At 47.9% G+C, this 72,089-nt stretch overlaps 1 pseudogene; it reads left to right on the top strand.

Moving 5' to 3' along the window:
* Positions 1-26,892: 26,892 nt before the first annotated feature.
* Positions 26,893-28,075, top strand: LOC147659124 (uncharacterized; annotated as a pseudogene).
* The last annotated feature ends 44,014 nt before the right edge of the window (positions 28,076-72,089 follow it).

A 72,089-nucleotide genomic window follows, 5' to 3' on the forward strand; every position in this document is an offset into this window, starting at 1 on the left:
TCTCCTGCCAGTTCTCTAAAACTTGTTTTTACCCATTTAAAGATACTCAATCACCGGAGGAGAAGGGCCGGACGTGACGCACAGCCTGGCTGCAGATCATGAGACACATGCGACCTCGACCAAAGGTGGAGCCGCAGCACAACAAGAAACGGGACGAGGCAGCACTCTCAAAGGCGGTAAAGGAAAGGATGAAGGGCTGTCCTGAAGCTCTCTGTCCGCCAACCCACGTGTGCCTGGAGCCTCCGTCCCTCTTTTCAAGCCCGATTGATGGGCCCGCTTGCTTGTTATCCATTGCTCCCTTGGTCCCTTTGGTGTGTCCCAGGAAATCTGCTCCCACTCCGCCCTCTCACTCCCATCGACTATTTGAACGACACACCCTCTTTTCCATGTGACTTCTTGCCAAAAAGGAAGAACAGCCTTCGGGTGGGGATAGGGTGTTGCCACGGAAATATAGGTGCCGAGCATAAGGCACCACTAAACGGATTGGTTAGGGAACAGGACTGTGGTCTAACAGCAGAGGACTGACTGCACCCTGCAACGCGTAAGGATAAGACCCGAGCTGGACCTGTAGCTCCACCGCCGGTGCTCAACAGCGCCAACGAAAGGACGCGGACTAGAGCCTACCAGTGATGGCTCACTGCTAAAAGACACTGGAACGAAGAAATCTTGTATATTGAACTGAATTCCGCCCTCAACTACTTGGTCAAAATGTTCATTGGTCACATTTTTTAAGTCAGAAACATTTATGCTATGTAGTGCTTTTGAAATGATAGGAACTCGACAAATGCAATTTCCTATGTGCTGCATTCTGCCCATCACATCAACTGTTCATGATTTTTATGCAATATGTTAGTATTGACAAATACTATTTCATCAACCACATGTTTATATGTACGCCCCTTAACTAGGAAGGATAGGAAAATGAACTCGCTTATGTTAAAAGCGGCGACTGTGGAAATTAGCAAAATTAATGTACCTAAGCGGCGTTCATTTGCCCTCTCCCGTCCCCCTCCCTGTAGGCACCACGTATACCCTGAAATGTTGACCGCATCATTCTGCCAATGAAAGCCCGTGCCCATATGTACATGACAGCCATTTTAGGCCATGGCCTCTCTGTCCGTTTTTATAAAATCCCCGGCTTCCCTCCTGCGTGCATTTGAGCACCCCCCTCCCACTCTCACATGCATAGACCATGAAACCCAGCACTCTGCGCGACCCTGCTATGAAAGGCAACCCTCCTGCTTGACCCAGGCACCCCCCCCCCATTTCCCTCTTGAAGAAGCATCCTTCGCCTCAGCTGACATAGCCCCCCAGCTGTATCTGACTGCCCCTGTTCTCTCATGTACGGGTCATAAGACCTCTCTCTCTCTGTGCGACTCTGACCCTGCGCGCACCCTGACCCCCTCCTTCTCCCTCACATGGACAAGTCATAAACCTTCCTCCTCTGCAAGACCCTGTCCTTGGGAGTCACGGCCGCGCCTGACCAAACACCTCCTTTCCTTCCATGAATGCCCCTCTGTTGACAAGCCTTCCCTCCGCGCTCGATTGTCCACGCGGCATGAATACCACTCCTTTGATGACCTCTTCCCCCGAGTCCGGCTGACCACACATGTCCGAGGCCATCGCCTGAGCCGGGAAATACCATTTACTGCCCTTATTGTATGAAGTCACTCCTCTTCAAAGGATCCACTATTGATCCTGGCCACCCCACCCCCTGGGCTATGATCAGGCGCACACATCCTAAACTGTTGACGGAACACTTAGCTGCGTGATTACCCTCCCCTCTTATCAGCAGGTCAAGGGTCCCTATTGTGAACACATGTGGGGTAGGATTGACACAAGGATCATGGGGATGTATTTTCCTTGTTACACAATATCATGATTGTAGTGCCAAGTGTTCTGCAAAGTATAAAAGACAGAGTCTCAGCTCACTTGTTAGAGCACCTCGAGACGATACCTTGTTGTCTGATCTGATGTGTTCTGCTCCGTCGGAATAAACTTCTGTTTCCTGCCTTCTGGTCTCCGGCGCCTGCCTCATTGTTTGGTAAACTTGAATGGTACAAGGGCGGTTAGCGCCGGGCAAATCTTGAGAAAGGTCCTAGCCCTACCTTTTTTCACACCTGCTGTCACTTGAGAGCAGGCCTTGGGTTAGAGGGATCCCTCAGAGGCTGCTGCGCCTTTTGTAAAGTGATCTCCTCCAAACACATTCCCAAAACCCCAAACAGGAGGTGAGGAAGGACCAGGGCACCACAGCGAACAGGCAAGGCCCAAGCTAGTTAATGGGGCCTTAAGGGGAAACAGAGGCCCGGACTAGGATTTGAAGTGCTGAAATCCGGATCACAGTTCACCAAAACAACCACTCGACTCGACTTTTAACATGCTGTCAAAAGCAGAGAGGGGCGACACTGGATCAAAAATACCAGAGAGCTTCAAAGAGCAAGCAAAAAATGGCATTCCAAAGACACCACAATTTTATTCCATTTTATTATAAAATAAAAAGGTTATTTTCCTCTGGGGATATCCAGGGCCCATATGGATGAGTTGGTGCGTTTTTGAGCTTTTAACATCCTTTGAAGGTTATTCAATAATAAGTTACATATCTTCTCATTTAAAAAGCTTTTTTTCTCTTTATGAAATACTCCAATACATACTAAAGCATTTTTTGTTAAACCTTTCAATTGAAGCCTCTGTAGATCCCTTCTTCCATTTCTTGGAATTTAGTGAACGATGTCATAATAATAAATATCGCATCTTGCAATTTTCAGGTTAAGTTGGTGTGGTGCGATTGGGCTCAATACACAAAGATTTTCTTAACTCTACAATGTACCTAAATGCCTGCATCTGGAGTAGGTTTATACACTTTTTTTTTGATTCACCCAATATTCGAAGAAAAGCTGAGACAGTTACAATTTCCTATGCATAGTTCTGGAGGTATTTTGTGAATTCTTAATTAAAAAGCAGTAGCAGTTCCACATGTGCAAATGTACATGTATGTACCAGGTGTACATTCAAAGTACCTTCAAAGATTAGAGGTGCTTCTGTCATGGCGAAGGCTACCGTAACCGGGTTCCACAGGCTGAAATGCATCCATGCCAAGGTCACACTGAATGTGCGTGGGCTCCGTGAATTAGTTCATTTAATTATTGGTATATATTATGAATTCTGCAGTACTGCAACTTACATAATCATTAAGTCAGTAATAGCCCTACGTGGAAACCTACCCCGTATGTGCACGGTTGCATATATGACCACAATGGACCTTTGTTTTTAAAAATGCACATGCACATCACAGATGCTCACTATCTTCAGCTACTATACATGGACATTTTAGAAATAGATTGTTCTACTCTATCGTTATGTACAGTTATAGGTGACTGGCTCATTTGGGCTTTCAGAAACAGCTGCCACCAGGACGCTTCCTGTGGGACCATCCAGCCCTGAGGTCAGCATTTACATGACTCTTTCCATACTGTTACTGATGAAGCAGGACAGAGGCCTCACCGCGTCCCGCTGATGTGTCTCCTGATGAAGAGGTGGCGAGATCAGCTTTCATCTGTAATGCCTTTGCTCTGCCCTGCCTGTATGTAGCAGGTGAGCTTGAACAGACCTTTGAACGACACAGCAATGACAACAGAAAAGGCTTCCCATTACAGGTGCAAAAACATGACAGCTTTTATTCCACAGTGGGGCTTTCTTCCACTCTACACAAGGGACACTTGATACCAGCAGCAAACGTTACAAACAATACGCTACGCAATAAGTTACTCTCATTACCTTACAAGCACACCCAACAGACAATGCCTCGACATCCCTGATTTAGTTAAATGAATTAGTTGTAATACAGCGTGGAAACAGAAGGGTACCTTTCTACGCAGCAGAAAGGGAGATCAGTTTGGAAAGAAATGTGGCGCCAAAGGCCCCTCAGCAGTCAGGGTTGTCCTTGACTGAAATACAGCACTCTCAAAGACAGGGGGAGGGGGGGGCAGCCCCCAGCAATAACCGGCAATGTTCGACCCTGAGAGCAAGAGTGGGCCCTCACTGAAGAGACAGCCTTGGATACCGCAACAAACACATGCCAGCTCGCCGGGGACACCATGCATCCCTCCTCACACACACATGCATCCCTCCCCACACACATGCACACACAACCCTGCAGCCTACGCTCCCCCGGTCAAGTGCCCCGGTCAACATCACTGACAGATGCCACACCCGTACCCCCCAACAAACTCTTACCTCAGGGCCGGGGGCAGCTCCAGGGCCGGAGACATCAGCAGGGGGAAAGAGAGCTCGGTCACCGGAGGAAGAGCGGGGGTGGGGCAGAGTGCAGATGGACGGCGCTCCTCAGGGTGAGTTGCAGAGTTTGGATGCACCACTCTTCCCGGTGTGGGGCTGGCGGAGGTCTCCTGCACAGCCCGGTCCGTCACGCGCCAGGTAAGCTGCAGGCGGGGAGCAGGGCTCTTTTTACACAGGAGAGCCCCCGCCGGTGCTGATCTCTGGCCTGGTCCGCTCCTGAGAACGGAGCTGCGCAGCGCTGCCCGCGAGGTGGAGAACAGCTTGCTCCCGCCTGGGGGAAGCCTGTCCTCGTGCGCGCTATCCGGACCGCCGACTGGAGACTGCCCCCCGCTGATGCATCAGGTTCCAGCCATGTGGGACTTTACAAAGCCTGAAAATAATCCGATTGTAGAACTGACTCATTAACCAAGGACACCCTCTTTGGTTAGCCCAATATACACTCCCAGCCGGCGGTTCCAGCACTGATCAGAATCCTTCCGTGGCATTTACACCACCATTTAAAGGTTTATTTATCGCGCACCAGTATCAGACGATGTCAGCATTTACCTAAATTCATCTATGGTATCTCCCCCACGATCTAAAGGGACCCATTTTATCCATCCCTGTGTCTCCCTCCTTGGTGCTGATACCCCTACGCACATCTGGGGACAGGATTCCATCTATTACAGATACTCCCTAAGGCGACGTGATTACATCCTGGTACTAGCGAATTATTACCTACTTCTTTAATCAGACGCCAGCCTCATTCGCCATCAATAGAATTCTTGTACACTTGTGGTTCCTCCTTCCTCACCCCACTTTGCCCTGATGAAGGTGTAGCCCCGGACGGGGCCACACACCGAAACGCGCGTTGGCGTTTGTTCCTATTTAGGAACCCACTGAACCAACCCGGACATCTGATCATCGGTCCCCATGTCATCTAAGATCATCTCTGCCTAGTGTTGTATGATGTGTGAATGTTTTTTGTATGAGTGTTAACGGTATGCAAGTATGGAGTCAGAACCACTGTTCAATTGTTGCTAAGATGTTTATTTATTTATCATGATGCTAAACTATTTATATCCATTCACAATGAAAATGAATTCAAAAATAAAAAAATAAATTTTGATAATATCCAATTGTTATATGGTTTGCTTGGGTTCAGGGCAATTTTTATAATACAAAGGACCTCTTCGAGGCCATTTACTAAAATCACTGTGGGCAGGTACCCTCCCCGTGTTTGATTGGAAGCGGAAATGGAGCCCACGAGGCTCTTCTTTGCCCCAGCCGGCCCCGCCCACCGTCAGGCACGGGCGCCGGCTCCTCTCTCCCTCTCTTCTTGCGCTGCAAGGCGGGGTGGCATGAGAATTGGCACAAGTGAGGCGTGGGCAGCCGCGATGAACGGAAAGCGCTAGAACATACGAGAAATGACGATCCTCACCGGCAGACGATAAAAAAAATGGCGTCCCAAAGCTCCGAAAAATTTCGGATTCCGGGGCGTGTTTTGCTGTCCTGAGTGATGGACGACGTCACGAGCTAAAGAACAGCAAAACATACGCCTCCGAATCCGAAAGAGACGGGGCTAAATCGGAGTGACGGCTCTCTCCTCCAATGGCTGGCCTCCGTTTAGGAAGCCAGCCAATGGAGGAGAGAGAGGGCAGGGAGGCAGGTTCTACAGCCCTACTAAGAAGCATAAATTCTCCTCCCGGAGACTGCGCAAGCGCAGCCTTCTCGGTCCTCGACCTAAAAAGGTGATGGAATGAATGCCTACAAATATTCTTACCAGTGGCAATTATCTGCCGTACCCATTTTTGTTTGCACATGTGTCACTCTAGAAAGAGACCCACCTAATTCAAATGTGCACTCACCCTCTTCCTCATGGAAATAGTCCACCCCAAACCTTGGTTATCTCACCCCTACACCCTGCAGCCCACTGCTTTCTTTAGTCGGAAAATTGGAGATTCACCACACATGAATCTCACTGATTAAGCTACCCCGCTGGGATCACCGTGTGCTGATGAGCTGCATCCTTCCTCCAGTGTTGTAAATGGGCAGGTACTGAAGGTAACTAGTAATTAAACTTCTTTAATTGTAAAGGGCGAGTACCTGCACTTCTCAGCACGGTGCAATACTTTTAATTGGAGAGTACCTGCAACAGGTATTCTGTGATGCTGAGTCCCTTCTGAACTTGCAGTCCAATCCCTGCCTGGGCTCCCGATCCCTGCAATGCCAGGGTGTGGTGCCTGCCAGCTGGGTTGGGGAAGAACAAGGCTTGACTCACAGTGACCATTGGCTTTCCCTGATGGCAGCCAGGAGTGACAGGAGGAAAACACACTTCCAGCAGCTGGATGTCCAGCTGGCGCTGATATACAACTGGGTGATGAGAAGCCTAGCTTCATGTGAAGAGGTGTGGCGCAGCGGCCAGGGCGACTGATGCTGGAATCTGGGGCTCAAGGTTCGATCCCTGGCACTGGTGGCAGGGCAGCCCATTACCATGTGACTCTGGGCAATAGCTTGCTTAATCTTCCCGTCGGCCCCCAGCGCAGGCACACCTCATCGGAGGTAGCTGTGCACTTTACAAATACTGGTATTTCATATTTCATTTCAAGGCTCATAACTGTGCCCTTTTTCACAAAACTAAAAATCTACGCATGCCTAGTTAACAGACTAGCAAGGTCCACTCCTGTCTTGCTCACATTTTTCAATAGAATGCTCAATTTTCTTTCTGTGAACGCCCTTAAAAGAAAAATTACCCTAATCACAGCGTTGAAAAGTTGGCATATGAGCTTCAGGCCTCGTCTGACAAGGTTCAAAATGCAAAGCAAATTCAGCTTTTGATTAACAAGCATGTGATATATAGGATAAATTACCCTCCGCCACACATGATAAGGAGATTGTAACTCACCGAGGAATTCTGTGACCATATATGTAAGAATGCACCTGGCTGACATCCTTTATGAGATCAAGTACCTCCGAGGTGACTTACAATATCCTTTTAATGTACGGGAGAGAGTATTTTATTTCTTATAATATATGGTCACACAATCACCCTTCCCATAAACCATTGAAATGCTCAGTATCCTGCTCTTTCAATTATATTGCAGACAAGAAGAATAAAAGTAGGATCTGTACTGCAAAATTAAACACACCAAAAAGCAGTTAGTATGTTTCGAGCAAAGATACTAGAATCGGTTTAATGTAACTCTGGTTGAAAATGCTGTGGCTCAAACCAAATAGAAACACGCAGAGATTCTGCTTTTCCTCTAATGACCTATTATTGGATGGAAAACAATAAACAATTCCTGTTTTCCTTGTTAAACCGCAGCTTTAATTATGCTTGCAGGCCGTGGCAGCAGGCAGTGTGGTGTCAGAACTTAAGTGTTCAGTTGAGCAACTACCTCATTTGTTTATCACAAGTGAGTACAGGCCTCACAGGTCGCCTGTAATAAAGTTGTACATGATTTGCAGACTTCCCTGTTCTTTAAGGTTCTCCAGGTAGGGACCAGTTTGCAGAGGTTCGGACAGCTTTGTATATGAACTTCCATCTCACTGCACAGATGTACCCCCTTCCGTTCAGGTTTTCCTATTAATTAACCAGTCAGCAGCACTGTGGCATCAACATGTAATTGCATTTGTTTGGCAACTTGGCACGGTTGGTGGAGGGCATCAGTCATTGGGCGCTAGACACGAATCCCAGCAGATAAGCAAACAAATAAATATGAACTTTTCTCTGCTCTCACATTGAGTCACTTAAGAACCTTAACAAACGTATGGGTTATATATGGGTCTGTGACGTTCAAGGCTGCCACCATTAGGGGGCGCAAGGTGGGTGCTGCTGGAAACAGACGATTTTACCTCTGCAAGGAGTAGGAGAGACAAAATATTATTGTCCCAGCTTTAATGCGGCAAAATGTCTCGCCCCAGGCCCGGTCCACCCGGGACTAGACAGGGGAAACATAGCGGTTTCCCCATGGCATGCAGCGCTAAATAAACGTGTTAAATAAACAGGCGTGATAGATCGGGGCCATCCTTCCAGCCACCAGGGGATTCGGGGCTCCTACACCCCCTCTGAAAGATCCATAACTCATAAATACTGTATAAATGGGAGGAGAGACAAGAGAGCGAAATTGACACCGCCCGAGGGCAAAAATATCCCATTTGACCGCGGCAAAAAAAGCCTTTAATTTCTTTGGGTGTAACCGCATAATAGCTATTAGGCATACATAAAGAATATTCATTTAGTTCTGTCGAGAATCGGATTTTTTAAATTGGTCCGATGTAATATAGAAATTGAAAACCTTCTAGCTTTTATTTATGTATTTATTTGTATAGCGCTTTATGCTGTCTTCGACCTTGCTTGATGGGGGAGCTAAAAGGATCCCCAGAAAAGGATGTACTGACGGGAAAGGGTATTTGAAGGAGACCCCTTTTGCAAAGGACTGTGGCACTTTAAACAAGCATTGCCAAAGCCAACAGGTCTCGCTCTGCAAGAGCCAGTATGTTTCAGCCAGTTGGCACACAGGCGTGGCTGCTCTTCAGCATGGCTTAAGGTTAGTGAGGTAAAGGAGAGTGGCGGGAGCGGAACCTCGTAGAGTGGAGTAGAGTGGACTTTTGCGGAGTGATGTAGAAGAGTTGAGTGGTGTGGAGTGGAGTGGAGTGTCATAGAGTGAAATGGAGTGGTGCACAGGGTTGTAGAGTGAGTAGAGTGTTGTAGAGTGGAAGGGCATCGAGTGGAGTAGAGTGGCATAGAGTTTTGTGGAGTGGTGTTGAGAACAGTGGAGTGGTGTAGGTGTTTCATAGAGTGGAGTAGAGTGTTGTAGAGTAGAGTGACATAGAGCAGAGTAAATTGTTGTAAAGTGGACTGACATAGAGTTGAGTATTGTAGGAGAGTGTAATGACAGAGTGGAGCAAAGTGTTGTAAAGTGGAGTGCTGTAGATTAGATTGGAGTGGCGTAGAGTGGAGTGGAGTAGTAGAGTGTAGCAGACAGGAGTAGTGTATCGTAGAAGAGAGTGGAATAAAGTGGCATGGAGTGGCATAGAGGGAATTGCGTAGTCCGTCGCAGAGTGGAGTTGGGTTCTAGAGTGACACAGAGTGAAGTAGATGGAGTAGAAGTTAATGTAGTAGAGCCTCACAGAACGGAGCATCACAGAGTGGAGCATCACAGAGTGGAGCATCGCAGAGTGGAGCATCACAGAGTGGAGCATCACAGAGTGGAGCATCACAGAGTGGAGCATCGCAGAGTGGAGCATCGCAGAGTGGAGCATCACAGAGTGGAGCATCACAGAGTGGAGCATCACAGAGTGGAGCATCACAGAGTGGAGCATCATAGAGTGGAGCGTCGTAGACTTGAGTGTCATAGAGTGGATTAGAGTGGCCTTGAGTGAAGTGGCAAACACAGAATGGGCAAAGTAGATTGGCATAGAGTGCAGCGGTGTAGAGTGCATTGGTTTTAAGCTAAGCAGTGTAGAGTGAATTCACGTAGACTGCAGTGATGTATAGTAGAGTGGCGTAGAGTGCAGTGCCGTAGAGTGCATTGGTTTTAAGCTAAGCGGTGTAGAGTGAATTGACGTAGACTGCAGTGATGTATAGTAGAGTGGCGTAGAGTGCAGTGGCATAGAGGAGAGTGGTGCAGAGTAGAATGCAGTTGCAAAGAGTGCAGTGGCATAGAGCAGATTGTGTCAGAGTAAAGTGAAGTAGCGTAGATTTGAATGGTGCGAGGTAAAGTGCAGAGATGCAGAGTACCGTGGTGCAATAGTGTGGGGTGCAATGTGCAGAATAGATTAGTGCCGTGTGGAGTGATGCAGAGTGTAGTGGCGCAGAGTATAGTGGTGTAAAGTGCATTGGAGAACAATACAGTAGAGTGGGGTAGAGTTGAGTAGTGCAGAGAAGAGTGGAGTGCCATGGGGCACAGTGGCATAGAATGTATTGGCATAGAGTACAGTGGTGCAGAGTAGAGTGAAGTAGCATAGAGTGGAGTGGTGTAGGGTAGAGTGGAGTGGTACCGGGTAAGGTGCAGAGATGTAGAGTACAGTGGCATACAGTGCAGTGACATAGAGTGGTGTACAGTACAGTTGCATGGGGTGCAGTGGGCAGAATAGATTATAGTGGTGTGTAGTGGTGCAGAGTATAGTGGCGTAGAATACAGGAGAGTGGAGTAGAGTGGAGTGGTGCAGAGTACAGTGCAGTGGCATAGAGCACAGTGGCATAAAGTGCATTGGCATAGAGAAGAATGGTGCAGAGTAGAGTGGTTCAGAGAGCAGTGACGTAGAGTACAGTTGTGCAGATTAGAATAGAGTGGCGTAGAGTGCCATGACATAGAGCGATGCGGTGTAGAGTGGCGTAGTGTGCAGTGGCATCGTGTGCAGTAGATTAGAGTGCTCTGGTGCAAAGTAGAGTGGTGTTGAGTTCAATGGTGGAGCTTGCAGTCTTGCAGTGTAGAGTGGCGTAGAGTGCTGTGGTGTAGGGAAGAATAGAGTGGTGTACAGTGCAGTGACGTAGAGCACAATGGTACAGAGTAGTTGGCGTAGAGTGTAGTGGTGTAGAGTGCATTGGTTTTGAGTAAAGTGGTATTGAGTGCATTGCAGTGGCTTAGAGTAGTGTGGCATTGAGCACAGTGGTGCGACTAGAGTGGTGCAGAGTAGTGTAGAGTGGCATGGAGTGGCACAGCGTAGAGTGCAGTGAGGCTGGGTGGAGTAGAGTGGCGTAGACTGCAGTAGCACAGATTGCAGTAGCATGGAGTAGATTGTTTCAGAGTAAAGTGGAGTGGCGTAGAGTGCAGTGGTGCAGGGAAGAGTGCAGAGAGATGGAGTAGTAGCATAAAGGACAGTGAATTAGAGTAGAGTGGTGCAGAGTAGAGTAGAGTGGCATAGAGTGTAGTGGCATAAAGTGGAGTGGTGCAGAGGGGAACTGAAATATGGTTGATGTTTCTACTACTGCGTTACAGCAAGAAAAAAAAGGCAGGACCTTCTTTGCACAGTGACTATTCAGGGCTCACGAGCGAGCGCAGCGGTAATTGTTAGGGTCTATGTTGGCAATTGGCTCTTTATGTAAAGTCATATTTTGCACACCATGCCACCTCAGTTAGGACTGAGATGTGGCCCCAAGTGGTGACCAGTGGCTGAGATTAATTGAAGCATTCCATCCATCACTTTTTTATACTTTAGTGTGTCACCCTAAGTGGGACAGATTGGCCCAGACATGGTTCCTGTGCACACTGTGCCAATGGAACCAAGGTACACCTGGCTGATAAGCCCTAACTAGGGTGAAACGCTTCCTGGGTTGCTCGTGTTCCGGTTCAGGGAAGACTTTCGCCTGACAATTCGGGTAAGACTGGTCCCATTGGAGCAAGGTCAAGACTGATTTAGTATGGTTGGGTCCAAATTAAAGAGGCATGGTGTGCAAAATATCAATGGACTGGGATGGCACAGTAGCTGAGATGAATTCATACAAGTTGTGTACCCACTGTTTCTGCAGCATAGTAATGAATAACCAGATGTATTGCTCTCAGTGCAAGCCATTTTTTTTGCAGAGTTTTATATAGCGCGAACTTGACCCAAATAGGGAATCAGACGCTTTACATAGCACCAGTTACATTATATGAGAACACACATTCATTTTTGTTAGGCACAGGGAGATTAAGTGATTTGCCCAGAATCACAGGATGTTTTGGCGTCATTACCGAGACTCGAACCCAGTTCCCCAGGTCCGAGGTCGAGCGCCTTAGCCGCAGCCGCTGCTGGTAGTGGGAGTACCGGCCGGGCGGTGACGTGGGGACGGGGAGGGGCAGGGTGGGGGTTAGTAATGTACGGATTACGGACTTTAACAGGTAAGTAAACATAAAAATAAATAAAACTAATTTTGTTGCGCGCACTCCCCAAATGCGATGCAGTGTGTGCAACGAAATTAGTTTTATTTATTTTTATGTTTACTTACCTATTAAAGTCCGTAATCCATACATTACTAATCTCCTACCCTGCCCCTCCCCATCCCACATCACCGCCCTGCCGGTACTCCCACTACCGGTCGCGGCTGCCTAGCCGTTAGGCCAACTCCTCTCCCCTATACGTAAGCCATACGTAATATATAGAATTATAGATGGGTAATTGCGAAAAAAGAAGGATATTTTGTCACAGAGCGGTACTGACTGATATCAAATAGACAACATGAGTGAAGCTTGAGTGAAGCTTGAGTGAAGCTTGAGTTTTCTATAATGTCACTCAGAACCACATATATGTTCCAAGCCCGTCCAATAACGGGGATGTATTTCACCCGGAATGGTGGTTGTTGTGAGGGACATCAAAGAGACAACAGGAGCCATAGATAACAGATGCCCTGTTGCATAGTCACACATCCCTCCGCACGCATACCTTGACATCATTCATTCATTCATGATTTACAGATCTGCACGCCTGATCAAACATGCCAGCCTTGGCAGCCTATAACTAACCTGTTAATTACTTTGTCAAACTCTGCAGTGACCTTTTATTTATGCCCCTCCACCCTCCATTTACGACGTGTCAATCAAGGATTCCTCACATTCCAAAGAAAGGTATATCACCCAGAGCATTCACCTAAAGGTCCTGATTCCTGTATGTCACTTCTCATGTGTCCACGGTGCTCACATGATGGACGTATACGGCGCTAACTCGAGGAATGTACTGACAGCATAAGAGTCCTTTTCTAGTCTCATCAGGACCTAAAGTTCTCACCACTTCACCTATCATGACATCTATAAAATATACTATAAGGGAGGGCTTGGTCGAGCCACTGAACAGTAAAATCCACACATGTTTTCAGAATGACCAACAAACATGCAAATGTCTAGGAATTTGAATATTTGGAAATTCGCCTTGTAAACATTAATTGTGGATATCCTGAAAACAATGGGCATATTATCAAGGGGGTTTATCTCCGCTTTTTTGGATTTAAAAGCCAAGAAAGCGGAGATAAAATTATCTCCCTATTACCTAGCTGTCGCTAACACCAGTTAGCAACAGCTAGTAGGAGATAGCGACCATCTTGGGCCCCGCTTTGCATGTCAGTGATATTTATCACTAATGACATGCAAAGTGGGCGTGCCAAGAAGTTAGCGACTGGAAACAGTCGCTAACATCGCTATCTCCTATTACCAACTTTTGGAGATATTCGCACTAAGTGCGAATATCTCCAAAAGCTAACACCTGCCCTGAGCAGTTCTTAGCCATGTTATCCAATGGGAGGTGGATAACATGGCTAAGAGCATTAGCTCAGTCATGCATGAATATCGCTGACTTTTCAGCGATATTCATGCATTGGGGCCGATTTTTATCGCATTTACGATAAACCTTGGTAATACCAAGGTTTATCTGCGATAAAAATCGCCGCAGCTCAGCGTTAATTTTTTGTCTCTAACCAAGCAATAGCGATAATTATCGCTATTGCTTGGTAATATGCCCCATTGACCTTATGTTACTATTCGGTGGTTGAACAGGCCTGGCTCTATGAGCATTAGTACTCCATCGACACTGGGTTGATGAACACAATTGGTACTTATCTTCTGTGGTCTCTCTCCTTATTGGAGGATGGGATTTGGCCCAAAAACATTCTCCCTTTAGCCTTTGGATCCCAACACCAACCTGTGCCTCAGACTCGTTGACCTTGACATCCCTTTAAAGACCACTCAGTGACATCTTGCTTCAAGTTCATAATATCTTAGAGACAATTAGACAGACAGATCAATAAAATAACGATTATTAATGATTCATACAGATCAGCAGTTCCATTATTTATTCAGTGATTGCGCCGCTAGAGCATTTTGGCCAGAAAAGCTTTGCGATGCTCAAGATGCTGGTTCCCAGGTCAGTATTGATTTTTGTGGGAATATAAAGACAGTACATGCATTGATCAAACAGGCTGATGTACAGCTGCAAATTTTCATTGGGCGTATAAAAGGGCCGAACATGATATGGGAAGCAATTATTTTGACTCTTGTAGTAGGAGGTGAGATAAATCTTGACCATGAGACCCTCAGTTATTGATGACGGGTCTACAGGAACAGAGTTAAAAAGGGAGAGGTAGAAATAGATGGAAGCACTAGAATTCCAATGTGATGCATGGAGATCTGGGTGAGACAAGGAGATACTGAGTGGCCGAACACAGGTTTTGAGTGGGCACCTAATGGCTGAGATCTTGCGGGAGGTAGACAGTGGAGGAATTGCTGATTCTTTGCTCACTGGGCTGCATACTACCCTGTTTGTTGGTGAACAACCACTTGACCTGATGACAAAGGTATGTTGTGGGTGTGTGACTGAAGAGATTGCACATAGTGCTTTTGGTGGGATCTAGTGCTTGAACCAATGGGGCAAAGAAGAATTGGGGATCACCTGCCAGACTGCTGAAGTTTAGAGGACTCAGTGTCTTGATTGTAGGGAAAGGAATGATTGATAGAATTATGTGTATAAATAGTGGGTGGTGCTACTAGTATGCACAGCATATTTCCACTGATATAGTTTTGCGAAGTTCTTGGCCAAACACCTGCAACCCTGCCTCATTTACCGCCTGAGCATGGGCAGTGAATTCAGCTTCACTCTTCTACAGTCACATAATGCAATACAATTCCACCCCTCCTCCCTGCAGAATATGATGAGGGGCCCCTGAGACTCCCGTATCTCACAGATATTCATTGATCTTGTGCTAAATGGGCCCCCTTGCAACGCATACTCCTGCGCCGCAGAGGCTGCAGGAGAGTGTGTTACACCCATGCTCTTCAGATCTATACCATCCCAGCTCCTAGTCATCCTCTGCTGCAGAAAGAGGGGGCAGCAGGTGACAGGAGGAGAGAGCTGTGGCATTGGTGGGATCAGTCACATGGAGCAAGGCCTCAGTAGTTCCCAGGAGCCGGGGGCTGCAGTCGCGCTCTGTCTTCTGAGCCCTCTTAAGGTTAAGCACTGGCATAGAGCGGGTCAGTGACAACCAGAATGGTGAGACTGTCAATATTCTCCCTGCTCCCTGACTGGCAGCGCTCTGTCCCAAATCCCATTTCGATGGACCACCCCCGTTGTCAACAAATAATTTTTAGTTTTAGACCTGGAGCAACCTTTTCCCCCAGGCTCCTTACAGCCCCCTCACTGGCAGACTTTAGAAAGAGGCTCAAAACCCAGCTCTTCAACGGAGACACAGTGCCCAGATACATCTAGTGGTGACAGTGTTGCACTTTACAAATGCTGTTTGTGGTTGTTCTTGTTGTAGAGCTGAGGTCTCCATAGGTGACCATAGACCCTGTCCCAGGTGGGTGGACAATGGACCGGTCATGTGTCATCATGCAGAATATCACTGTCTTCTGCAAATTTTCTTATGCAGGACCATTTTGTTACTGTTCAATAAGGGAACAGGCAGCATCAATTGACACCAAAGTAGTTCCTCATGCGAATGTGAAACCCTTTTCAACATTGCGAAGTTATCTATAGAGCTTCGGTAAGTTTGTAGAAGCCATCTTTGCAATGTAGAACACCCAACTTGGCTGGTAAAGATTCCATTATCATAGTTGTCTTTAATTATACAACAAGGTATCTGTCTGATCGTGCTGGGGTCATGGTGTCTGATTGGAAAATTGATGGCGCTAGGCAGGGGCGGCTCTAGGCTCATGGTGGCCCTAAACAGGGAGCGTAGGTAGGGGGCCCCGGATGGAACAGGTAGGGGGCCCCCAGAGGAACGCAGGCACGGAGGCCAGTGAAGAGGGGGGGGTCATGGTGTTGCAAATCCCTGCCAGGGACCGCCAAGCAAATATGTATCCATCCTCCGAGGATTATTATATTAAGGATATATATTGGCGTGGTGGCCCCTGGGGTTTGGTGGCCCTGTGGAGGTGCACAGCTTGCACATGCCTAAGGCCGCCCCTGGGTATAGCTTTCATAGGGCCAAGAGATCACAGCACCCATCAAGTAAATCATTTTATTTCCTGTGTCTTGGGCAAAAAACGTGTAAGTGGGCTTGGTCCGTTGTAACCCCCTAAGGCGAGGTTTGTGCGGTAAAATACTTTTACCAACAGTTTTTTTCCGGGTGACGTAGCATTTTTCTCCAGTGAACTCTTTCAAAGAGTCCACCCCAGGTGGGACAAAATCCTGTCCGTTACCTCATCCCCAAGTCGCAACCAGTACAGAATCCAGTCCAGGTTTTCCTTCGCCCACCGTTGCTTTTAGAGAGTTTCTAGGAAGTATCCACCTCACTCCTTGTACGCAGAGGCAGCAGTCAAGCGTCTCTGCTTCTCTGACAGATGGCGCATTTCCTCAGCTCAGTCCGATAGGGCAGATAGCCCCCCCTCAAGTGCCCACCGGGAGTCCCTTGCATCAGCTCCCACCCCTCCCAGGGGCGGGTCCAGGCTCATGGTGGCCCTGGGCACGAAGCGTAGGTAGGGGGCCCTGGAAGAGGGGGTGGGGGGGATCAGGGTGTTTGGAAGTGGAACAGAGCCGGAGGCCGCCAAATACCTGCCAGGGGCCGCCATGCAAATATGTATCCATCCTCTGACGATTATTATATTAAGAATATATATTGGGGTGGTGGCCCCTAGGGTTTGGTGGCCCTGTGCAGGTGCACAGCTTGCACATGCATAAGGCCGCCCCTGCGCTAGGGTGAGAGGTGGGGGCTGAGGTGACAGTGAAGTAAATCATTTCCTTTATGGGTGATATGAATGAAAAAAGAGCCATCCTGGGGCAGATGAGTGTGAAGCAGTCCAAGATATAATATTTAAGGTTGGTGGTGAAAGAAGAAAATAATAATAGTTAAAAATGTGTGTGAAGATGGTAGGAGAAAACAAAGGAGCAGATGGATCCACCAAGGAATGTGGTGCAAACTGAGAACAGAAGAGGACTGGGTGCTGAGCGCTGGAGGTCGTCGATGAGAAGATGTCAGACTGAAGAATGAGATGTTTCATGAGACTCAAAAAGAATGAGCAGAAAGATCAGTGCAAGTCTAGTAATAGCTAGGATGGTGTCGGCAGGGAAGTGGAGAGATCTGGAATGTTCAACACTGGGGAGAGCTCAAGAGGTATGAAGATAGAGGAAAGGAGACTCTGGGCTGAGGCAATGCCTGATCACACAAGAGATGGAATGACAAGCAGGGGACCTAGCAGGTTGAAACTGGTGTGACGCAGGGTGAAGCACTGTTACAGACTTTTAGAGAAGGGAGATTGAGAGGCATTAGGCACTGGATGAAGGAGCAGCAGTGTTCTTTTTTGTAGAGGTATGACTACAGCAGATGCACAGTGAAGGTAAAGAGCAAATTCATCCAAGACATGACCCCGAAGTAGAGAGCCACAGGTTCAATTGTGTGGGATTTTAATTACCCAGAGGTAGACAAAAGGGGTCTTGATTCAAGGGTAGGCACAGGAGAGAAGACGGAACGCTTGGAAGAGTGGGTGGAGACCAAAGGTGGTAAAGGTGGAAAGAGGTATTGTAGTGAGGCCATGGCAGAGATCTGTGAAAATAAGTAGGAGACTAAGTCTGCAGGTGAAGGGAAGATGCAAAGTTAATGGAGAATAGTCCACTGAAGGTGTAGGCAAGTCGATGAGGTTGTGAACACAATGAGGAACTAGGGAGGTATATTAGCAAAGGCAATTTTGCCGCTTTAGCAGGACTTTTTCCCGCTAAAGCGGCAATATTTTTATCGCCCTATCAGCAAGCTGTCTCTAACAGCAGTTAGCGACAGCTTTTAGACGATAGCGACCGGTTTGCATGTCAGTGATATTTATCGCTAATGACATGCAAAGTGGGCGTACCCAACTGTTAGTGACTGAAAGCAGTCGTTAACACAGCTATCTGCTATTAGCAACACAGGCTTAGCGAACAAAAAAGACAAGCTAAGCCCGAATATCGCTAGACTCTAACACCTGCTAATAGGATGACTTACCTGTATATTCAATGGGAGATGGATTTTCAGGTTAAGCCCCCATTGGCGCTAATGCATGAATATCACAGGATTTCCAGCGATATTCACGCATTTCGCCGCTATCGCTGGATATTTTAGCACAATGGAGAAAAACGTTGCTAATAGCATATTTTCTCCGCTAACATATCCAGCGATAAAAAAAAAATGCTAAGCACGTTTTGCGATAAATATCGCAATTCCTTGCTAATATGCCCCTAGGTCCTGAAAGTAATTTGGTTTTGCAGTCTTGTGGACTGACCAAAAGGCAGAGGCTCAGTTGTCTGGGTTTTATGGTATTTTACAAACAAGTGCCTGCATATTGGTGTTTAATGAGTGGGTGAAATGAGTGATCCGGAACTGTGAGCACGTGGACAACAGGAATGAAGTCTCTTTGAGGGTACTGGTCGACTGCTGTTCGCAGTGTAGGTGAAGTGGTTGAATGCAGTGGAATTTAGCAGAGGACATTGTGGATTGAGGATTATAGGCATGGATTTTGAAGAATATTTCAGTTTCTAGAATGGTTACTGTGTGTGTGTGTGTGCGTGTGTGTGCGTGCGTGTGTGTGTGTGTGTGTGTGTGTGTGTGTGTGTGTGTGTGTGTGTGTGAGACTGAATTAGTGACTGGGGTAACTATATATTCAAAATGCAGTGCAGGAAGGGGGTGCAAGGGCGCCAATCAAATCAGAGAGAGAGTTGTAAATACAGCACAGTCACAAAGCAGGGCCACTAGCACCTCAAGGGTGGGGAGGTGGATTGAGGGATGCACCAATCACTCATATGGGGGAGGGAGTTGCGTTATACTGACAATGAGAAACACAGTGGGTGCAGTTTTTCAAGTTCTAGCAATTCCTCCAATAGGTTCAGTACCATAGGCACAATTCCAAACACCTTTGTGCTTTAAAGGCCATTTAAAATTGACCCTTTAATATCCTTATTGATCATGCATTTGCTACTATCCTTTAGGAGCCAGATGACTAACTTTACTGTTTGTGATTACCAAATAGAAAAGTTTTGTGATTCTCTATTTGGTCAGCACAAACAGTAATGCACTAAAGTGTGCTTGACACTGTTTGCGATTCCCAGTGGGTCGCAAAAAGACTTACCTCATTAATATTCATGAGTTAGTTCTCGGTTTGCAACCCATAGGTAATCGCTAAAATCACGGGGATGGTGGCCTACCACCATGACTGTGATTGCTTTTAAATAAAGCAATGTTTTTTAAAAAATGCAGCCCATTTCCCTTAAAGGAAAATAGGACGTGTTTCGAAATGTAAAATGAAAGGTTTCGTTTCCTTTCTTAAGAGCAGGCAGTGGTCCGTGGGACCACTGCCTGCTCTTAAAAAACATTTTTGTTACCATTAACAAAGGGGAAGGGGTTCCTTGTGGACCCTTTCCCAATTGCGAATTGGTTACCACCAAATCGGAGTTGGCAGTAAAATGCAAATGTTTTGTGACCACATTTTAGTCGTAAAACATTCACTCATACCACTGCAAATCGCTATTAGGAAGAAACGCCCTAAGCACGCCCCTTCTTAGTACTGATTCGCAAACCCATTTTGCAATTCGGTAATAGGTTACCGGATTGCAAACTAGGGTTTTGTACATATAAAAAAGAAATTGTAGTTACAAATGGCCCGATTCACAAAATGTGAGCTCAGATAAGCTACATACATCTGGCCTGTGCAACTTTCAGTTTTGCTCATCAGGATAGCCACATGTTCAGTAATGTTTCCCGAACATGAGTGCAATAGCCACGTGCAAAGTGATCCATTCAGAAGAGAGAGGGATGGTAAATGTATAGGGAGTGATGCTACACCAGTCTACATTTTCACACTGAGAATTTGCTTTTCCCAGGGCCACAGTACTCTACAGCAATACTTATTAGTCTATGGGCCTGATTCTGATGCGGTTAGGAAGGCCTCCTAACATCATTTGCTCCGTCCAAATCGGATCTGGAATGTGTCTTTCCAACCAACCGAATACGATGCGAGTTAGGCAGTAGGAATATTAGGATCCAAACCTGGCGGCATTTATAATGACCGAGCCATAAGAAGCAGAATTGTACGTCTCTCAGGTTGCGTTTCCAAACAACCGAGTACGATGCTGGATTTGGACAGCCGTTCCAAATCTTGCCGTCCTACTCAAATGGCCAGTAGGCATCAGACTTTGGGGGCCCGTAGTGGGCCCCTCTGCACTGACCCTTCCCAATTGGGCCTGAGGGGGTACCCACTGGTCCCCCCTTACCAGCCATGCACAGAGTGTCAGGCACCAGGGGGTGCCCGCCACAGGGTGCCCGATTTTCCCAGCCACCCCTTTCATCAGTGGGAGCCTATGCATTCGGTCAGAACAAAGGCTCCCGTTGAAGTCAATCGTAGTCCAACCAAATCGTATCCGGAAGCATCCGGATGCATCGTACTCGGTCGGTTGGACACTCCCGATCTGATTAGGTTGGAAACCATTCCCAAACCCATTCGGTCGGGAAGCTTTCAAACCGCATCAGAATCGGGCCTGAAGTCGGGTGTGTAAAGTTGAGATGTCAAGCAATTTGCAATTTCTTATTACGTATTTTAAAACGTTGCAGCTACACTATCTCCATACCTAATATTTTGTAGGCTTCTCTAGGTAATAACTATCGCCATTGGACCATTAAGAAATGTAGAAACCATGTAATACAGTATGGACATTGCTCCTGCTGCTCAAGGTCACTAGCCCATGGCTCAGCAATTGGGGGTGGTCAGAACTCGCGGAGTTTCACTCTGCAGAATCCACGGAATTCTGCTGAGTTACATAAAGACTCCATGAGATTCCGCAGAGTTCGGCAGGCTGAATCAGCAATTGCATTGCTCGCGCAGACCTTTAGCACTGGGAGCGTATTCTGCGTTGCAAAATCAGCATCACCAGCACCTCAATGTGAGAAGTTAGCCTGGCATATGATGTCCACTAGTTCTAGTGGGCACCTTGCACCAGTCTCATCGAACCCTATTGATGGTGGTTGTAAAGTCAACCTTATAGAAAGCTATCCTAGTGGTAGCATGGACCAGCAGTCAATAGGCTAAGACTTCAGAGAGCATGTGAAGCAAGCTGTTTTACCAATTGTAATCCCTTGAATACCAAACGAAAGGACAACACACAAGGTATATTTCAAATATATATGTATTTATTCTAAAAGCAACCCCTCTGCACTCTTTATGAGGTCAGAGGTAAAAGTACATCACAAGTTACTCAATTAGCATACGATAAGTTGCACAATATAAAGTAATGCCCTAGGGGCCTCACAAACCATACACTAAGAGAGTGGTATAGGAAGCATGTCTGGAATAGAAAGTAGGCCTAGGGAATCGCTAGGGCTACACTAAACAACCAAAGGTTAGGAAGTAGGAGGCCCACGGGAGACGCGTGCAGTGTCTAAACACAGTCGCGAGTTACCATTGCCTTATAATGGGAAACGTACAAGTTACAAATTTAAAGATTAAGGACACTTCTGATTTAACTATGATGGAACCCTTTTAGACTAAGACCCTTGGAGGGCCAAGCACCTCGGTGCTACCAGTGGACCAGTGTTACCTCACACACGGAAGCCGGTGCATAGGTGTCTTTTGGTGTCGGGTTTTTTCGTCGACTTCAATGGAGATCTGCAAAGAAGCACTGCAGGTGACCAGGTGAAGAGTGTCCGGGTGGATCAAAGATCTGAAGAACCTGAAAGCAGAGGGGAAAGAGTCTGGGTCACTAGCCAGTGACCAGGAAGGTACCAGGAAGGAACCAGGCGATGTTGTGTTGATCTCAGGTGAAGAGGTGAAGCTTGTCTCTGCAGCCACGAGGACCAAGAGGTGTCAACGTCGAACAAGAGCTGGATTCGAGCTGTCCCACAAAGGATCTAGTTGACTGCGGTGTCGGTATCCGGATTGGACCCAATAAGCCTTGGCAAACGCAACCCACACAGGAAGGGAAGATTGGCTTCGAGTCAGACCAGCAAGGTCTGGGGAGCTACTCCTTTGCAGGGAAGCTGGAGCAAACCTGGAGCAACCAGGAAAGAAGTTGAAGTTCAAAGAAAAGTCTTCAGAGGGCTTACTAGCCAATGGGCTAGCAACCTGGAAGAAACATCAAGCTGAAATGCAAAGGCAGGCCCCACGTGGCACTCATGGAGTGTGGAGGGCTGAGCTTTGGAGCAAATAGTGCTCGGGTCTGGGGTTTCTCGTGCCCCAATGCAAAATTGCGAGGGTACCTCGGGAGTCGAGCAGTTAGCAAAATGCAGGATGTCCAGGAGTTCCGGTCCCACAGCTCTCGTGTCCTGTGCGGGTCTCAGCTTTGCTGGGATTGTAGAGCAGGGTCTGAGATGTCTGGAAGTCTATGTCCTGAGTCGCTGAGTTGTCGGGTTCCGGCGGGAGCATCGACAAAGCAGACCAGCAAGTTACTGGTGGTTCCTGTTTGCACAGGGTGGTCACTCCTTGACCACAAGGGAGATGTCTTCTGTTTTCTAGTCAGAATAGAATGTCGAAGGTCCAGGAGTTCTGTATCAAAGTTTCATTACAGGATAATCCAAAGCCCTAGGGACACAGCTAATATACTTATACTAAGAAAAGGAGTTGGATTAGCTGCTAGGTCCCTCCTAAGGGTGGACCTGGGAAGAGGGTGGTTACACCCCTTTCCCTTTGTCCAGTTTCGCACCAGAGCAGGGCTGGAGTGCCCCAGCAACTGGTTTGAACCGGGCTATGCATGGAGCACCTTGTTTGCCCAAGGCAGTGTCATTTGTGAATGCAGCCCTCCCTGCCCCAATACACTAACTCCTGCCAGCACCTCCCCTGACAGGAAACCTAAGCCAAGAAAGCGGAGATAAAATTATCTCCCTATTACCTAGCTGTCGCTAACACCAGTTAGCGACAACTAGTAGGAGATAGCGACCATCTTGGGCCTCACTTTGCATGTCAGAGAAATGTATCACTAATGACATGCAAAGTGGGAGTGCCAAGATGTTAGCGACTGGAAACAGTCGCTAACATCGCTATCTCCTATTACCAACTTTTGGAGATATTCGCGCTAATCGTGAATATCTCCAAAAGCTAACACCTGCCCTGAGCAGTTCTTAGCCATGTTATCCAATGGGAGGTGGATAACATGGCTAAGAGCATTAGCTCGGTAATGCCTGAATATCGCGTACTTTTCAGCGATATTCATGCATTGCGGCCGATTTTTATCGCATTTGCAATAAACCTTGGTAATACCAAGGTTTATCTGCGATAAAAATCGCCGCAGGTCGGCGACACATTTTTGTCTCTAACCAAGCAATAGCGCTAATTATCGCTATTGCTTGGTAATATGCCCCCTATTGTCCAGGTCTCCCCTGCCGGAGTTTCGTCCAGCAGCAGGAGGTCAGACTTTTGTCTATGGCAGCAGCATCCATTTTGTGATGCTGAGGCTCTGTTTAACTTTAACCGGGTAAAGCAGTAACTACATGTCTTCTCCCTCCAGAAGAGTGGAATGCTACCCCCGCCATCAGGACTGGCGGGGGGTAGGATTCCAAAGTGTTTGACACCTTACACGACATGTTTAGATAAAGCCAAATCAAATTTAGCATTAACCGCGAGGATTATAATGTACTTAAGAGTATATGGTATGGCTATATCATAGAACAGCCATAAGGAGATGGTTTTGAAAGCTGCAGAGGGGCTCAGCTCATGCTAGGGCACCCTCTCACATAAAACCAAGCACTCTGCCTCCAGGATTGATAAGGCCTGCCATAGGAGTGGCTTATAGGTTACTATGTGTCTATATATAAGGTAGATATAGGTATACTATATCTAAGTAAGGGGTGATTACACCACCTTACCCAGGCTGGGTGAGCAGCCTGTGGTGTCAGTATGAAGGGCCAGCCAGGGGTGGCATAATACATGCTTCAGTCCCTGGTAGGCCTTGGATGCACCTATGCCCTGGGTACCTATGGTACATTATACAGGGATTCACAGAGGTGACCCAATACCGAATCTGGTATGTACCTAAAGTACATTGAGTCCGTTTTACCGTGAGAGCAGATAGCCCGGGCCCTGAATAGCAGGATCCCAGGCCAAATAAGTAAAAAACCAGCAAAACACTTGGCAAAAAGTTGGGGTTACCATACAGTCATATATCCACCTTCCTACACACAAGACATGCCAAAGGGCATTGCTGATGCTCCAGTAGATAGTCTATTCGAGAGGCAGCTTTCTCACCGGGAACGGTCGGGACCGCTCGTGACTGCCTGTGTTGAGAAAATCTCGCATGGGGCCATCCTAGCGCCCAAAAATCACACTAGGGGATGCCAATTACTCCCCGCACTTGCCAACTTACTGTTGACGAACAGCGCACAAGAAAACCACCCACCATGCAAAGGTTGGCAGATTTTTGCCAGAAATCTGGTTTACCACCATAACTCCGCGGGAGTGAACACCGCTGGCGGAACGGAATTAATCACCCACACCTACACAGCAGCTGCAGCTCGCCAGGTCCTAAAAAGATGGGTACTCCCTCTTTCCCATTACAAGAATCATTAATTCAATCAATCAATCAGAGTACTTGTAGAGCGCGCTACTTACCAGTGAGGGTCTCAAGGCGCTGCGAGGAGGGGGGGTGCTGCTACTGCTCGAAGAGCCAGATCTTGAGGAGTCTTTTGACGGTGAGTAGGTCTTGGGTCTTCCGTATGTGGGTAGGGAGGGTGTTCCAGGTCTTGGCGGCAAGATAAGAGAAGGATCTGCTGCCGGAGGTCGTTCCTTGAATGCGGGGGACACCGACGAGGGCGAGGCTGGCCGAGCGGAGCTGGCGGTGGGGGTGTAGAAGCTTAGTCTGCTGTTCAGCCATAGGGCGGGACTTGTGGCATTGAGGAATCTGAAGTAGAGTCTGCAAAGGCTGCTATTGTGTTTCCCCACTGTCACTCAGTATTAGAGGAAGAAACGAATTACAGCAGGGAAGCCCATTCCTGCATCAGAAGTCCCTGTGGGTTGATCTAGGGAGTGGTTTGGCGCCGCGGCCAGGGTGACTGACGCTGGAATCTGGGGATCACGGTTTGATCCCCGGCGCCGGCAGCAGATTAGCCCAGCACCATCTGACTCTGGGCAATAGCTTGCTTAATCTTCCCGACGGCCCCCAGCGCCTGGAGACCCTTACAGGTGATTGTTTGCGCTTTACAAATGTGGATTATTATTATCTAGCAATGCAAACCTTTATCCCAGAAGTCAGGAATCATAAGCTGCCATCCCAAAGGTCAAATATTTACAATTTTCTTACTACTATACTTTTTGAACAGCCAGAAACAGAGAAGCTATGCCCACGTGCATTTTAAGGTGATATCATATGTTGTTTAGGATTTTTTAAATTAATTTCTGATGCTGGAAACATGGGTGATGATTCACCAAAATGCATGGGGTAGTGGAAGTGGCATAACTTTTGACCTTAATGATATCACTAGAAGTGACATCATAAGACCCTTGCAGGAACGCATGTCACATGACCCGAATCACACAATTGGCATTACTAATATTTCAAAATAATTCCATGATTAGTATAACAACACAATACAGACACATATCTAATAAGATACCACCTATATTATGGTGTTGACTTGAGCTTTGAAAGTTCTGGGGCATAATACCTTCCCTGGATTCTAGAAAACGAGAAAAGCATGTCAGACAGATCTCTCTACTAGAGGGCTTCTCCTCTCCAATAAAAGTTTCAAAAGATCGGTGTGCATTAGTGCATTTAAAGCACAATTTTCACATAGATTTGATAAAATGTCATAAGCGCTGAAAGGGCACTCACTAAATAGTTAAATCCTTTCGTGGTGTGCCAAGCCATTGAAACTTGATGTTCCTCAGAAGTTTACCCCATTTTTAGGTCGAAGCCAAGCGTAAGACTGCGCACATGCACAGTATCGCTGGTGAGATTTAGTGATACAGGGGAGATTCACTAGCGGGCTCTAAGCCCCGCCCCTATTTTCCATTGGCTGGCATCACCGTTCATGCTACACGGTGGCCAGCCATTGGAAAAGAGCTTCCAGTGACGTACACATTTCTCTTTTAGAGCCGTCCCATTTGGACTGGCTCCACTGAGTTCCTGCTGGTGTAAAAGGTTTGTTATCTTCTTTATGGGTCCAAACAGATGTCCCCATAAAGAAGATAATAAACCTTTTACGCCAGCAGGAAGTCCGGCCGAGCCCGTCCAAGTGGGACGGCAATAAAACAGAAAAGTCTCCTTCTGGCGAGCGTTTGTTTTTCTTCGAAACAATAAATGTGCGAGTTGACTCACTCGTGATTCCACTGCCTTTTTATGCGGCATAATGACCCCATTTTATCGGATCTCTCGGAGAATTGTTTCCCATTTTAAGCCCAGAGCCCCAACCTGCTCACTTTTCTGTAACCTGTGAAATAAATGAGTAACGTTGCTTTCTTATCGCTCTGCAGAGTGACTGCGACATAAACTCTGGTCACTGTAATTCTATGGGTTTCTAATCTGTATGTTCTGGTGAAGCTCCACACGCACTGCGTGGGTGAAAGGAAGCACTTATAGAGCCATTACTGGGAGATGAGGACGTAGGAGATTTTCGCACTGTTCTTAGCTGCACGATCTCAGAGCACAGTGCGCTAGGATCCCGCGTAGTCACACCCCCTGCTTGTCTCTCCTCCCCTCAGCCAGGTTTGTTTTCGGTTTCTTTTCACATGGGCATCCTGGTCCCTGTAGCTGCTGCTGCTTTCGGTCATGGAGGAGAGAGCGCCGCGCCGGGCTGCATGGAGCCAGGACCTAGCTGTGGGTCGCACGCGGGCCAGGGTCCAGGACTCCAGTGGCCCCTTCCCTAGGGAGGCGGGGAGGAGCCCACGGAAAGGGTGCGCAGGAGTTAGGGACTCGAGTGACCCCTTCTCGAAGAAAGGAAACAGAGGCAGGAATCCCCGGAAACGCAGCGCCTGAGGGAGGGAATCAAGTGACCCCCATCCCCACTGGAGGAGATAGGGGACCCAAGGAAGGCCACCCCAGGGACTCGAGTGATCCCTTCCCCGGTGCAGGGGACAGAGGCCCGGGGGAGAGCCGACGCCCGGCACCCGGTCGAGTCATTCAGGGAGGTCGGTCGCCTGGGGTTCATAATGAGCCCTTATCTCGGGTCTGTGGTAGTGGCCCAGGGGAAGACCGTACTGGGGCCCCCAGCAACCCACTCTTCATGGAAGGATGGAGGGCCCCTATTGGAGCCCATACAGAGGCTACTGATAAACCCATCTCCCAGGCAGGAGGCAATGCTGGGGCCCCCACTGATTCCCTCTTTAGAGAGGGAGCCAGAGTCCCCAGGGATGGGAGATGGGCCCCCGAAAGTGGGCGTGCAGGGCCATCCTCTGCTCCCATGCCTAGGGAGGGAAGCCGGGCCCCGGTGTAGGGCATAGAGTAAGTTGTCCTATGGACCACACCAAACATTTCCATTTGGAGGGCAATCGAACACCAGGGGTCGTCCATACTGGGCCCCTCAGTAATGCCGCTCCTGGAGAGAGGGGGGACAGTCCCACAGGACTGCAACTGCATGTAAGTTCAGATCGTTTTGATCCCCTCTTAGTGCTATACTCCCCAAAGGTACCATTGCCCTTTCCTGAGGTACGTGCCTTCAACAACTTGGCTAAATACGAAAGTTTTCAGCGCCGGGGAGGGGTCCCCAGAGCCCGGGCAACAGGGACTGTCAAGTCGCGCAAAGGCAAGAAACCTCCCGCGGATCCTGAGCGTGTCCAGCGTCTCAAGAACCTGATTGTCTGCGAGGACACGAAGCCCCGTCCCCCCAGGAAGGGACACCAGGGCCCCAAGAATGTGCTCACCAGGATGCCATGTGAGTGTTTGTTTTTTAACATGTGGGAGCACTTAATCTCCCTTAAATATATTTTCTTTTCTTATTATAGGTGCATTCTGACGTCAAAACGTGCCTATAATAAGAAAATGACCCTCACAATTCAAGAAACTCTTTCCCCACTCTTAAAACAGGTTCTATGCATTGTAAAAAGATGTTTCGCTAATGAAGCGTGATTCAAAGACTTTAAAAAAAAAAAAAAAACTTTATGACATGCGGCCCATGGTGGATTGACCTGTCGGTATTCTTGCTTTAAACAGGATTTTTTTCTTATTGCGCTTTTCACTGTGGAAATGCAGGCTCTGCACTGTGGTAGTATATGACCTGCAGTAAATATACATATATCAATGTCACCTTGCAACTAACATCAAAATAAATCACAGATGGGATGTGATATTGTGTGTGCTGGTGCCTCATGAAACAGAATGCTTAACTAGGTCAGAGCTTTAAGAGGGCCGGGTCCTGCCTGTGCTCAGCGCCGGGTGCAGTTCGAACAAGCATTAAAAATGCAATAGGTCTCTTCTTGCCTTTCATTAAGTTAAAACTATTTGCTTTGCTATACAATACCATTAGCGAAGCAAAAGGTTTTAACTTAATTAAAGGCGCGACCTATTGCATTTTCAATGCTTGTTTTCAAACCGTGCTATGAATGACCCCACATGACAAAATTACCCCCATTGTGCCAGGGCCAGCATTTTGTAACGGGTGTCCCCAGATGTCATGGATGCCCCAGTATATAAAAAAAGACATTAAAATATGCCCGTGCCAGAATTTTGCCATTTATCGTGTCCATATATCATAAGTGATCCTTATGTCGAACAGTATGTTAGTGCCAGGATTTTTCATTGGCTACCATCCTCTCACGTGTCAGGTTTCCACCTATATGCCAAGAAGTACCTCCAATATGCTAGTACCCGCACTTTACCACAGGTGCACTGTCCACATGCCAAGTATTTCCTCAAATGTGCCAGAATTTAGGTTGTCCTATATGCTATGCATTACCTTTAGTATGCCAGCACCAGTATTTTACCATGGATGTCCATTATGCCAAGAATTACCCCCAGTGGCCAGTGGTAGTATTTTGTCCAAGGTGTCTGTCATGCTATGAATTGCCTCAAGTATTCCAACATCACATTTTGACTTGGCAATAATTATGTTCAGTATTCCAGGGCCAGGACCAAACTCGCAGCATAACATCACATAACAAGCAGTCACACAAGTATGCTTTGCAGCAGTGCTTAATTTATAAAACAATAAGTGCCAGAGCCCTTGTCAGGAGGCCACTTTAGCTGGTATCACCCATTGCCCCTGCCAGCGCAGCCAGTGACAGTACAAACACTCTACTAACCATCACACTCCTACAAGTGTGACAATTCAGACTATTCAAGCCTCCCTAAGCTATAAAAATGGCTTGGGTGGCAGGTATTACTATGTCTATCAATGTATATTCAGTTAATAAACAACTGTTCTTTTGCTCATCTGTTAATTAGACAAGCAGCCCCACCATGTGGCAGACTGCCATAAGTGCCGGTGTTGACAATAAGGTGCTGGTGCCGAGCACCAGAAACCACCGTCTCAAATTAAGCACTGTTACACATACATACACACATGCTCACACATACACACGCTCTCTCTCACATAAACACACCCTCATGCCTAAGCACGCACACAACATACATTTAAAGCATTTTTTTACTTACCTGAACTGCCATCAAAGTTCTCCATCCAGCTGTGTGCTCCAGTTTTAGTACACTAATAGTGAACAATAAAATATTATTCACTATTAGTATAACAATAAAATTGACAGAAAATAAGGAGGGCTGAGTTACCTCGTGTTCTTGGCACCAATTTTGAACCTGGGCCAGGGGTCCCAAAGGCAGTTCCATCGGTCACAACGGGCAAGGCATGTGTCACAGTTGTGACTCCTGGTGACCCGTAAAGGATGTCCATAGTTGGAAAGTTTCTAAATCCCATTGGATGCCGCAACGTATTGACTAGTTCTAAAGTGCTCTTACAAGGGATCCCTGCCCGCGACTTGTACTTTGTAAGAAATATTAAATCCATGAATCAAGGTCAGTATGGGATGACTTGTTCCGTAACCGTGGAAGATTCTCCATATTTCCCTACTGTGAAAGGAACACGGTCTTCGAGACAGAATATAGCCTCATCCTTGGGGGGCAGTGGACGTCACTGCCATTATTAGTAGGAAGTCACCTGTACACGCGCGTTCTTGTTTCACGGGAAACCCTTGGATTATAAAGTTAGATATGAGGACCATACGTCATATGACGAGCAAGCAGCGCTCTGCAATACATATCTTCAGATTTGTTGAGCTCATGAACTTAATGTTTGACTTTTCAAATTTTTAAGACCTTAGTTGAGTCTCCTGATGAACTAGCAGATTGAGGGAGAGAAAGCCAAGAAACCCCACAGGCATAACAAAATGGCCATTAAACAATCAATCATAAGACAACCAGTGGAAACACACTAAGGGGGATATTTACAATAAAATGTTGGAGCGCGGTGATATGCCAAAATTGTTAATATCACAATCTGACATTTTTTTAAACACAGGAATGCGCTGTATTAGCACAAATACGGCGCACCCCTGTGTTTCCCTTAGTGCTGCCACTAAAAAACCTGCCATGAGCTGTGGGGCAATTGTTTATGTGCAGGAAGATACACCTTCCTGCACATACTAAAAGTGATGTTCTGGGGACGCTATCCCCTTGTAAATATACCCCTAAGTAAGACAGAATGACCATGAGGAACAGGGCAGAGATACCAAAGGAGTCGGGCAGAGAGGGACACAGAGCAGGACAGGTAAGGACCCACGCAGAGACACATGGAGACAGAGAGGGACACAGAGCAGGACAGGCAAGGACCCATGCAGAGACACAGAGAGAGAGAGAGGGACACAGAGCAGGACAGGGAAGGACCCATGCAGAGACACACGGAGACAGATAGGGACACAGAGCTGAACAGGTAAGGAACCATGCAGAGGCACACGGAGACAAATAGGGACACAGAGCAGAACAGGCAAGGACCCATGCAGAGACACACGGAGACAGAGAGGGACACAGAGCAGAACAGGCAAGGACCCATGCAGAGACACACGGAGACAGAGAGGGACACAGAGCAGGACAGGCAAGGACCCATGCAGAGACACACGGAGACAGAGAGGGACACAGAGCAGAACAGGTAAGGAACCATGCAGAGACACACGGAGACAGAGAGGGACACAGAGCAGAACAGGTAAGGAACCATGCAGAGGCACACAGAGACAGATAGGGACACAGAGCAGGACAGGTAAGGACCCATGTAGAGACACACGGAAACAGAGAGGGACACAGAGCAGAACAGATAAGGAACCATGCAGAGACACACGTAGACAGAGGGGGATGCAGGACAGGCAAGGACCCATGCAGAGACACACGGAGACAGAGAGGGACACAGAGCAGAACAGGTAAGGACCCATGCAGGGACACATGGGGACAGAGAGGGACACAGAGCAGAACAGGTAAGGACCCAATCAGGGACACATGGATACAGAGAGGGACAGAGAGCAGAACAGGTAAGGACCCATGCAGAGACACACGGAGACAGAGAGGGACACAGAGCAGGACAGGCAAGGACCCATGTGTTATGTTTTGAGCAGTCTAGTAGCTGGGCGTGGGCGGACTCATGGGGTGGAGGAAGAGGCGGGGCACGAACAGGAAAGGGGCAGTTAGAGTAGGGACAGGGACGAGGAAGGAGTGTGTTAATAAAGCTCCTTGAATGTCAAGTAGTGTCTGTCATTATTGCCTGCTTGACACTACAGCTGGCGACGAGGGTGGGATGAAGTAACCTGCCATCCCCACAGTGAGGAAACGAGCGCCCTGTCCCTGGGCAGCACCGAGAAGTAGTCGCTGTCGCGACACGTGTGCCCCCAGAGAAGATCGCCGCCTGAGGACCCAGGCCAGCGACAGCTGTGACGGCTCCACGATCCGTCGATCGTGTGGAGCGCTGCCGAGTGAGTGCTGAAATAAGTTTGCTGCCGAGAAGTCACTTTGTGCCAAAACGGGAGCTCACCCCGGATGCGTGCAACTTGGCAAGGCGTCGGAAGTGGCAGAGAGTGAAGCGACACAATCGCGAGCCTACCGTGACCCCTTCGTGAAGAAGCTCCAGGGAAAGCGAGTGGAGCGCGGCTGCTACAGTGCTGCTGACAAGTTCGGCGATCCGGTGAGTCTCAGGGCCCGATTCACAGAACTAACTTAAGACAAAATCCTAAACTTACTACTTTTGGTATTCACAGAAGTTAGGATTTTGTCTTAAGACAGACTTAAGACAGACTAAAGACAAAATCCTAACTTAAGTCTGTCTTAAGTCTGTCTTAAGACAAACTTAAGACAAAATCCTTACTTCTGTGAATACCAAAAGTAGTAAGTTTAGGATTTTGTCTTAAGTTAGTTCTGTGAATCGGACCCTCAGTGACTGGATCGGAGCGAGGAGAATGAATGAATTTGAAATCTCGCGGGAGGCGATATTTCACTAGTGGCGGTCATCTTCAAGTCAGGCAGCCCATAGGACAATCCCGATGTGTAAAAGGGAAGTGGCCATTTTGAAGTCAGGCGGCTCATGATTTCAGCAAACAAGCATTGGTGAATGTGAAACAAGCACTGGTAGATGCAAAAAACAAGCACTGGCAGATGTAAACAAGCATTGGTGAATGCGAAACAAGCACTGGTAAATGCAAAGATAAGCACTGGCGAATGCAAATAAGCCTTGGTAACTGCGAAACAAGCACTGGTAAATGCAAAGACAAGCACTGGTGAATGCAAAATAAGCCTTGGTAACTGTGAAACAAGCACTGGTAAATGCAAATGCAAGCATCGGCAAACAAAATAAAATAAGCACTGGTGAAAGAAAACAAGCAGTGGTACCTTACAACGAGTCCTGACAAAACAACTGGCACCCGTAAAAATAAAAGGTGACGTAGCCAATCAAGCTCAAGGATGTCGAATCCACCGCCAGAGAATGGCAATGCTGTAGTGGCTACCTCGACTGAACCTCGAATATCACATTTGCGTCCCCCTGAACCACTAATGTTGGTGGCTGGCGGAAGCGTGGGCCCTCGATGGCAGGAGTGGCTAGAAGATTTCGAGGACTATCTTGAAGGTTCAAAGGTCACTGTGGATAGAGAGAAACTCATTGCACTGCGTAATTTAGTCGGCAAAGAAGTCGGCAAAGTGAGTAAAGAGCTGCCAGAAGATGACAAAGGGACTTATGCCGAAGCAAAAGAAGCGCTGAACAAGAAATTCATACATAAAAGGAATGTGGACTATGAAAGATATGTCTTCCATCAAGCTCGTCAAGACAAAGAAGAAATGATGAGCACCTTCATCTCCAGGTTACGACGGCTGTCTCAGTACTGCAACTTTGATGCGTTCTCAACGTAAGACGCTATTCGACTGCGAGTGATTGAAGGCTGTCACTCCGAAACACTCCGAAGTAGGTTGCTCAGAAAAAGCCACAACCTTGACGATATAGAAGAAATGACAAGGGTACATGATCAGGCGGAGGAACACGTCAAGTGCATGGAGACAAGAAGAAGTGAGAGAAAGGAACAGGCCTTCTGGACGCACAGCACCAAGACTCGCAGGAGGTCAGGTGAACAGCAAAGAAGGTCCAGACCAGCCTCTCATCATCAACACAAAGGACACAGATGCTATGAATCTAGCCGGAGAGCCAAGAAGGCCAAACCTCTTAAGAAATCGGACAGGACTAGAAAGTGCTATCGATGTGGATACAATTATCCGCATTCAGACGTCTGTCCAGCGATGGGTCAACAGTGTCACAAGTGTGGGCACAAGAACCACTTTGAAGCAATGTGTGGAACATATAACAAAGAAAGGAGAGGTGAAACGAACAGGCGACAGTCTGACCCCAGAAGACACCACGCCAAAGCTGTGCAAGATCGGGCGATATCATCCTCTGGATCATCCCGCTCCAGACGAGACTCTCGTGAATCTCAGTGGACCAGAAGGTCACCGAAACGATCACCGTCGAGAGAGTCCAGATCGACTTCTGCAGAGTCTAATTACACTGATGAATATGTTTGCATGGTATCAGACCCTGATCAACTAAAAAGGTATCCTCCTCTGTACATAAAAGTGGGGACTCATGCGACACAGTTCATGCTTGACAGTGGGGCATCCCTGAATTACATGCCCGTGACAGAATATAACAAGATGAAGTCACCACCTCACTTGAGCCCAGCACACGTAAGAGTGTTCACCTGCTTGGGCAATTTCGAAACAACTCTCACAAACGAAGATAAATAGGTGACAGCGCATATCCTTGTCATTTAAGCTCCCGAGGCGGAGTGCCTCCTCAGCCTGCCAACGGCGGAACGTCTTCGCCTTGTGGAGATCCTTTACAGAGTCAGTGATGACCCGGACATAATCCGCAAGTTCCCTAAATCATTTACTGGGTTAGGCAAAATGAACAAATGCCAGATCCGCCTCCACATCAATGATCAAGTGCGCCCTGTAGCTCAACACCCTCGACGAATGCCTTTTCATCTTCAGCAAGCGGTGGGGGAGGAAATTCAGGAGTTGCTACAAACTGACATTATTGAAAAGACAGATGGTCCTACGCCATGGGTGTCTCCTGTTGTCATAGTCCCAAAGAAAGGCACTCCAGACAAAGTGCGCCTATGCGTAGACATGAGACTTCCTAATACTGCCATAGAGAGAGAGCGTCACCCAGGACCCCACCTGAGTGACATGATAACCGCCTTGAATGGAGCCAGGGTATTTTCCAAACTTGATCTGAACAAGGGCTATCACCAGCTGGAACTCCATGAAAAATCAAGATATATAACGACTTTCGCTACACATTTAGGTCTGTTTAGATACAAGAGACTAAGTTTCGGCATTTCATCAGCAGCTGAAATCTTTCAAGAAATGATTCGACAGACCATCAGACACATACCCAACTCGCTGAATTACAGTGATGACATCCTGGTATATGGGTCAAACACGCAGGAGCATGATAAGGCGCTGGATCGAGTATGCCATGCTCTCCTGGAGGCCAACTTGACTCTAAATAAAGACAAGTATGAGTTCCACCAATCCACTCTCAAGTTCTTTGGCCATGTGTTTTCGGGAGCAGGCATGAAGCCTGACCCGGAGAAAGTGGCTGCACTCAACGCCACCAAGAATCCCCAAGATGTCAGCAACATTCGTTCCTTTCTGGGTATGGCGAGCTATTGTGCCAGATATATCAAAGACTATGCCACCATCAGTCATCCCCTGAGAGCTCTCACCAAGCAAGGACAACCTTTTGCGTGGAGTTCCCAATGTGAGAGGGCCTTCCGGGAAATCAAACAGGCTGTTGAGGCTACAGACAATCTGGCATACTTTAGCCCCAAAAGAAAGACTGAAATAACAGTGGATGCCAGTCCAGTAGGTCTGGGTGCCATCTTGGCCCAGTATGACAAAGACAATGATCAACAGCACATCGTGGCCTACGCCAGTCGCAGTTTGACTGAAACAGAAAAGGCCTATTCTCAACCAGAGAAGGAGAGTCTTGCAGTTGTCTGGGCTTGTGAGCACTTTCACGTCTTCATCTATGGTAAGCATTTCACCATGATAACAGATCATCAGGCGTTGGTCACCATATTTGGCAACCCCCATACCAAAATGCCACCTAGGATAGAACGTTGGGGCCTGCGCCTACAGGAATACACATACACAATCATCCACAAACCAGTGAAAGGGGAGAATCCTGCGGACTACATGTCCCAACACCCTCAGGAATCCCAGGCCTCGCCTCCGTCAATTGCTGAAGAATACATCCATTTTGTAGTAGGATCAGCCCGACCTCCGGCCATTCCCTTAGAGGTAATCCAGGAAGCCACTTCCCAAGATGGCATTCTCCAGAAAGTCATGCGTTGACTGCGCACCCATCGATGGAGACACGACAGTGAGGAAGAGAAGACCGATCCTCAGGTCCGCCAAGAAATGCAGGCGTTCAGACACATCTGCAAAGAGCTATCTGCCACCTCGAAGGGGCTCCTCCTGAGAGACCATCGGATTGTCATCCCGAGGCAGTTACGACAAGGAGTCATCAACCTGGCTCATGAAGGTCACCGGGGAGTGGTTGCAACCAAAAGAAATCTCTGTGAACGAGTCTGGTTCCCGCTGCTTGATTCCATGGTGGAGGCCACCCTCAAAGACTGCCCCCAGTATCAACTAGTCAGCCGTGGAACACCCCCGGCCCCGCTTCAAATGACTAAACTACCAAATGGAATCTGGCAAGAACTAGCCATGGACTTCTACGGACCCCTTCAATCGGGCAAGAATGTGGTGGCTATTATGGATGAGTACTCAAGGTTTCCGATACCCCAATTCGTGCCCTCCACTAATGCCTCCTGCACCATCCCAGTACTTGATGAGGTGTTTGCTGCCTGGGGTGTCCCAAAGGAACTCAAAACGGACAATGGTCCTCCATTCAATGGCCAGGAGTTTAGTGGGTTTGCACGACACCTTAATTTTAGACTTCTTAAAGGTCACGCCTCTGTGGCCACAGGCTAATGGCACTATCGAGAGGTTCATGGCAACTCTGAAGAAAACATTCAAACAAGCCACGCTTGAAAAGAAGGACTTGCAAGTTGCCCTCAACGAAGTCTTGCGAGCCTATCGGACTACCCCACATGCCACCACAGGAAAGTGCCCGGCCACTCTCATGCTGGGGCGACCCATCAAAACCAGAATCCCGACGTGGGAAGGTGCTCTGTGACCAGTGTCTCCGACACATGTCCACCAAGAGGTGGCTCTTGCTGATCGCACCAATAAGAACAAAGTGAAATCATATGCGGACGATCGACGGCGAGCCAAGTCTCCTTCCTTACAGATGGGGGACTGTGTGGTGGTCAAACAAGAGCAATCCCGAAAGACAGACTGCATGTTCAAAGACGAGCCATTGGTCATCACCCAACAAAAGGGCACCATGGTTACAGCGGCATCTGAAAAGAGAAAGATTACCAGAAATGTGTCTCACTTTCAAAAATGCACGCCGGGCCTGAAAGAGGCTCTTGAACAGGATGGAGACATACCGGACACACGAGGACCCAGTCAAGTGGGCACAACCCAAAGACTTGATCAGCGGGCTGAGACTGAATCGGATGCTGGCGGTATGAGTCTGCGACCGAGAAGAAACATTCACAGACCTCAAAGACTGATTGAAGAACTTGAATAAAGTTGGTTCGTTCTTTTGTTAACAAAGGGGGAGATGTTATGTTTTGAGCAGTCTAGTAGCTGGGCGTGGGCGGAGTCATGGGGTGGAGGAAGAGGCGGGGCACGAACAGGAAAGGGGCAGTTAGAGTAGGGACAGGGACGAGGAAGTAGTGTGTTAATAAAGCTCCTTGAATGTCAAGTAGTGTCTGTCATTATTGCCTGCACGACACTACACCATGCAGAGACACACGGAGACAGAGAGGGACACAGAGCAGAACAGGTAAGGAACCATGCAGAGGCACACAGAGACAGATAGGGACACAGAGCAGGACAGGTAATGACCCATGCAGAGACACACGAAGACAGAGAGGGACACAGAGCAGGACAGGTAAGGACCCATGCAGAGACACACGGAGACAGAGAGGGACACAGAGCAGAACAGGTAAGGACCCATGCAGAGACACATGGAGACCGAAAGGGACGGCAAGGTAAAGTTCGGGATATCATGAAGTAAATCAGGGGGGCAAGTGAAGAATGGAGATTGTTAGGGAGCAAGAGTAGCGGTCCAGACGGCACTGTAATGGGTTCCTTGACAGTCAGTGGGACACTATTTCAGTAAATGGTGATGGCAATGTTAGTGGTAATTCATGTGTTGATTTTATTGTCATTGGGTTCCCTGCATCCAGTTGGTTTCCTACTCCTGGCGCTATTAAAGGCCATACCAGAACCTCTAGGACCCTTCCCAGTGCAAGCATTGAATGTGGGCAGGCAACCCAATACCCTCCCGAATTCTAGAGGGAAGGGGAAGTGATCCAAACATCATACTTGGATGGATTATTCAGTGCTTACACTGACATCTTTGATTGACATCTATGCTAACCTTTCTGTGAATGTATTCTTGGAAGCACGCCGGAATTGCATTTAGCATAATGTGATCATTGTCCGAGCTCATGTAGAGTTCTATGCAGCCTGAAGACAATTCTTCTGTGCACCCCGAACCTCTATTAAAACATTTAGATTTAAATGTTGCATCTGAAATTATTCAACATGAAGCACTTGGGGCATATTTATGAGCCCCTCTACATCACTCCTGCACCGCGCAACGAGGTGGAAGAGTGACACAAATACAAAATGTGATTTATGAAAACCTTGCGTGGCCCTGTGTGGCTTCATAAATCTCGAGTCAATGTATTGCAGCACAAATCCCTGCGTTGCATTACTCTGCGCCAGGGAGGTGTTTCCATGAGTGGTTCATGGGTGTCCCACGCAACATCCATGGATTTTGACGCATTCACAAATTTACAAGAACAGGTAAACCTGGTAATGAGCAAAAAGATATGCCTCTCCAGGAGAGGAGTAACGAGGAGAAATATCATTATCTCTCCTCATTTTCTCTCTTTCTCTGTGTGCTGCATTCTGCAGCACACAGAGAAAGAGGAAAAAACCTCTCAGGATTGTTTTTGTGCAGGAAGGTTTCCCTTCCTGCACAAAAACAATCCTCCATATAACACCATGGTGCAAGGGTGCCTGCGTTGGCGCTAGGCTGCCGTAATGGTGCCAGGGCAAGGGAACAGGACAGGAATGAACCGTATTGGATAAATAGGGCACATTCCTGCCCTTTCTCTGTGCCACAGGGCAGTGCAGCAAGGTGACTTTCTCGGCTGACCTGCACCACTACACTCATAAATGTGCACCTTAATGTCCAAAAATAGGCCTAAAAGGAAATCAGTGGAAAATCTGGAGTTCTCATTGCATCCCACCTCAGATCTAGTCGTTCTCAGGCTTCAGCTTCCATCAGCACGAAAATCTTAAGAAGAATTATTCCAACTCTTCCTACGGGAATCAAAATCGCAGCCATAAATGTCCAGGTGGACTCAAGGTCAGTGTAAACCTTAGCTTGGGTCCAACCCTGCGGCGGATCCTCCGCTCAGTAAAAATAAAATGATAATAACACCATGTTATTATCATTTTATTTTTCCAAACTGGCATTGTTTAGGTGCGGGCAGGGTGGGGTTTGGCTGCCCACAGAGCAGGGGGAGGAGTGGTGTGCACTTTCAAAGAGCGCCTGATGGTTTGGTCGGATGTCTTGGGCCAGCCAAACCATCATGCGCACTTAGCATGCTCAACTCCTGGCTGTTTTGCAAGGCTGGGTGGAGAACATGCACAGGCTCCCGGTCCCTCTCTGAGCACCGAATCACTATGCTGCTGTCATGCTGGTGACAGCAGCGTTTTGATTGGCTAGGGAAGTCAGGGAGCCTGTGTGCTTCCTGTTTCCTGCGTCGGATGGAGGAGAGGCAGCTGGCAGGTAAGTGGATATATTTTTTTTTTTACCTCCCTCCCCTCCCCACTACTACAGCCCTGTATCAGCCGCTACTGGGTCAAATGATTACCTTCTCCACCAACTGCAGTTAGTGGAGACTACAATCTGCGGACTGCGAATCGAATGATCAATATCTATCGAATCGCTCACTCTTTAACTTTAAGGACTATGGCATAGATGCATCAAGGTCAAATCCGCTCGCAAAGGGGCAGATTCTCAGAATCTGCCCCTTTGCGACTGGTATTTTTGCATTTGGGATGCATCATCCCAAATGCAAAAATCGCAAATTAAGAAATCGCAAAATTGCGATTACTTACATTTAAGGAATCTCAAATTGAGATTCCTTAAATGCAATGCATTAAAGTTTAAAAAATAGCGATTTTGCTAATAGGGCTCGCAAATTACCATGAAGTTGAACTTCATGGTAATTTGCAAAAACTTTGAAAAATGCACTAAAGTGCATTTTTCAAAGTTTCATGTTGTGCACACATGCCCTAAGGGCATGTGTGTGAGCAACATATGTGCACAGATCAATTTCAGGGGTGCAACAGGGTGTCCTTTGGACACCCCTGCACACTTGAAATCGCATTCTCAATTTGCGATTCGCTAATTGCGATTCGCAAATTGAGAATGTCTTCCCATTCATTCCTAGAGGCCCATAGGAATGAATGGGGAGGTATTCCTTAATTGCGACTCGCAATTTGCGAGTCGCAATTAGGGAATTTTAAGAAATCGCTATTTTTTGTGTGATTTCTTCTTTATCGTTATTTTTCACTATTAAGGAAATAGCAAAATGGGTTCTTGATGCATCTGGGGGTATGACTTTGTCCCTGGAGTGTTTCTATTTTTTACAACTCTTTGTGAGGTCCATGGATTAGTGCAGGGAATGTCACTGCCTTTTCTATAGAACCCAATTCAGCCTTATAAGCATCTCCGCTCAATATGGTGGGCAAGTAAATCTGTACTTCAGGTTCCTCACTTCACCCACATTGGCAATGTCATAACTTGTTTTACACAATTTGCACAATTTAAAGCTAAAAGTTCACAAATTAATATCAGTGGTTATGTATGTAGACCGCAATGGTTCAATGCCCACAACCCACCATTACCTCCATTACCAAGAGAAGCCTTACAAATAATAGGTGTCGAGACAGCTAAGCTTTCCAAATAACGCACCAATCAAACAACCACCACACCGCCCTGAATTGGAAGGTTCTCTGACCAGAGAGGTGAGAAGCGGGCGCTTGAGCAGTGCGCTAAATCAAGAGTTCCTTTTCCAGACATCCCAGTGTTAAAGTCTAAAGAAATCCCCATTTCTCTACATATCAATAAATATAGAAATAGAGGACAGCAAAAATGCCTTAGGTATTCCAAGTGCAATACAAAGCACTTTTGCCCAGCCTCTCCCTCATAGCGCCTTAACGCCTGTTCTGCTAATCAAACCAGATGTATGAACGCTAATAGAATTGTTTATCAAACTTCTGTCAGAACTTACTGGGGGTCCCTGGGTGCTCTGGGGTCTTGAGTGGTAACAGCCACGAACATCCTAATTCTCTTGATTCACCATGGGGCAATAGGGGTCCCCACTTGGCAGTATTAGGGGGCATATCATCAAGGTGGCGCAATAAAATTATCGCCGCTTTTGCGTCCGTTTTCAGCCAAAAAGCAGCGATAATATTATTGCTTTATCAGCAAAGTCACGCTAGCGCGTGAATCCTTGCCTTAGAGCCCTTTCCTTTAACGCTCAGCTTTGCATCTCTAATGAGATGCAAAGGGGCCGTTCCTTCCCAAAAGAACGTGAGAAATGTCGCTAACCAACATTTCTCCAATTATCTAGTCTCACGCTAACCTGCAGAGCGATAAGAAAAGTAGCGCTAACCGCGGATATCACTATTTTCCTTACGCCTGCTTACCATCTGACTTAGCCATGATATCCAATGGAAGGTGGATATCATGTCTGAGACTGCCCTGCCCTATCATCAAGCTGTTGCCAAACATTGTGCGATTATCGCTGGATTTCCAGTGATAAGCGCACATTTGGCAGCTTGCGCCTGGAATTTTATCGCTGTTGAGATGAGCGTTGCTGATAGCACGCTATCTCAGCGATAAAATTCATTGTTAGCCGGCGATAATTATCTTCGCTCTAAGCGCCCTGAGCGATAATTATCGCTGGCCCTTGCTAATATGCCTCTTAGTGCTTTGTGCTGATGCTGGGCTGTTTCACGCATCCACCATCTCTTGTGGCGGGATGCTCTGCTATTGCCTCTGCTGGGGGGTGACTGCTCTGCTAGCATGCTGCTTGATCCTTCTACCACTGCTAATGGGTGTCTGTCTGCTTGGTGCATTTACGAACTCTGCTGGCAGGGTTTTTGATCCACCACTTCTGCAAGCTGACCATCTGATGCATCAACCACCTTTTCAGGTAGACTAGTGCTTGTGTCCACCACCTCTGCATGGTGCTTTCTTGAAGTATCCATCATCTTGGCTGGGAGGCTAAATAAAACATCCATCACCACTCCTGGGAATTCACAAAATGAATTCACTTCCTCTTTTGACAGGCTCCTTAATGCATTTCCCATCTCTACTTTCGAGCAGTTTGATGCTTCCACTACCTTTGTAGGCAGGCTGCATAATGTTTCTGCCACATCTGCTAGCAATGTCTATAATGCATCTACCAACTTTGATAGCAGGCTGCAAGCTGCTTGGTGCATCTGCTAGGGGTGGTCCGAACTCGCAGAGTTTTACTCCATGGATTCTACAGAGCTACATAAAAACTCTGCAAGATTCCGCGGAGTTCCGCCAACTAGAGGAAAATATGGATCTCACGCTGCAATTTAGTGCCAATAGCGCGAGCAAGGATAAAATAAAAAATCAGTGTGAATGGCACCATGCCTTGCTCAAGAGCACATGCCCATTCAAGCTGATTTTGCTGCCGCTCAAGTCAAAAATCTACTCACATTGCAGCAAATCTACTTGAGTGGCAGTTGCTCTGACCGCAACCTCCCTCGTCTGCCCACATTAGAAAATCACTCAATGAGACGCCAAATCTCGCTCGCACTCATCAGCTTCCATTTTCTGGAGCCTCGCAGGAGAAAACTTTCACCACTCAGCGATTGGGGGAATTTGGCCGGAACTCCGTGTTAACACCTTGGTTGCTTGAGAGATTTTCCTCCTGTGCTGGCCCATAATGTTAATGGGTGTGTTCATGACGAGCTGAGCTCGTCATGAGCACAGCTCAACGTGCCTCATTGTTAAAAAGGGGTTCCAAAGACAACCGGTAACCAAAAACCCTTTTTATGTTGCCCGGCGGTATCGCCTCTATGACCCACCAATATTAATCAATGAAGAAGCAGGCGCTGGAGACTGGAAGGCAGGAAACGAGGATTTTATTCTCTCCGGAGGAGAACACATCAATTCAGACAGCAAGTATCGTCACGAGGTGCTCTAACCACATCTCTGAGGCCTGGCCTCTTATACTAGGGTTTATGACCTTTATTGCACATAACACATTCTTGCAACACTTTAGTATGAGAAAGAACATCCTCGGAATCTCCCCTGCAGGCCCGTTCCCACACACATTTACAGTTGGATTCCCCACCCCGGTCACAACAGGTGATGGTTGTCGCACAGCAGGGCATTCCGCCGATTCACGGAATGCATGGGGTTTGATCGGATCTCATGGGGTGGGGGCTTTGATCGGTTCGGGGGTCTTTTGATGGGGAGGGGAAGCTTCCTACTGTACGGGGTAATAAACAGTATCCGCAGAGCCAGGTGGCGGCCTGGGAACAAGGAAGACAAACGGGGACACAGGCAAAAAGGGGGTTTGCATCAGAAGGATCTGAGGCCATGAAAGGAATGAGGGGAGGTGTCGCGCTGGGAACAGGATGGGATTCAGTGGTGAAGCTGCGCTGAAGAGGGGTTTATGACCCAAGGCATGAGAGAGCGGGGGTTGTCAGTGTGCGGGGGGATGCTTGCGAGGTTAAGAGAGAGAGAGAGAGACGCGCTGGCTATCAGCGAGGGGCAGGGAGGCCATGGCATTCAAAATGGCTGCCGCTTACGCGCACGAATGGGCTTGAAAAGGGGCAAGATGACGCCGATAATGTTCACCAAGTTTGAGTTAATTTTCCACAGTCCTCCCTTTAACATTTCCAAGACATCTTGCTGGCCTATTTCCTATCTATACCTATATGCAGTGATCATAAGTAAGGGAGAGGGGACTTAGGCAAAAGAGCTGTACATAAACATCACATTACAAACATTATATTAAAAAAAACTCGTCATCTAATAGGTGGGTTCATCGTTAAGTTGGTTGCAGAAAAAGTCATCGTAATATAATATCAGACTAGAATTACGTAGCGAGGGCGTTGGGTATAGATCATAGATGCTTATAGTCATTCGAAATAAGAGCTGGTAAGTTATCATATAAGTAAGTCCTCTTTGCATTCGGCGGGTGCATAGTTAGTCCGATGGTGCTTGGGAGAGAAAAGAGAGATAGCAAAAATATCAGAGTTCTCGTTGTCTTTTGTCGTCTTCTGTCGGCACTGTTAAGCACCTGGATTACAATTCGGTCTGTCAACAGGAATGTTCATGTGGATTGAGTCGTTGGAGGTCTGCGGGCAGGGGTACATTTTGTCTTGTTTCGCCAGGCCTCATAGGAGCAATGCGTTACGGTTTTGGAGCAGGTGCACTTTCTTTTGTAACGCAGAGCATAGATTTGCAATAAAGAATGCGATTGTTCCTGAATTGTGAGATCTGTTTGTTTCTTGGGTCTGTGTGGTGAGCATTTCCAGTCGCTTCCATCATCTTCGAGGCGTTTAGCAGCGGGTAGACCCATATACTTCGTTCATCTTCTCTTAGAGGCGACCCTTGGTGGAGTTCTAGGTCACCGTTCTAAGATTAACATAGTTCGTGGTCTTACTTAGTCGGAGCTCCCTCCCTTCTGACGCAGGGAGTACTCTTCTCTGGGTAGCTCAGTAGGATTTGGAGGAACTTGGGAGTTCGTGTGGAAAGGTGCGGGTGTGAACAGTCCTTATGGTAGGTCGGAGGAGGAGGGGATGGAGCAAGGCCAAGTCGGGGACAGATCAGGGGGAGGCGGAGAGTTTGCGACAGGCGAGTCCGTAACCATGTTCAGGGAGCGGGGGCTTTTGGCACACGTTGATCATATAGCAGGGGCTTCAGGTCAGCCCTTTCCTTTGCTTTGTCTGAAACAGTGCCCCGTCCGGCGTCTCCTTACTGCTGTGGTCTCGCCTCGGCCTCCGTCGCTGATGTTCCACAATCCGCAGTCAGGCCGCGTGCTCCCACATCCGGTCTCTTTCTCCTCCGACAGTGATACCCTTAAATGAGTTTTGAAAAGACAGTCTTTAGAGATATTGCAGAAGAAGGTAATTACATAAGTCTATTTCTCTCCCAACACCAAGCAACTGGGGTAAGCACTCGCTACATTGGAGATTCTTGCGGCTAACGTATAAACAATTGATGATGGGTTTGCTGGATTCCTTACAACTTCCTTTCGCTGGTTAATTCTTTGGCGCCTTGATGGTTATTACGTTCATTTGTAATAGGTACGAGGTCTGGTACTCATTTATTGCATACGTCTATTATAGTAGATGTCAGTTCTTCTGGTAGAGACCTATTTCCCTAGTACGAGTCTTGCAAGGCTAGGCTGGTCTTCAGGGCCTTGTATTTTATGAAAAAAAGTGTAACGTGCTATTCACCATAGTCTGATAGGCCTCCTTCTGAGGGGTGAACATAGGCTAAACAAGTCTGCATTACATAAAAACATCTTATTTTCAACCAGGCTTACTGCAACAAGTTCCTTCGATTTTCAATCTAATTTTCAACTTTGCACACATCCTTCTAACTTTCTATATAAATCCTCGCAACCTGGTCACTACAAAAACTCGGGAGGGGTGGTTTGCGATAATTATTAAACTTATCCTCGGGGAAGGAGGGATTTTATGGAAAACAATTAGGGACACAGTGAATTAGAGCAGGGGGCGTTTTTCAGGCTCTCGTTCAGGGCAGCTGACACCAAACTGGGGGCAATTTGGGAAGACGGGGGGTCTCGATCATTGCTTACTGTTTGGGGTACGGGGACGATTTGGAATGGGGGGGTGGTCGCATTACCACAGACATATTTTATCATAGAAGCCACTGACAAATAGTTCCCTGGTTGTGGGTCAAATTTAGGGAACCTCAGTCGTCTTACCTGTCCCTTTCCTATTGGTCAATTTAAATTTCATCCATATTTAGCAGAAAAGGAGAGGTAGTAACGTGGTACCGATACAACTTTATTTTAGGACAATTTTGTGCAAATACTTGTGGTATTTGGGGCCAATCAGGGGGTGCACCAGTTTCGTCAATTAGGTGCCAGTCGCTAGGAAGAGGGAAAGTGTGGAGGGGTGAAAGAGTGAGAGAGAGAGAGAGAGAGAGAGAGAGAGAGAGAAAGAAAGAGAGAGAGAGAGAGAGAGAATAGGCCAAACAGTACACATGGGATATGGAGAATGACCGTGTATTGTTTGGGCTATTCAGTGCGTTACCCAACGTTAGACGTTTCGGGTCTGTGTTAGGATGTAGAAAGCATGCAGTTTTGGGACAGAAGAGCATTAGATCTGATAAAAAGGTCGTGCATTGGGTAGGGCGTCCTTTTTGTGTCGTCTTGTAGCGGTAGTCCGTTTTCATGCATCGGGCGTGACGTGGTTCCAGATCCCTTACGATACTCTAATCGGGATTCTAATGTAACCTGCAGAGGGAAAAAGGAGGGAAAGGGGGAGGTGGGGGGACAACATTCGAACACATCAAACGTACGGGCACGAAAGTCCTTTACTTACCGCATACTCGTACTTATCTCTTCGGGATATAATCCCTTAGGATTTTGGTTTCCGAAAGTCAAGGGGGCGGGCAATGTGATAGGTGGTTCATGGGGAGGTTCGAGGATGGCATTAAGGATCGTGTGTAGAGAAACGCTTAAAAAGGAATCAGAGGTGCCTAGCGTGAGGTACCCGGTTTTGTAGATGTATCCGGCCTTCGGGATCCTTAAATCATTCCCAAAGCTGTGAGGTTCTAAGGCATATCAGTTCTTCGTTTAACCCGGTACCTTAGTACCTTCGACCACCATATCTTAATAACATTTTATCAATCACCCCGCTTTACTTTACCCATTCTCAGAAGTCGAGGTCCTTCTTCATATGTTAGTCCCTGAGCTTAGTCGCATATTTTGGAGGCAACGTATCATACCTGGGATCCGATCATCAATCCGGGGCCGGACAACCATTTCTCGGATAACCTTGAAAAAAGAGCAGAACGGTTGCGCATAGAAAAACCCTCCCACCGATACCCGCATTTACAAAAGTAGGTGATGCCTATCCATAGCTTTTTAAGACCTTTATTTGTAGAATTATTCAGTACGTAGAATGTGAGAGCGCAATCATATTTTGGCTTGACATGTCGTCGATAGAAGCACATACAGTAGGGGGTTATTTTGTAACACAAGAACGTGTAAAAAAAAACCCTAATTAATTATTTGCAAGTAACTAAAAACATTTCATTGCGTGACGAGGGAATCAGGGGCATTTCAGTTCATAAATGGAAACACAGTCAAACTCATCGTAATCACATTTCCTAGATGTAAACCGTGGGTATGCATCATAGGCGACGTTATGTATCAGTTACAATAAACATCAAAATAAATCGTTCATTGAAATCAACATTTTTACGGAACCCCTCTCAAATGTTCGCCAAGTAAACCCTCCTCCCTTTCCCCTCGAGTGCACAACGGTTCGTATATACGTCTCAGTACATCAAGTTTCATTAGTTAAGGAACGCCACGAGGCATCCGTTAGTTTCCATTGATACCGGCGCCATTTTGGGCGAGGCCGGTTTAGTCCGGAAGTAGCATCAGGGGCAAAAATGTCCCCGACGATTGGCGGTTGGACCAGGGTCCCTTTCGGCAGTTCAAAAGAAAACTGTGCTAACAGAGGGGCTGGTGGTGTGGACCGTCAATCAAGAGAGGGAGGGGGTAGAGTCTTTCTTACCGGGTCATGTTGATGTTCAGCCGGAACTTACTCGAGTTCGTTAGCCCATAATGTTCCTGGGTGGTTCAGACGGAAGCTGATGCAGACACGAGAGCACCGCCATCTTGTTGCTAAGCCGTGGTTATTTCATTAGTGATCAATGCAGCTGTTCCCCTCCGAAAGCCTGAAGGGGCTGAGGGCTCTTGGGACCTTGGTAGAATCTTCAAAGCCGAGGGGATGTTTGTCGATGGTGGGGGCTTGCGCCCAGGTGGGCAAGTGCCCGAGTTGCAGTTTCGGACAAAGTTACTCCAGCGGCCTAGACCCGCCTTTCGAGGGCCCAGACGCCATTTTGAGACCCTGTGGCAGCCACCTTTGCCGTATCCATCAGGAGTGGAAGAAAACTTCTTGTGATGGCGAAAGACAGAGCACCATGCGGCTGGAGCAGGACATTTTGGTTCGGGGCGCCAGGGTGCAGCAGTGGAGCCTTCGTCTGGGGAGGTGAGAAAGGCTCGTCCGTGCCGCCTCCCTCTCCCGGCGCATCCCACGCCGTCCCTTTGAATCAGGGGCGCACATGATAACCACCCTACACCCCTGATTCCGACTCTTGGGGGACCACTGTACATCCGGTGCTCCGTAAATATGCCCGTCGGACATTGTGTGTCCTGTACTATGCAAGTATACCAGTCGGGTCTTGTATGTCCTGTGCTAAGGAAATATACCAGTCGGGCATTATGTGTCCTGTGCAGCGTAGGTATATGGCCGTCGCCCGGCTGGAGGACATCGGCGCCGGACCAGGGCAGGGAAGCCTCCTACCTGTGGAGGTGGAAGAGGCTCGTCCGCGTCGCCTCTTCCTCCCTGCCCACCCTGCATCCGTTCGATGGAGGAATTCGTGATGGCCGGACCAGGAGATACGAGGGAGGGGGTCATTTGCAGCCGCCCCCTCCCTACTCGCGGCCCGGGGGACGCCATCCCTGGAAGGGTAGTATGGAAAGACCATTTCATTGCCTGCTTGGTGGAGCCTCCAGGACCTTCTCGCCAGCGATCTCCTTTTGGCCCATGGTTGCTGGCAGGCCCCGCCCCACACGTGCTATGTGTTTCGGATGGGCGGGACCATTGAACTGTTACATTTGGAGGACTTCCGGAGTGAGCATAATATGTTTTGTATTTTTCTTATTAGTAAAGTTTGTTTTAGAGAGAGAGTTCTACTAGTTATTCTATTTACCGTTGGTTGTGTGTTTCCTTTACCGTAATTAAATCCTAAGTTTATATAATAGACGTTTGGCTTCCTTGAGTCTTTTCTCTAACGGGGGGTTGTTTACACTGGTCTGTAATTGTGTTTGGTTTTTCAGAGTGGGGGAGTAACAGAGAGCAATCAGTCCCAAAACTCTAACATGTCGTTAAAATTGGTCTGACGAAATCTGTGCCATCGAGCATAATCGAACGGGGTGGTTCTATCTGTCCTGTCCGTAGTAGTCTGATTGGTTTTTATTTCGTGCCCTTTTCCTTTCTGTCGGCCTGTCCTTTCTATCGACCCTCCATTCTTACCTATGCTCTGCAAAGTCGGACATTGGGCTTTCCAGTGCCCGAGACATTTACAGAAAGCACATTGGTTTTGTTTTAAATCTGTCCGTCCTGTGCGTAATGTCGGGGGATTACCTTCGGGTCGTTGTGTTCCGGGGTTGGCTTGTCGGCACATCCCTTTACACCGTTCGCTTTTCATGTCTACTCCTCGGGACTGTGCCATCGCTGGCCCTTCCCTTTGCCTACTAGACGTTTGGGGGGTTGTCCGTCGTGTCCCTTCACCTTTTCTAAATTCGTCGCCTTCCCTTCGTCGTGCAGCTTCTTTGCGCCACATACCGAGGCTATCGAGCATAATAGGTGTTGTTTCATTCCTACGAAGGGCTATTTCTACCGTTTCTATTTTGTCGAGATCAAAGGATCCTCTCAGTGGCCACTGTCTTTCTCGATCCCTTTTCGTATATTTATGCCACAGCTCACTATAGGCTATAGCAATTAATCCATGCTTCATGAACATGTCCTTATTAGGGGTGCCTTCCAGCGGAGCCGGATGGTTCATCTCTAATAAGCGGTCCGGGTTAAACAGGCTACTAACCAGTGGGGAGAAGACAGGCATGACGGATCACAATGGGATAATAGTCAGCACTACCTATCTTATCACTGCGCGCAAAGACTAGACAGAATATTTCTATTCTACGTTGTTTGCACGTAGTGAATACCTCATGAACCAATTCTGAGCAATCAATCAATGTTAGGTCAAAAATAAAAAATCAATATGGTCAATGGGGAGAATAAGTAGGCTCGCAAAGGTTCGCGTCACCTACCCTTTCACTATCTGTAAAGAGGGGACCTATTTTTCCCTGTTTGCAGACAGAGAATCTCCAGAAAACAATCTATAACAGTTAATCAATGGGGGGAAGGGGCAATTGTTCAGTGGGGGAGAAAGATAGGTCCGACGGGTGCGTACCTATCCTTCGCTGTTTATAAAGGGAGAGCCTGTTGTTTCTCCGTTTGTAGACAGTGAATCTCCAATAAATTAACAAAAAGTAATACTAGTATTTTCTCAACAATTATCAATCACTTTCAATTATCTATCACTTTCGCAATTCGTCGTGTTTACACGACCTTACCCGGACCGCATGGACAGTTTCTTGTCTTCCGAATCCAGCGCCCGATCGTCCTCTTCTCTTCGTACTTCTCGTGGCACTCCTGATGGTTCCCAGTCAGGACCGCAGATCACTCGAGAGAGGTCTGTTCGGAACCAGTGAAGTTCGGATGATCGGCTGTCAGACGAGGGTCTATCGGACAGGGTACCTTCCGATCGTTGCAGTCGTTCACTCTGTCGTCAGGACCTCTCCCACTGGATCCACGAGTCGCTGATGGGCCCCACGTTGGGCGCCAATTATTAAAAAGGGGTTCCAAAGACAACCGGTAACCAAAAACCCTTTTTATGTTGCCCGCGGTATCGCCTCTATGACCCACCAATATTAATCAATGAAGAAGCAGGCGCTGGAGACTGGAAGGCAGGAAACGAGGATTTTATTCTCTCCGGAGGAGAACACATCAATTCAGACAGCAAGTATCGTCACGAGGTGCTCTAACCACATCTCTGAGGCCTGGCCTCTTATACTAGGGTTTATGACCTTTATTGCACATAACACATTCTTGCAACACTTTAGTATGAGAAAGAACATCCTCGGAATCTCCCCTGCAGGCCCGTTCCCACACACATTTACAGTTGGATTCCCCACCCCGGTCACAACAGGTGATGGTTGTCGCACAGCAGGGCATTCCGCCGATTCACGGAATGCATGGGGTTTGATCGGATCTCATGGGGTGGGGGCTTTGATCGGTTCGGGGGTCTTTTGATGGGGAGGGGAAGCTTCCTACTGTACGGGGTAATAAACAGTATCCGCAGAGCCAGGTGGCGGCCTGGGAACAAGGAAGACAAACGGGGACACAGGCAAAAAGGGGGTTTGCATCAGAAGGATCTGAGGCCATGAAAGGAATGAGGGGAGGTGTCGCGCTGGGAACAGGATGGGATTCAGTGGTGAAGCTGCGCTGAAGAGGGGTTTATGACCCAAGGCATGAGAGAGCGGGGGTTGTCAGTGTGCGGGGGGATGCTTGCGAGGTTAAGAGAGAGAGAGAGAGACGCGCTGGCTATCAGCGAGGGGCAGGGAGGCCATGGCATTCAAAATGGCTGCCGCTTACGCGCACGAATGGGCTTGAAAAGGGGCAAGATGACGCCGATAATGTTCACCAAGTTTGAGTTAATTTTCCACATCATGACGAGCTGAGCTCGTCATTAGCATCGAAGGGGTTAAAGAATAACGGCGAGTGAACAGACTTCCTCTGATTCCACAAGTGGAATTAACTATCCGTTCCCACCTCCAGCATCTACCCGTCTACTGGAAGGCTGCTTCGCACAACTTCCACCTCTACTGAGAGACTGCTTGATATGTCGACCATCAGTACAGTTCGGGTGTTTCAGTAACCCACCGCCTGTGCAGGTAGGCTTTATTCTGCACCTACCATTTGTGCTTGAATGTTGTTTGATGTAGTCATCATCTCACCTGAATATTGCTTGCTGCATGTACTGCTTCTGTTCATCAGTTTGGCAGACAAGCTGATTGATGCAGAGACCACTGCTCCGTGGGACAGACCAGGCTCATAGCGTTCGTTTCGGATTATTTCATTTTATAACGATATATCTGGTTTATTACTCACACTAGAAGACCCTAAAATCAAGTGGATTCATTCCTTTGAATCCTCATTCGGCCACTCCTTCTCCAGAGGACATCTATGTCAATATCGATTTAAAACGCCTTTTTATTGAACTACATCAAAAGAAGAGACTATTTCAAAACTAAAATACAGAAGATACTACGGTGCAATCGATATAAATAAAAGTACAACGTTTCCTCAGCACAACTAGACTAGATTTAACGAGATACTATTGTTTGGTTGATTTATCCTGAATTATGGAGAAGTTCATGATAGTTCATTGAAATTGAGGTCCAAGAACGAACAATAGAAAAAGTTGAGATGGGTTCACCTGAAGAAGGCCTTAACGCCGAAACACTCGTCGTGTTCCTTTTTCCATCGACTGACAGCCTTTAAACTGTTCAATAACCCCTCCTTTAGGTTTTAAATAGAAAAAGAATTCTGTATAATATTGGTTTATGTATGTTTGTGAAAAACAATCTGTGTGTCTTGATATGTATATATGAAAAGAATTACTATACAAAATATAAAAAATAAATATATATTTGATATATATGATGAAATTATAAAAAAGAAAAACAACTGAATAAAGATAAATAATTTCATAATAAAAGAATGGGTGTTTTAGTAATTTCAAGAGTAAACAATTCTAGTGTACGCTGTTGTCACGTAAATCAAGGCCTATCTAATTCTATGTAAATGTAAAATATACCTTGTAGTTAGCTTGTTGTTTACCCCATTGAGACCACTGCTTCATCCATGGACCACAAGTAGGATGTTGTATGCATCTATAACTTCTACATGCAAGTGTGATGCTTCTATTGCCTCTGCAAGAAGTGTGTGTAATGCATCAACCTGTTCTGCAAGTAGGATGATTGAGCCAACCTCAGCATGTTCTTTGATGCACTCAGATCCTCCATTCCCTTCCAGCAGCCTCTTGATGCATGCACCTCCTCTGTAGACAGGCTGCTTCATGCATGCATGCATTACCCAGGCTGAAATATGTTTGATGCACCAACACCTTCTCATGCAGGCCGCTTCATACATCTGCGGCCAGGGTCCTCAGTGCATCGACCAATCAGCTGGCAGGCTGTTTATTGTGTCCATCACCTCTGTCGATAGGCAAATGGATGCATCATCTTGAATACACAATTTTAGGCTCCAAACGTAGGGACTCTTTCACCTATTCGCTATGTGCCACTGATGACCATGAAGGAGTCATCAAGAACATGAAATCCTGAATTTCTCTGTTGTTTAACTCCTTCTTGTCTGCTGCTGTCTGGTCTGTTAAGCTGTGTAAGAGCCCTGAGGCTCAGTTTGAGTATAGTTCTCTAAAATAAAATAAAATAAACATCAGCAGATGGGAGATAGGAGGTTACTTAGGACATCTACCACACTTCCTGAAAGCAAGTTCTCTCCTGAGTCACTTAGCCTGCCTAACGTCATCCCCTATGATACCCTAGAACTTGTCAGAAAGGTTTGCTACACCTGCGTAATCTTGCATAATTCACACATTTTCCATTATGGAAATTAGAAAGAAATAAAAACTTCAGCATAATGACAATTTTTGTGTGTCTGTTTGCCCACAAAGACTGGATTGAGAAGACCATTTCACAGAGAGACATTTTCTCATCGGCGGAGACATTTTCTCTTTGGACTAGCCTTCTACGGTACCTCGTTTACTTTTTTTGTGCAAGGTTTACTCTCACAAAAAATGTACTCAAGATACTGGTGACACATATTGTACATAAAATGGTGAAATTTCACAAACATTTTACATACTTTGTTGAACTAAACCACACACTGTACACACCATGTGAATAACCTCCTTTCTTGTAAATAGGGCAGACTTTTCTGGAGCCTTTGCTGATACTAACTAGTGCACCACTAAATCCTTCTTGCATCTACTCCTGATCTCCTTCAGATATTTTTGTAGTGCAAGTCATGTTTCATTTCGATGGGCCTCCTGCTCTTCCACAACTTTACCTATGCCTGTGATGAGAGCACTTGTGCTTCTTGTGCCTTTGCACCATGGAAAGAAAATTCCAAAGATTTAAATGAATGCTCTGAACTTCAGGAAGGAACTGGTTAATCTGGATACTCCTAGCGGACTCACACAGTGGAACATTTCTGCGAGAAGGGAGAGGAAAGCAGCAAAAACAAAGGTGAAATATCAAAAAAATATTTACTAGACTGTTAAGAAAATAAAATTATCAAAATACATCAAACTGCATTCACTTTATTTGCTCTCAGGTTTTCTTAATGTTTATAAACTAAACCTTGTCTCCCTTGTAAACATCTCTCTTCCCCTCCTGGTGTGAGGGCCTCACTCTTGCCAACACTGAGACCTACCTCTCTTCATAGCAAAAACAAAATGGAGAACAGCAAACTGACCACCGCAGGGTGATGGAATTCCACTTTGGTGAATTTCCAAAATGAAGAAATCCATTTCGCCAGGAAATGTGAATACATTTAATAAATAAATACACCAAAAAATGAGAAAAGAAAACAGATCTAGAGAAAGGGGCAGGAGTAAATGAAAAAGAAAGTTGGTAGATGTTAATACAGGTAGGCCCTGACTCGGTGGGGTATAGATGTAAGTGCAGGTGCATAGGCAGCTACTAGAGAATATGTTGGGATACAGTTGCTACGGTGTCGGTACTAGTATATTGGCTGTGGTAGAGGTACTCGGGTATAGTTGAAGATGCTATGGTATAAGTGGGGGTAGAGGGGTGCAGGTTTGCATAGTTAGATGTAATATCCAAAACTTAAAGGTAGAGGTAACAAAAAATATAGGTGGTGGATGAACACTTTGGTATATGTAGGGATGGAGGAAGCAAGGTATATGCAGGAGAAGAAGTGCAAGGGTATAAATAGGTGTACTATTATATAGAAATTACTTTCATATTTCACTATACTAATTCAACACTGATCCCTCTTGGGTTCCGCAGTAGCGTGCTACTCGCCGAAAAAGCTTTTTGACGCCTTGTATGAGTAGTAAGCGCTATATAAATGCAATTACAATACAACATAATGTGGAACGCATTGAAGTACTGGGGTTAGGCAGAGGTACAAGGAAAGTACAAGAGAGGGGGGCGGAGGTCTGCCCAGGACCCACCCCTCCGCCTTGGCGCCCCATCACCTCCACGGTTGGCCAGGCGGCGGTGATGGACTCGAAGCCCCGCCCCTCCAGACCCCGCCCCTTCGAGCCCTTTCCTCTCACACGGTAAAACTAATTTCAAAGTTGGCAGGTCTGCACTTCACTGCCCGAGACACTATTAAAAGACAGCGGCAGTTTATGCATTCTCTGACAATGTCCGCTCGGAGCCAATCTGGATTAATTGTAAAGCGCTTCGCCCGAAGACTCCCTTAAAAATTCACGATGTCTTTCCAGCCGCTCTGAATCACGGCCGGCTGACAGCCCGCCACTTGAAACGCTGCTTTCAAGCCCATTTTTCACGTCCTGGGAACGCGCCCTTGTCTCTTTTGCGGAGGTCTGTGTAAGGTAGCCTTTCCAGCGGCACGTGCCCGCATTGTGAGTCCGTCTGATTTAATTCGTATTTTACAGCGAGAACATCAAGCCGCTTCCCTCCTCCAGCAGGCACCGTGTTACAATTACCCAGCAGTTTGCTTCTGAGTGGATTTATCAATCCCTGGCCATAAAATAAAATTGAGTAATCTGATAGTTGGGCCTGTAAAATATAAGTGCTTTACCTCAGCGTACCCAGGCAGCGTAAAAAACGACAGAGCAGGAAAGAAAACGTTTTCATGTGCTACAAGTGAGCGCATCGGTGCCCCGCCCCCTTCCTTTGATAGTCTTAAATTATTCATGAACTGAGAACATTAATGGGCAATTCTGCGTGAGGCATAAAGGCGTTTACTGTGCAGCTGCTGCGGGTTTATATCACGGACACCCAGAGTCACGGCACTGGGCGTCTCCCTTGTGGTGTATTGATTCCTGTGCCCATATGCTGAGCACAGAACCACACAGACACCAGTATGTGGTACTGGAACTGTCCCAGGGCCAGGGCTCAAGTCGGGGTACCACGCGAGTGGACGGGGTCCCCCACTTATTTTACCGAGTAATGTAAATTGATACTTGTATAGCTCACTACTCACCCGCAAGGGTCTCAAGGCGCTTGTATGAATACCGCTGTGGAACTCATCCTGGCTTTCCCTGTGAGGCGTCCACTCCTGGGCGCCCCCAAGGTGGAGGCCAGGCATCCTTAGCATTGTGGGGGCCGTTGTGGAGATTAAGCAAGCTATTGCCCAGAGTTGCAGAGTGGGACTCCATGATTGGAATAGGCACCGAGGCGAGAATTATTAGGTCCGAGGAATTTTGAGCCCAAGACCCGCGAAGAGCGGGAATTGAACCCTGGTCCCGGGCTAGACCTCTGCATCAGGGTCTGCCGCTCTAACCCTTGAGCCACACACTCCACGAGTCTGCACCTGCGCACAAATGATAGCCTTTCAAATGCACCCGAGGCTCAGACTAATCTCCCCTTCCACCTCGTGCCCTCCACTTGCCATCCTTTCCCAGAGCACAGCCGAGGCGCCAAGGCTTCATGGAGCTGCGCTGTCAACACGCCGAGCATGTCACTTACAGGGACCCCGACAGATACCCGTAGTGCCTACGGCCCGAGTCTGTAATAACCGTGTAATCCGAGGAATGGGTCCTGTGTGTTGTGTGTTCTTGTGTTTGGAGTGACTGCTACTTACGCAGTATTATACCTCTACTTGTATCTTGTACGCCATCCTCATCCATCACCACCTCATCAGGCCCACCAAAAGAGCCTAGTTTAAAGACCGCCTCGACAACAAATCCCACAACAACAAAGAGCTCTTCAACATCGTGAAAGAACTCTGCAATCCTAACTCCGGCACCAACGACATCCCGCCATCACAAGCCCTGTGCGACACCCTCGCCGCCTTCTTCCACCGCAAGATCACCGACATCCACAACAGCTTCAACCCCCGGCTGAACCGTACAGGACCCCGCCACGACGAACACCCCAAACCCCACCAACCATGACCCTCTGACCACATGGACCAACGTGTGCACCGAAGACATAATCAAGACCATGAGCACCGTCCACTCAGGCTCCCCGTCTGATCCTCTTCCCCACCACATCATCAACAAAGCCGACAGACTCATTGCACCCCACCTGCGGAACATCATCAGCCTCTCCTTCAAAACCGCTACCTTCCCTGAAAGCTGGAAACACGCAAAGATCAACGCCCTACTAAAGAAACCCAAGGCGGACCCAAGTGACCTCAAGAACTTCCGACCCATCTCCCTGCTTCCGTTCCCAGCGAAAGTCATCGAAAAGATCGTCAATACCCAGCTCACCCGCTAAGTAGAAGACAACAGCATCCTGGACCCCTCCCAGTCAGGCTTCCGCAGCAACCACAGCACCGAGATCGCCCTCATCGCCGCCACAGACAACATCAAACTCCTACTCGACAACGGCGAGACAGCAGCCCTCATTCTCCTGGACCTCTTTGCCGCCTTCGACACCGTCTGCCACTACACATTACGCACACACCTCTACGACGCAGGGATCCGAGACAAGGCCCTGGATTGGACCACCTCTTTCGTCTCCGACAAAACCCAGAGAGTCCGCCTCAACCTGCTCCAATCCGGAACCACCAAAACCATCTGCGGCGTCCCGCAGGGATCCTCCCTCAGCCCTACAATGTTCAACGTCTACATGGCTCCCCTCACTCGCATCGCCAGACTACACGACCTCAACATAATCTCCTACGCCGACGACACCCAGCTGATCCTCTCCCTCACCAAGGACCCCCCCACTGCCAAATCCAACCTGCACCAGGGTATGAAGGACGTCGCCGACTGGATGGAGGCAAGCCGGCCCAAGCTGAACACGGACAAGACAGAGATCCTCATCCTTGGGCCTAACCCCTCAGCGTGGGACGATTCTTGGTGGCCAGATTCACTGAGATCCCCCCGGCACCAACCAACCACGCACGCAACCTAGGAGTCATCTTGGACTCTAAGCTCAGCATGACCAACCAAGTCAACACAGTCTCCTCCTCCTGCTTCCACATCTTCCGTCTGCTCCGCAAGATCTACAGATGGATCCCGGCTGACATGCGAAAAACCATCACCCACGCCTTCGTCAGCAGCCGACTCGACTACGGAAATGCCCTCTACGCCGGAGCCCCGTCCAAACTCATCAACAGACTCCAAAGAATCCAGAACGCCTCCACACGCCTAATCCTAGACGTCCCATGCCTGGACCACATCACCCCGCACCTGAGAGACCTGCACTGGCTCCCCGTCGACAAAAGAATCACATTCAAACTCATGATCCATGCACACAAAGCACTCCACAAGACCGGCCCAGCCTATCTCAACAACAGACTCTCCTTCTACGCACCCAATAGGAAACTCCACTCCGCCGACCTGTCCCTGGCCGCCGTCTCGCGCATCTACAGAACCACTTCCGGGGGCAGATTCTTCTCCCACCGCGCCGCTAGGACCTGGAACGCCCTCCCCCTCCACCTACGACAGACCGCAGACCTCCCGGCCTTCAGAAGACTGTTCAAGACCTGGCTCTTCAACCACTAGATGCTGCTCCACGCCCCCCCCCCCAGTGCCTTGAAACCCTAGCGGGTAAGTAGTCAATCAATCAAGGGATTTGTAGAGTGCGCTACACACCCGTTAGGGTCTCAAGGCGCTGGGGGGGGGGGGGTGTCTCTACTGCTCGAAGAGCCAGGTCTTAAGTTGCTTCCTGAAGGCGAGATGGTCCTGTGTCAGCTGGAGGTAGGTGGGGAGGGAGTTCCTTGTCTTGGCTGCCAGGTAGGAGAAGGATCTTCCACCGGCGGTGGCTTTGCGAATACGTGGGACGGTGGCAAGGGCGAGGCTGGCGGAGCGGAGCTGGTGGGTTGGCGTGTAGAATTCAAGGCGGTTGTTGAGGTACATGGGGCCCATGTCGTGGAGAGCCTTGTGTGCGTGGGTGAGGAGTCGGAATGTAATTCTCTTGCTGACGGGGAGCCAGTGCAGATTCTTCAGATGGGCAGAGATGTGGCTGTGGCGGGGGATGTCCAGGATGAGTCTTGCCGAGGCATTCTGAATGCGCTGTAGTCTTTTCTGGAGCGTGGCTGTGGTTCCGGCGCAGACAGTGTTCCCGTAGTCTAGGCGGCTGGTGAAGAGGGACTGGGTGACCGTTTTCCTGGTTGTGATCCAACGGAAGATTTTTCGGAGATGCGCAGGGTGTTGAAACAGGACGATGAGACGGCGTTGACTTGCTTGGTCATCATGATGGAGGAGTCCAGGATGAAGCCCAGGTTGCGCGCGTGGTCTGTGGGTTTGGGGGCGGTGCCCAGGGCAGGTGACCACCAGGAGTCGTCCCAGGCAGAGGGGGATGGTCCTAGGATGAGGACTTCCGTCTTGTCTGAGTTCAGCTTCAGACGGCTGAGCTTCATCCATTCCGCGACGTCCTTCATTCCTTCCTGGAGGCTGGCCCTGGCGGTGGCGGGGTCGTTGGTGAGGGAGAGGATCAGCTGTGTGTCGTTGGCGTAGGAGATGATGTTGAGGTTGTGTTTGTGTGCGATGGCCGCGAGGGGGCTCATGTAGATGTTGAAGAGGGTGGGGCTGAGCGAGGAGCCTTGTGGGACGCCGCAGATGACTTCGGTAGCCACGGACCGGAACGGAACGGGGGGAGGCTGACTCTCTGGGTTCTACCGGCGAGGAACGAGGTGATCCATTCTAAGGCCGCGCCTTGGATTCTGGTGTCGTTGAGGCATTGTATCAGGGTGCGGTGGCATACCGTGTCGAAGGCTGCTGAGAGATCCAGGAGGATGAGTGCGGTGGTTTCCCCGTTGTCGAGCATAGACCTGATGTCTTCGGTGGCTGCGTTGAGGGCGGTCTCAGTGCTGTGGTTTGTTCGGAAGCCGGACTGTGACGGGTCGAGGGATCTGTTTGTCTCGAGGAAGGTGGAGAGTTGTTTCTGGTGGATCCCCACCGAGACCAGGAAGACCGTCACCCAGGCCCTCGTCACCAGTCGACTGGACTACGGCAACGCCCTCTACGCCGGCACCACCGCCAAGCTCCAGAAGAGACTCCAGCGGATCCAGAACGCCTCAGCCAGACTCATCCTCGACATCCCATGAACCAGCCACATCTCCGGACATCTGAGAGACCTGCATTGGCTCCCCATCAACAAAAGAATCACCTTCCGCCTCCTCACCCACGCACACAAAGCCCTACACGACCAAGGCCCGAGTTACCTCAACAACCGAATCAACTTCTACGCTCCCCAACGCCACCTCCTATCAGCCAACCACGCCCTCGCCGCCATCCCCCGCATCCGAAGAGCGACTACTGGAGGAAGGTCCTTCTCCTACCTGGCCGCCAAGACCTGGAACTCCCTCCCGACCGACCTGCGCCTGACCCAAGACCACCTCTCCTTCAGGAAGAAGCTGAAGACCTGGCTGTTCGAGCAGTAGCGGCACCCCCCTCCCCCCAGCGCCTTGAGACCCTACGGGTAAGTAGTGCGCTCTATAAATGTCTTTGATTGATTGATTGATTGATTTGTTGACTGTCTTCTCGATGACTTTGGCAGGAACTGGGAGGAGCGAGATGGGTCGAAAGTTCTTGAGGTCCGTGGGGTCCGCAGTGGGTTTTTTCAGGAGGGCGCTGAGTTCGGCGTGCTTCCAGCTCTCTGGGAAGGTAGCTGATGTGTAGGAGCTGTTTATGACGTCGCGGAGTTGGGGTGCGATGATGGATTCGGCTTTGTTAAAGATGTGGGCATGGGTCGGTGGGCGAGCCGGAGTGGATGGTGCTCATAGTGCGGGCGGTGTCTTCGGTGCTGACCGGGTTCCAGGTGCAGAGGGTGGCGGTTGGGTTCGCTGGTTCGGTGGTTGGTTGGTTGGTCTGTGCGCCGAAGCTGTCGTGTATGTCGGCGATCTTACGGTGAAAGAACGAGCCGAGGGAGTCGCAGAGGTCTTGCGAGGGTGTGATGTTGTTGTTGCAGGCGCTAGGGTTGGAGAGCTCTTTGACGGTGCTGAAGAGTTCCTTGCTGGTGTGGGTGTTGTTGTCCAGGTGCTGTTTGTACGTATTTCTCTTGGTGGTACGGATCAGTTGGTGGTGCTTTCCGGGTGGCGTTCTTGAGGGCTGTCATGTTCTCTAGTGTTTGGTTATGGCGCCAGGTTTTCTCCAGGGAGCGGCAGGTTTTCTTTGAGTTGATAAGGTCGTCCGTGAACCATGAGGCTTTCTTGCTGTGGGGTCTGCTGGGTGGTTTCTTCAGTGGTGCAAGTTCGTCGGTGCAGTTGGTGAGCCACTGTGCGAGGTTGCAGGCTGCTTCGTTGGGGTCCGTCGTGATGGTGGGAGGGTTCTGGCTGAGGGAGGGGGAGAGCTGGTTGGCGGTGATCTTGCTCCAGCTTCTGCGTGGGGCCAGTTTCGGGTGGTGGTGGGTTGTGGTTTTCTTAAAGGAGAAGTGGACGCAGCTGTGGTCTGTCCAGTGGAGTGGCTGAAGGAGATGTGCTTGCTGAAGGAGAAGACGGGGTCAAGCGTGTGGCCGGCGTAGTGGGTGGGGGTTTTCACCAGTTGCTTGAGTCCGAGGTTGGCGAGGTTGTCCGGTAGGGTGGTGGTGTTGCTGTCATTGGTGTTCTCCAGGTGGAAGTTGAGGTCCCCTATGAGGATGTAGTCTGGGGAGGCGAGGGCGTGTAGGCTTATGAAGTCTGCAATGGTTTCGCTGAATTGGATGCGTGGTCCCGGGGGTCTGTAGATTAGGGTGCCCCTGAGGGTGATCCTGGGGTCGGTGTGTATCTGGAAGCACAGGTGTTTGGCTGCTGTGACGGTGTCTTACGAGTTGGTCGAGATGCGGATGCTGTTTCTGTGGATGATGGCGATGCCTTCTGCGCTTTACAAATTCCATGATTGATTGATTGTATATATTCACGCATTTCAGAGGGAGTCCGGCAAATTTCATGACGTCACTTCCTGTCGTGAAGTCACTTCTGGTGACACCACCTAACTTGGAGCGTCCCCCCACTTCTTTTTTAGGACTTGTGCCCTGCCCAGGGCACGTTCACCCAGCCCCTTTTATTAGCAGGGTCACCTGACCTGTGATGGGTGGGTGTACAGTGTGGGTGCATCACCAGGCAGAACACTAGAACGTGTCCAGTAGGATACTACATCCCTGACCCAAGGGAGAAGCAAGGGCTTCTACCTGAGCCCAGTGATGTAGGAAGGCTTTGTGCCTGACACAGGTAACTTAGCAAAGGCTTCTCCCTGAGCACAGTAACATGCCAAGGGCTTGTGCCTGACCACAGTGACTTAGCCAGGGCTTCTCCCTGAGTACAGTAACGTAGCAAGGGTGCCATCGGCCAAAGTGCAAGAAAGGAAAACAGGCTTGTTGTATAGAAAAATCAAAAAATTAATCAGGGTTCGGTTGGCCCCTCAAGCCTCTGGGCCCTGGTGCCACTGCACCTGATGTAACATTGATAGCTACTAATTTTCTTTTTTAAACATATTTTTATTAGAAGGTTATGCCATTGTACATCGTTGGGTGAAACAAACCACATGTTCCTGTCACATTGGAGCAAGATCTAATAAAGCAGACATAATTACACAATAGTAATCCCAATTTAAAAGTTGTTTTACAGGAGCACACCGACTTAGTTACCGGACTACCCTTCTTCCCTTTAGGACCCAGTCCCAGCAGACAGTATTCCAAGCTATCATTATTTCGCACTGGTGCTATCTCCGACAATATCTCACAGACCGCCCCCCAGTACCGTCGTAGCCATGGACAATTCCACAGCATGTGTATCAAATCTGCAGCCTGTAATTGGCAGCACGGGCATACATCCGAAGCATCTGGGTACATGGTCTTCAGCTTGCACGGTGTCAGATAGGCCCTATGCCATAGCATGAGTTGGATACATTTAAATTGTGGGTTTCTCAACGCTTTCCTGGGGTATTCCACCAATTTATCCCATTCTCTGTCGCTAAACTCCCTTCCTATATCCGTTTCCCACTTGCCCCATAGGGGACCAAGGGAAACTGTTGCTACCGTGCGAATGCCCCTGTATAACCACCTAGTAAGGTGACCTCCGTTACCCATTAAATGTTGCATTGTGACCAGTGCATTCGTGGCCGGTTCCACCCCTTCAGGCGCCCATGTAGTGCGTATGTAATGAGACAAACTCGCATGTAGAAGAAACAGAGCATTCGGCAATCCATGCTCTCGCATGAAGCATCATGCAGCATCATAGTACCCTCCTTAAAGAAATCACCCACTGTGGACACACCCGCTGCTTCCCACAGCTCTAACTTTCTCATTGTAATTCTGGCTACCTGTGTGGGTATCCCCAGCAGGGGTATGGTAGGGTCATATGGGGGCACCGCCTTGGTGTATCGAAGAGAATGCCTCCAGTATAAAAATGCAATTTTCAAAAGGTGTGGTGCAGACGGTGGGATCTTGCTGTTAGGCAACATGAATGTATGTACCGCGCCCCTCTGCCACTCTAGATGCGTCAGGTCTATTTCCTGCAAATTCCGCCCTGCCAGCCAATACGTCAGCCATCGCAGCTGGCTCGCGTAGCAGTAGGCTTTCAGATCAGGGACCCCCATTCCTCCTTGTTTAGTATCTAGGTGCAGTTTTGTAATCCCTATGCGTATCCTACCCTTGCCCCATATCAGTTCAATCAGCATAGTGGTGAGCACCGAGAACGTCTTCACAGGTACCATTACAGGCAAGTTGGTAAAGAAATACAACAATCTAGGGAGCACCACCATTTTTGCTATTGCTACTTTTCCTGCCACAGATAGAGGCAAAGTGATCCAAATTTTACTCAGTATCTTGTAATCAACATTTAGTAACGAGAGAGGCCTGTACCCTGCTTTGTATGTGCTGTCCATCCCAGGTTTTAACAGTGAAATTACTGTGGCCTGGAGTGTGGTAATCGGAAGGGTGGATGATATAGCCTTTGCAAGTGAGGTACCAATAAATTAGCAAACGCTGCATAACATTCCACAGGCAACCCATCTCCTCCAGGCGATTTATTTCTGGGCAAACCACGTATCGCTGTTTTGATTTCCATCGCAGTCACCGGGAGCCGGAGCTCATCCTTGTGCACCTGGGATAACTGGGGGAGTTGCAGCCCGTTAAAAAAAGCGTCCAAGTTCGCTGTCCCTACAACTTCTGGCCTACCATATACATTTTCATAATATTCCCTAAAGGCCTCATTAATGTCAAGTTGTGTACACACCGTGTCACCGGCCACATTTTTAACCTCCAGTACGGGGACAACTGGTGGGGCATCTTTGAGAATCCTAGCCAACAACGGTCCCACTCTGTCCGCTACTGTATGTTGCTTCAGGGTATGGAGCCTACTATCTACCAGTCTGAGGTCCTCTAAGAGTTCAGCATAACGTATATGGGCTTCTTGTAGCTGTACTCTATGTTTTTCGACCAGTGTAGCCCATTGTTCTAACTCTCCCATTGTTTTTTATATGTCAGTGATTTGAGTGACTAGAGTGTGCCTCAATCCTACTTGTGTGCTAATCGCCACCCCCCTCAATACAGTCTTAAATACATCCCATTCAATCTGCCTGGAAGAGGCCGTATTTGCATTTTCAGAAAAATAATTCTCTATAGCAGTAGCCAGAGCCGTCTTAAAAACGGAGTCTTCTAGCAATTGTGGCTCTAGTCGCCACTTCGGCACCAAAGTCGGGATCGTGCCCCATTGCAGTGTTATCTCTACCGGACTATGATCTGATAAAGTTTTCCTTAGATGAGTGGAGTCCCTAACCGCAGCCATCAAAGCAGCCGAACAGAATATCCTATCAATGCGGGTATGTAAGTTGTGCAGTGGGGGATTCCCTGATCCCGCAGTGTTTTTCCCTCCATGCATCTATAATTCCCCAACCTCTCGCCCAGTGTCTCAGTACCTCTGCCAATTTCTTACTTGGTGCGTTATGCAGTGGTAGATGAGACCTGTCTAGCCCAATGTCTAAAACTGCATTAAAATCCCCCCCATTCACCCATGGGTATCCCTCCCATCCAGCCAGCAGTGTGTTTAAAGTCTCCCGAAACTTTTCCTGCCCTGTGTTTGGAGTATATACACTACCCTGCACAATATGCTCGCCGTCTAGTAACCCATGTACCAACACATTACGGCCATCCTTATCAATCTTTTGCTCTAACAATTTAAAGGGCGTGCCATTTCTCAGCCATATCGCAGCTCCCCGAGCGAAGAACGAATATGATGTGAAGAATAACTGACCCCTCCATTTCCTATTCAATTTTATCGCCTCATCCCGATTCAAATGAGTCTCTTGCAGAAACGCCACAGTCGCCTTCCGCCTATTCAATTGGGCTAACAGCCTATGTCTTTTCTGGATGGAGCCAATGCCCCGGACATTCCAGGAATGGCATATATAATTATCAGGGTGTGCCATTAGACCTCTCGCATGGTGGTCCCCTAGAACCACAAGAAACACTGAGCCTTGGCTGTATCATATTAACTAATGTTGAGCCCCCAAACACAATAAGCCACCCCAATACTCGGGTCCCCCTATGAACAACTGAGGACCAAACCATAACCAACCTTATAATCAAACTATTACTGAAATCACAACTCTGTGCAGGACCACAGTACAGTGTACAGTGTACTACGCGCGTTTCGGCTGTGAGCCTTCATCAGGAAGCCATGAGTGTTTCCAGAGAACCTGAAAATAGATGATATGTATCTAGAGCAGCTTGAAGGGGATATGCTGATGTAAGGTAATGGAGTCTTATGCGAAGATTAGAATCTGCCTTGGCCGTTCTTAAGGCTGAGATTTTGGTTAGTCCTGCCCATTGGCTGTGTCGCGTTTTCCAATAATGGAGTCTGGTAAAGTCATAGGGTTGAATGAACAATCTACCAGGATGGGAAGGAAAGAAACTTCTATAATCGTTTATGTCTGGAGCGCCAGTCTCGGTGATTCTGTGTGGGGAGCTGGGTATAGAAATATGAGATGGAGGCCTGGGTTCGGGATCCGTTACAGCGAAATCTTTTCCGGCGGTCCCGCGATCGGTCCAATAATGGATTCTATGTGGCGTCTCCAACGTGAATCCCGGTGTATCATCATTACAACACTCCTTCATAAACCCTTTACAGTTTTATGTATTGATAGATAGAGCAGGCCTAACTTATTATTTGAGCAACAGAGCAGGCCACTGGGCCGTACAGTATACAATACAACTCTCGTCCGAGCGTCTCCTCCAGTTCAGTAATTATTCACCGTCTGGGCAGTCACTAAAGGGAACAATGTCAGGCTAGATTCCGATTCCGAGCGGGCCGTGGCCCCTCCTGATGAGCGAGCAGAAACAGCACGTAATCTGGCATCATGTTCCGCCTGCGCCGCCACCGTCAGCAAAGCGTCTCTCTGGCTGTTGATAATCTGCTCCGTTGACGGGGACATCCCAGTGTCCATTCCCCTGTGACCCGTATCCGTCAAGGTTGATGGCACCTCCTGCTGCAGTGGAGAAGACCCAGCGCCACTTTGTGGCAAAGAGACCTGCGTGCTCGGAGGGGAGAAAGTAATCTCGATCCAGTCCGCTGCCTCCTCTGGACTCTCAAAGAAAATCGACTTTTGTCCATGTATCACTTTCAACCTGGCTGGGAAGAGCAACGCATACTTCAAGTTGTGCTCCCTTAGTTTCTTCTTGAACTCCAAAAAAGTGACCCTAGCCCTCTGGAACGTCAGCGTAAAGTCTGGATATAAGGAGATCGTTCTATTTTCAAATCTTATAGGCGCATTTTCTCGTGCCGCCCTCAGTATCATGTCCCGATCCTTGTAATTCAGTATTCGGGCAATTAGCGGCCGTGGGGGCGCCCCAGGTCGAGGAGGTCTGGCCGGTACCCTATGTGCGCTCTCCACGCAGTACATCGCTGACAGACCCTCCTTCGCCACATTATCTCTGATCCAATTCTCCACAAACTGTGTGGGGTTGCGCCCCTCGCTTTCTCTGGTATCCCCAGGATACGAACATTGTTCCTGCTGGACCTCCCTTCTGTATCATCCACCCTGTCCTGGAGCCTCTTTAGCGGGCGCCGTACCTGCTCCATTTGCGTGGCTTGTTCTGTGTGCTGAGGGATCAAGTCGTCAATGGCTATTTTATTGCACTTTACCTTCTTGGCCAGGTTCTTGTGGTTTGCCTTCAACTTTTACTTCCATATCCGAATCTTGCGTCCAGCCACTCAGGACTCCTGTATCCACATTGTCTGCAGCCTGTGCGTCCTGCTTGTCTGCGCTAATGCGCCCCATGATACTTGGTGCTGATCGTGTCACTGTGCTCCGTATCATTCGGTCCCAAAGGTAGGTGTGAGTACCAATGAGCCAGCTACCAAGGGGTGTGTAGAGAATTCCGAAATAGCTTCACTCCTCTAGTCCCTCCAAATACTGTGTGTAACCATAGGCGGGTCCTCACTCTGTCCACCTGCCCCTGTCAACTACCAACTGCTGCGTCACATCCTCTGCCTACATTGTCAACACAGTGCCTCCCCAGCCGGGGATGGGGGGGAAGACCATAGCACTCCCAGCTCCTGTGGCACTCCAACCTCCAATTCCCAGTGCAGCGGGCCATAGGCTGCACAGTGGCGCTCGTCTCCACCCACACACGCGTCCGGGTTATGCCATCAGAAGGGGGGAGAGGAGGGGGAGGGTGTATCATGTTCCACAGATCACAGTTCTCAGCCTGCACAGCTCCTCATTCAATATGTCTGCAGCAGCAGCAGTAGCCAAGTACACCTATCTCCACCAGACTGGTGCGCCCCTTTGGTTCTTCAATTCCACTATCCTTCCCTAGTTTTCAATCTCCACTTGTAGCAGATATGGCCCTGTGGCTTCAGATCCCCATCGTCTGTGTGCCCAGTTCCAGGCAGCCACTGACCCCAGCCGGCTCTCCTCAGTCTATATGTCAGTACCAGCAATCCGCCCCCGCTCGACTCCATCCTTGTCCCGCATCGTTCCTGACGCCCAGCAGTTCGCACAATAGAAGCAGTGCACAGATGCCACTCCATGGTTCCCCTCCGTACCTGTGTCCCACTTCTTCTCCTCTCACCTGCCCTCTCGCTCTCCGTGTTCCTCAGGCCGCGGGTTCAGGATTGGATGTCCGCGCCACGACAGTCCGGGGTAGTAGCATCGCAACCGCCTACGCCTATGCTCGACCCACAGTCGCTCCGCTACCTCTGGCAAGTATTCTTACTACAAGAAAGGGCCCATATCAGCAGGATAATTAAGGCCAGTGTCGGGTTTAGCACGGAGCCCTCTCAATCCGCAGCCGCCATGCTCGGCAGTTAGCCACGCCCCCATTGATAGCTACCCATAAACAAACGCAACCTAGTTGGAACCAGAGGTGGGAAAGCAAAAAAATGTACCTGAGAAGTATATCCAGAGCAGAGCTAAGGCTTGGCTCTTAGAGCCGCGAGCCGAGCCCTGAAAATGTAAATCATGCAACAAACATCACGTAAAACCTAGAATCTCTTCAAGATAAAAAAGTGTACTTATTTAACATGTGGTAGCTTTGTCCTTAATTGTCATATTATAGCACTGCAGTGAATATTTATTAATAGTGATCGTTTTTAAACAAGACCTTAGAACCACCCCTGTCCCCTGCCCCACCTACAGTGTCATTAGTGAACTAAGAGGCAAGACATTTGTCATGTGAATTATGGAGCTTATTTACCTTGTGTCACTTTTGCGTCGCCAGTGCGTCACTTTTTGTGATGCACTAGTGGCATAAAAAAAATGCACCATGTTTCGTCATATTTCCAAAGTGACGCATCTAGTTAGATGCATCACTTTGTAAACCCCTGTGCCACATTATACCTGTGCCAGGTATAATGTATGCAGGGTGGGAGTTCTGGCCCAAGTAAGCCTCGTAGAAGTGACGCAGTGAAATCTATGAGATTTCACTACGTCACTTCTAGGACGCCATTGCGTCAATATCTTGCGCCTGCCTCACAGCAGGCGTAAGCCTAACCCAGGCCCTTTCGCATGGGGATTACCCCACATGAAAGGACACATTGCTGGAGTTGCGTCATTTTTGTGACACACTCAGCAATGCGTCATTTTTGCGACTGCAGTTACGTCAGAAATACTGACGTATCTGTAACTCCTTGCAACATGATGTGTCATATTGCAAATATGACGCATCCAGCATGTGGCAAGGAGGGCGCAATGAAAAGTGACGCATCGCTATTCTCACGCAGCGATGCGTCACTTTTCATAAATGAGGCCCTATGTATGTAGCTCAGGTTCGTATGGGTCGAACAACCTTATAGTCCATTAAATGAAACACAATAGGTTTTTGTACAGTTGATATTCTGAACTAACATATTTGAAGTTGCTTTCATATGTGATTGTGAAGAGAAAGGGTTATTGGTGATAGAAGATATTTGTCTAAGATCGCAGAATTAGGATAAGAGAGGAAGCCGTAATAAATCCAGTGTTATTGGTTTCATCTTGTACAAGTCAACCACTAAATGGGTATCACCTTTTTACCTCAAACTTTAAAGCTGTGATTTGACCTTTAGGGCATCAAAATAAAGTGATAGATGGAATGCTTGAATTAATCGCAGTCATTGGCATTCGGTCGGCCACATCCCTATGCATCGTGTTTTGCCCACCTTGCCAACTCAGTTTGGACACACCCATACGAAAATAGGTCTTGACCCTGCTTTAATGGGAGCAGTACTGCCAGGCTAGAACCTCCCTGAACTAGAACGCAGGTAACCCAATGCCAGTGTCAACCTTAATAGTGGTCATCCACCAGGTGTAGCTTAGTTCAAGTGGCACAGTGAGCACGGGACGTACGTCTGGGCATACCTGGCACAGTTAGCACATCAAAAATAAAATGATGGATCAAATGCTTGAATTAATCTCAGCCACTGGCAATCGTTTGGGGCCGCAGCCCAATCCACCATTTTCCACCCACCATGCCACCTCAGTTTGGATCCAGCCATATGCCAATCAATCCTGACCCTGTTCCAGTGGGAACAGTCCAGCCCCAACTACCAGAACAAGTCCTACCTGAAGCAGAACACAAGCAGCCCAGGACCGATTTCACCCTTATTAGGGATCATTACCCAGGCATAGGTTGGTTCCAGTGGCACAGTGAGCACAGGACCCAGGCCTGGGCATAGTCGCCACACTTAGGGAATCAAAATAAATCAAAGTGGTGGATGGAATGCTTCAATTACTCTCAGCTGCTGGCAATCACTCGGGGCCACATCCCAAGCCATCGTTCAGTCCAGTTCGGGCTGGACTGTTCCTATTGGAGCAGGGTCAAGGCTGATTTGCATATTGCTGGGTCCAACCTGAGGTGGCATGGTGTGCAAAATAACAATGGATTGGGATGTGGCCCGAGTAATTACCAGTGATTGATATTAATTCAGGCATTCCATCCATTACTGTTTTATATAATTTAGCATGTTGTTTTTATCTTTGTGTGTGAGGGTGGAGCAAGGGTGAGAGGCAGAAACCAAATGAAAACTATGGTCTTGATAGAGCGCGGTGGTGCTCTTAATTTGTAGGGGTGCATCATAATCATGGGTAGTTCGCAGCTGCATATTTAATCCTTTGTTGCGCTAACATTTGATCATTAGAACGTGTAAAGTGAAATAATGGAGCTATTTTGTATAACGTGAGGAAATTAACATTGTAATTGTGATTTACATGGTGCAGTTTTAATGTTTTGATTTTACAAATGACTTATGAAATCCATTTGTTAATATGTAATGCATTGATTTATTGTGCATAGTAATATTGCTCATGTATACGTGTGATTAGTGAAGTTCTATATTGATTCTTGTGTTATCCGAAATTGTAGGCCTCGTGTATTTTTCTCTGGCTCTCTCTACAGCTTGCAAAAAAATTAATGTGTATGTAGAATCTTTTCTTTCTCACGTAGATTATCTCAGCTTTTATCGCCCGAAAACTGACCCTAAAGCGGCGATAATGGGCTTGATGATATGCCCTTGAGAATTCCCACAGAAGCCCAGGTTTTGGTGTGAACCTGGGCTTCTATTGGAATTCTCAAGGGCATATTATCAAGCCCATTATCGCCGCTTAAGCGTCAGTTTCCTGCCGCTAAAGCGGCGATAATTTTAATGCCGTTCTTGATAATATGCCCCTTGATGTGTTATTCCATTATTGCCGATTGCAATTCGGATTGGCTTTGAGTGCATCTTCTTTTTAAAGACTGGTGTGCAAATTATTTAAAGATCTTAAAATTGTGCTTTCATTTCCAGAGGAACTGTTGATTTATAGTAGTGATAAAGCTTTTCAAGATACACTTTTGTTAAAAGACTTGTACATTGAAATGATGCTGGAACCACCCTCAGTAGAGATAAATCTAAATTTTAGAAAGAAGTAATTGAATTCTTCGGGCATCCTATTTCTTGTTACTGGAATTCTTCTTTGCCCACACTGGTTTCTACCATTACTTAACCACATCCCTGCTAGCGATATTTTCCTCCTGTGCTGGATTTTTCAAAAGTCCATCATATATGACGAGCTGGGCTCGTCATCAGTGTTTGAGGAGGCTACACCATGACGAGCCCAGCTCGTCATGAGCCTGGAAGGGGTTAAGGCAGTCTGCCAGGGAACAAGGAAGCGAAATACTTTATGGGTCTGTGTACACTTTAAACAATGTTCATGTTCATTAGCTCTTCCGGGTTTGAATATTCTTCCAGTAATAATACTTTTGCTATTTCTTGTTCGGTTTTGAGGGAAGTTTTAAGGAGTGATTTATCTCTGATGCGTTTGATGAAGTACTATTTGAAGGTTGTCCCAAAGAGAAAAGTCTTTCTTCTATACTTAGGACAAATTAGAAGATTTTTTAATCCCTATACATTAGTAATAGGGTATATTTTAGAGGAGGAAAATCTGTATCTCCCATTCCTTTCAGAAATTACATCATTGACATCATGCACACAAAAATGTTTGAATCCTCTCTTACCAAACTCAGAGTATGGGAGATATATTGGTGGCCCTCCATTGACAGAGATATTACCCTTAAGATTGAGCATTGTGCCAAATGTTTGTCCAAAAGTAAACATTATAAAATGGGTCACTCTGCATTGTGCTAGTTGTTGTTCCAAATCATGATGTAAATTAGCTATGGAATTCTTAAGATATTTTCTTATGTTATGAACACAGTATACCTATGGTGTGGTTTAAGTTAATTACTTCTGTAAATTAGTGGAAATTCGTTTTCTTTCTTAACCTAATACCAGTGCAGTAATTCATTTTCTTTACAATG

Source organism: Lissotriton vulgaris, unplaced genomic scaffold, assembly GCF_964263255.1.
Source record: "Lissotriton vulgaris unplaced genomic scaffold, aLisVul1.2 SCAFFOLD_442, whole genome shotgun sequence".
In the NCBI taxonomy this organism is placed as follows: Eukaryota; Metazoa; Chordata; class Amphibia; order Caudata; family Salamandridae; genus Lissotriton; species Lissotriton vulgaris.